Source organism: Corapipo altera, unplaced genomic scaffold (genome assembly GCF_003945725.1).
Source record: "Corapipo altera isolate COAL_440 unplaced genomic scaffold, ASM394572v1 255, whole genome shotgun sequence".
Lineage (NCBI taxonomy): Eukaryota > Metazoa > Chordata > Aves > Passeriformes > Pipridae > Corapipo > Corapipo altera.
The window spans coordinates 1718639-1790727 of NW_020884929.1; the positions used below are offsets into that span (position 1 = coordinate 1718639).

At 40.7% G+C, this 72089-nt stretch overlaps 3 protein-coding genes across 7 annotated transcripts in view; 2 read left to right on the plus strand and 1 right to left on the minus strand.

Moving 5' to 3' along the window:
- Positions 1-3317, plus strand: part of METTL14 (methyltransferase like 14) — a 17064-nt gene extending 13747 nt beyond the window's left edge. For both annotated transcript variants that reach the window (XM_027659048.1, XM_027659046.1), the window contains 2 exons: positions 137-347; positions 1895-3317. In XM_027659048.1, the coding sequence (XP_027514849.1) occupies positions 137-347; positions 1895-2208 (525 nt within the window). In that variant the 3' untranslated portion in view covers positions 2209-3317. The remainder of the gene's footprint in view (positions 1-136; positions 348-1894) is intronic.
- A 2337-nt stretch (positions 3318-5654) lies between these two features.
- On the minus strand, positions 5655-53395 carry SEC24D (SEC24 homolog D, COPII coat complex component). Of its 3 annotated transcripts, none has more exons than XM_027659038.1 (23): positions 53243-53395; positions 48279-48461; positions 47299-47425; positions 46417-46565; positions 44628-44891; positions 43741-43862; positions 41643-41754; positions 40178-40305; positions 24322-24460; positions 22653-22768; positions 19848-19972; positions 17123-17314; positions 16721-16814; positions 15208-15324; positions 14768-14938; positions 14189-14285; positions 13420-13565; positions 12703-12841; positions 12184-12302; positions 11361-11540; positions 8269-8460; positions 7679-7768; positions 5655-7301 (listed from the first exon to the last, which is right to left on the minus strand). In XM_027659038.1, the coding sequence occupies exons 2-23, from the start codon at positions 48415-48417 to the stop codon at positions 7161-7163; spliced, it is 3099 nt and encodes a 1032-aa protein (XP_027514839.1). In that variant the 5' UTR covers positions 48418-48461; positions 53243-53395; the 3' UTR covers positions 5655-7160. The 3 variants fall into 3 exon arrangements, with proteins under 3 accessions (XP_027514839.1, XP_027514840.1, XP_027514841.1); XM_027659039.1 differs by lacking the exon at positions 53243-53395 and adding an exon at positions 51483-51565 and having other exon boundaries at positions 7161-7301; XM_027659040.1 differs by lacking the exon at positions 53243-53395 and adding an exon at positions 51303-51419 and having other exon boundaries at positions 7161-7301.
- Positions 53396-64405: 11010 nt separating this feature from the next.
- SYNPO2 (synaptopodin 2) overlaps positions 64406-72089 on the plus strand; it is a 77217-nt gene continuing 69533 nt past the window's right edge. For both annotated transcript variants that reach the window (XM_027659030.1, XM_027659031.1), the window contains exon 1: positions 64406-64751. In XM_027659030.1, the coding sequence (XP_027514831.1) occupies positions 64623-64751 (129 nt within the window). In that variant the 5' untranslated portion in view covers positions 64406-64622. The remainder of the gene's footprint in view (positions 64752-72089) is intronic.

A 72089-nucleotide genomic window follows, 5' to 3' on the forward strand; every position in this document is an offset into this window, starting at 1 on the left:
TACTTTTGTAAGAGGTACAATATGAAAAAGTATGTTATTTGCTGTCTGTTTTATGACTGAGAACTTTGAAAACTGTTTGTGCTCGAAACCTGCCACAGCAGTAGGTGTGGCATGTGACGTGCTCTCTGTGTCACAGGAGCACTGCCTCATGGGCATCAAGGGCACCGTGCGCCGCAGCACAGACGGGGACTTCATCCACGCCAACGTTGACATCGACCTCATCATCACTGAGGAGCCTGAAATTGGCAACATAGAAAAACCTGTGGAGATTTTTCACATTATTGAGCATTTCTGCCTTGGACGACGACGGCTTCACCTTTTTGGAAGGGACAGTACAATCCGACCAGGTAACTGTTACCTTGGGTTTGGGCAAGTAGTTACATTTTAATGTGCTTCAACAACCTCCTTCCATCGTCCCAGGCCACTTGGTGGGTTCTGCTGGGAGCTGAGGCAATAATGGTTAATCCTAATGCATTCTTCTTCTGCCAGGGCTCGCGCCAGCTGGATAACTGTGTATTTTTGTGTGTAACTGCGTCACTTGTCTGTTCTCCCAACACTCTGATGGTGGCAAAGTGACTTCTGCTCTAGTTAATGTTCTGTCCCTCATGGTCAAAAAGCAGAAAGCTTTGCTAGAACTAAAGATCTCATACGAGTGTTTTTTTGGCAAGAACGTCTGTGAATCAGCCTGTGTTGCAGGAGCATCATAGAGAACCCTTCTAAACAATAGTACAGTTAAGTTACAATTTTAATATCATCTTTGGGAGCAAGATCATAGAAAAGCCTTTTTGTTTTAGAGATATTCATTTTTAGAAGTAAATACTTGCTAAAACAGTAAGACCGTTATGCTTTTGTTCTCCATGTTATCTCTAATTGAAGATAAATGCTGCAGTTACTCAGTTTTCTACTGGACTACTGAAAAGTGTAATTTCTGTCTTTTCATTTTCTGAATATTTCCTTTCCATAAAGCTTTTTTTTCTGGACTTAATAGTGAAATAATCTCCACACTAGCTCTAAAAATTGAAATGTCTTTTTCATGTGTAATACAGGGTAGCAGAATTCCCTGTTTGTAAAATTCATGTCAGTGTCCTAAAGAGGTTTCCAGACCTGTGTCATAGGTCAGACCTGCAGCTGTAGATCTCAAGGAGATACATTGTTGGTGTATGTGAAGATCCGTCAGCCACAAAACTGTAGTTTTAGAAGAAATAGGAATGAGCTTGTTTTAATGTTTGCCTGTCTTGATTCACTTGGTGAAGCTGAAGTGCCCTCTGAATGTTTTTCTATAAACAGGCTAATTTAACTCTGTAAGCTCTATTTTCATACCATGTTTCATACCATATTTTCATACCATATTATGTTTTCAGAGGTGTGCTTCCAGCAGGCTGCGCTCTTGGCTGCACTGTCACAGCTGGGTTCTGGAGACAAAGTTACCTAAATCAAGTTACCCTCGGCCCATAAACAGAGAAATTCCCCAATACCAGAAACTGATCCTCTTCGTTAAACAAAGTCCCCCCTCAAATCCTCCTTTAACCTCTCCCTCATGAGCGATCTGCACGGATTTGCAATACTGTATGCAATAAACACGCAGTATTTATACTTATAAATATTTATAACTGATGCAACTTTTAAAAAGGGAAGAAGGATGGTGTTGTTTTAAATTAGATGAATTTAATGATCAGGTTTAGTCTGGTACCAGGGGAAATGGATCTTTCTTCTCTAGAGGCGACCTTTTCATTCCACTCAGTACAGGTGACATGTGGGCAAGTGTCTGTGGCAATGGATTTGCCAAGTGTCTCTCCCTGTCACTTGAGTGTCCATTGAGTGGAAAAAGGACAATAGTGGCCTCGGAAGCGTGAAGTTTGTTTTTGCTTTTATTGACTCTGGTTTTGTTCCCCAGGTTGGCTGACGGTGGGACCCACCCTCACCAACAGCAACTTCAATGCAGAGACATACTCCTCGTACTTCACGGCTCCCAACTCCCACCTGACGGGCTGCACCGAGGAGATCGAGCGGCTGCGGCCCAAGTCGCCGCCGCCCAAGTCCAAGTCTGACCGGGGCGGGGGTGCTCCCAGGGGAGGAGGCCGAGGAGGGACTGCGGCCGGCCGGGGAGAGAGGGGCAGAGAGAGGAACAGAACGAACTTCCGGGGTGAGCGGGGCGGCTTCCGAGGGGGCCGAGGAGGGACCCACCGAGGGGGCTTCCCCACCCGCTGAGGAGGTGATGGCTTCTTGCCTCATCCTACTCCCCGTCTCTGAATCTCTTTCTTAGTCTTGTTTTTCCTGAAATGAATTCCTCTGGAGACTCAAGCCAGATGACTTGTGAAATTGGTTTTGGTGAAACTGTTCCAGTCTTCCTGGGCTGGCACAGCCCCACCCCTGGCTGGCAGCTCCTGCTATGGCAGCACTGAAATCACTCACTGCAGGGAGCACCATCCCTTCACACACCATGGGAAGGAGGGAAGGGAAGGTACTTGCTCTGATCTTAGGAAACTTGGGGTGGGGGCTTTCTTTTCAGCTGCCATTTTCTCCAAAACACGGATTCCTCTTCCTTATTTGGAGGTTTGGGCTTGGACTGACCTGGATTAATATTGTGGAATGGGCATGAAATGCAGTTCTGACTTGCAGACTGTCTTATGGAAGAAAAAATGCTGTGTCTGTATTGACACCTATTTTAACTTCTCTGAAACCAAGGAGCAAATGGAATAAATAGAATTCTATATTTTCTTATTTGGTTTAAATTTCCCAAATTATTCCTGGGAATAGGGAACAATTTTTAATTTGTGGTGTATGTGCATTCACTTTTCATTGGGGAGAGTGGTAATTCCGTGTTGTGCTTCATGGAAAGCACCAAGCTGTGTGTTTGTGTGCAGTCCAGAACTTCTGCAGGGTCTGGATTGCTCCTGGAGCAGGGATTTACACCCACTGTGTGTTTGTAACACTTTGTTCTTTGGGAGGTAAGACAAGTGTCACTGCAGAGGAATCGGTGACCTTGTTGGAGGGTGGGTTGGAAATGCGTGTGTGCAGCTCCTGAAACTTGTCGCCCGGGAACAGGGTAATGAAACCAAGTGTTTGGCTTTGCCTGTGGGAGTTGCACACGTTTGGAAATATTGGCTGTTGCTGATGAGCTCCAGTGCAGTGTGGACAGACAGCGACTCACTTTGTACAATGTTTTCAGCAGAACCACAGCTCTGAGCTTCTTGGTCAGTACTTGGCAGGCTGGACAAACTTGGCTGTTGGTGTCTCAAGGTCGGAGCTGTGGGTCTTTGATTTTAAATAGCTGTCCTGTAAAGTAGTGGATTATTAAACGTGTTTATCAAAGCTAATGCTGAAATATTTTTCTTCATATTTTATGGGTTTGTTCTCCTTGAGGTTCTGGAATTGCCAAGTGGTTTCCTCTGTGCTGTTGTTGAACAGGAACTGTTCTTTTGGTGCAAGGAATATTGGCACAGGTGTTTTTGAGGGTCTGATCGACTTCCTGGCCTGGGCAGTGTGCTTGGCAGGGGATTGGCACAGTGCTGGTGGAAATTGCTGTTGTTTATGAGTTGGTTCTTCCTGTGTTATTTGCACATCTGGAGAGTGATTGGATTTGGGGAGGGGGTGTTTTAAGAGTGGTGCTCTTTTGGCCATCAGTGAAGTCAGCCATGGGCTACGTGAACAGCATCTGACAGAAGGTAAATGCCACAGTAAGGAAACTTTGTGATTTTTGCTTTAGTCATGTTATTCGAAAAGTTAATACTGGAGAAAACCTTAGGAGCACTGCTTTTGTGCCAGGGACAAATTTGTTTGGTTTTTGGGGTTTTTTTTTTATGAGTAGAAAATGTTAATTTCCATTTCCCCCTTTTAACCACATGCCCATTGCTGATAGTTCAGTGCTGGTTTTAACTGAGTTTAATGGACAAGGAACTCCACCTTTGTACCCATCCTCCATGAAGAACAATTACCTGCTGGTCATTATGGAAAGGTGGTGCTCCAGCAGTGACAGACTGATGGCCTGTAAAGGTGAGACAGCAGCACACCCAAAGCTTGGTGTCATGTCCTTGTGGTGGTGGAGGAGATGATACTTAGAAAATACTGTAGTGAGACACTATTACACACACCTCATTAGAGAGGGTAAAAGCATCTGGTCATTTCCTAATCACTGTGATTTGGAACCATATCTAAAGTGGTGTCTAGAGATGAAAGGCTTTTAATTGCATTACTGGTGTCAGTTAATTTCTCAGTTGTAACACTTTACAGGAGGAGGATAAGGCTCAGAATCAGTGAGCTGATGAATTTTACCCCAGGTGAATGAACACCTCATTTGAGCATACTATCCTTGAAGATAAAGAGCCTAACACATTTCTTCTTTTCCAGTTCTATTAAATGCATAATGCCTGCAGTCTGAGTTGGGATGCCTGTCTAGATCTTGCTGTGTTTTCCCATTCTGGAAGATGCTTAGAGTACTTGGAATATCGTACACCCTCTGTGAATTAAGTGAGGAATTTGACAGTTGCACTGACAAGATACTCAGGATGTGTCAGCATTTACCTTCAGAGGGAATTCAGGACAATCACCTGCAGATCATTGTGTGTAAATCAGCCACAGCTGGAGGGGGTTGGAGTGATGGATGTGCTGTGTAGGTTGGCAGTCAATGCTCTTGGGGGTTTGAGGTCTTCCCCAGCACAGGTTTATTGTGTGTGTTCAGAGGTGCTGAATGCTTTGTTCAGGGGAGTGGAATTTAGGCTGCAAACTAAATAGCACTTTTGATCTGATAATGGACAATAACTGGCATTAAGTCAATTAATTAATTTTAGAACACTCAGCTGTTTTTCTATGCCCTGCCAAGGATTTTGATATCCAGAATGCACTCTAGAAATAAAGAATATACGAACATTTCAAGCCCATTACATTGAAAACGTTTTTAAGTCTTGTTTTTATAAAGATACATCAAGTAACTGAAACTGATAGATAAAAGAACCCACTGTTTCTGTATATAGCAGAAAAGATGTTCTCTCATTTGAAAATTGGTGGCAGCTTTATTGCTTTAGTAGAAATGGCAGTTGTGTAATGGGCTGAAGGTCAACTTAACATGGAGGAGGGCTGCACTAATCCTTCCCATAATAGGGTCATTCTCATGGGCTGAAAAATTAAGCAGTAGGTAAATTTGGTAGTGAAACAGGAAGTAATTTTCTGTGTATTATTACAGCAATGACAAAGGAAAAAAGAGGCCTGACTGCTGTAAACCTGAGTTAAACACTACAGTCCTGCTGTTCCTGCAGAGCCAAGCACTGCACTTGTCATATGTGTGTGGTAACTGTCCCTGTCACGATCACTGCCAACAAGTGCTGGTTTAGCTGTTGGGATGGATTAATGTAGGTAAACCAAACTGCACCTGGCACGAGCTGTGCACGTGTAACAGCTCTGCCTTGCTTGGGCTTGGTTCTGAACAGTCCCTGTGCTGGGCTTTGCCAGCACTCAGGGTAGTGACAGGTACACTCTGCTCCATTTGATCAACTCTACCAACCACACCTGGGGGTGATACCAACCATGAAACACTTGGAAGAAGCTGGGCTGCCAGCTAAGCTGCCTGTCCTTAGAGTAGAAGAAGACCTACAGCGTACTAATTGTTGGATGCATGGCCATAAAAAACTTGGAAAACTTGGTATATGAAAGAACAAACATACACACGATGATTATATTTAATAATTGCTTATTTCTTTACACAAAGAGTTGCTGGTGTCATTTTACAAATGGAATGGCAACAAATACTTTTTACAGGGTAATGTCTACAGCTAAAAAGTGCTTTTCTTGGCAGCTGAATTCAGGCTGAGGATCCTTTTGTAATACAGCCACTTATTTTAAGAGCTCTTGGTCAATGACACATACAGGACTCTATAGATAAGCTGTTGAACCAAAAAGTTACACATTTTGTCTGCTTATCAATCATGGATATTAAATAATTAATACTAAGTAGCAACACTAACATGTTTAAAGGCACTTTTTTCTTTACTGAGGCTTAGCCTTACTTTTGAGTCTTTTTGGCTTTCTTTGAAACACTAATTGTTTTAATAATAGCTTTTCAAGTTCGGAAAAGTTCAGACCTCTCCCACAGAGGCACTGGTCCTACAGAGACAGACACACTGATGAAGTATCTGAGGTAAACAGCTGTTCCAAAGGCTCTGGCTTTCTAAATTCTACCTTCAGTATTGGTATTAGCAGAGGCTTGTTTTTCAAAGCAGTGACCACTGAATAAATCAGTCATGTGAGAGGAGATCACTGCAATAGAACTGGTATTAAACATGAGGCTTTATAGCACCACAAATAACCTTTGGTTAATGTGTCAACTGCCTCACAGTTGACCTGCCACTGAAATTTTGAGGGACAGATTTTTCTGAGTTGTACTGGGAATATTCCAGTTAACAAATGTACTAAATAAAACCTAACCTGTGCAATTTTAAAAAGCTAACTGCTGCCCCTAAGAGGAGGCATTATCTGCCAAACATGGCAAAAGGATTGTTGGATTACTGTTCTTCTGTGGTCCCCGTTGTTGTTGCACTTTCTCAAGTCCAGTTAGAAAACTGAGGCATTTGTGTCCTGGACAACCCCAGCTGTAGAAGGGTCCCCAGAGCTCTGTTTCTGTAGAAAAGTAGCACTTGTCCCTTCCAGGAAAAAAAGGATTCGCTTCCCAGGAAGGACTCTGAAATCCTTCAAACTGAACTATGTGTTTACTTCCACTCTGATTCAACTGTACATCCTCACTTAGAAGTGTTTTGTATTTTTTCCACTTCTGTATAGATTCTGAGCATCTCTGCCAGCTCTTGTACAACTTGTGTCTAGTAAAAGGAATAATTAAGAATTTTGTAAATTGTATTTTAAGAAATGCGTACCATATATGCTCTTAAGCACTGACAGTCTGAAATCTGGCAATTGATGTAGAGAAAGAGTCAGGACTCCCAGAAGATTTATACCTGAGTGCAGAACGTCCTATTCTACAGCTTAGTAAGTAAGCAGAGTACTCGGGGAGAGGTGGGGCCAAATGAAACTGTCCAAAGAGAGCACAGAAGAGGGTCAGCAAAGCACAGCAGAAGGCCTGGGCCTGGTGGAGCTGTGGGCCAGCCTTAAGGCACCAGGGACTGTCCGTCCCTCCTGCAAAGGGAAAAAGGAACTGAGAAATGTTAAGTGTTGCCTTAACTGAGCAGCTGACTGATCTCCTTGTGAATGCAGACGAGAAAATCCACATAAGAAGCTCCTCCATAAATACTCTTGTCTTCTACTAGGAACTGTCGGAAAAGCATCTCTGGCTGTTCCCGTTGCTTCACTATAATCAGCTGAAAAGAGAGAGAGAGATTTTAGAATACAGTCATACTAGATGGCAGTAGTTTTCTACTAGTGGATGCTCCTGAGGTGGGGAAAAAAACCCACAAAACTAATAAATCTTCACATTTCAGTAGCTGAACAGAGGAGAAATTAATGTGAATTAAGGGCTGCAGAATAAAATGGTTACCTTTTAGACTTGACTACCTTTGAAAGTCGGTTTTGATTAGGAATTAAGCATATTTGAGATGCCTGTGCCTACAAATCATGCTGGAACTCATCGATGTGCAGGACAACTCCTGATACTTAAAAAAACCTTTTATAGCTACTGGTAAGTTTTCACAAAGCCTGTAGTGTTCTTCTGAACAGGTATGAAGCAGAAACAAGTTACCTTCATAGTGTGGGGCTTTTGGCTCTGGAGTTGTTCCAGGATATGCTTCAGTTTCTTAGAGAATGGATTGTCCAGGTCAGGCAGGGATGTCTGTCAGAAGGGAAGCGTGGCAGGTGGTTATCATCTTCCAGTCACATCTCTTACTGGTTCACACAGACAAGACTAGCTGCTGATAGTTATGGTGTAAGGAGCTGTGGATTTCATTCTAAACTGGGAACTGCCATCTCCTTCACAAAAATGTCTCATCTTGAGGACTCACCTGCCAAAGCCATTTTTCATTGTAAAACAGTCACTATATGAAAACTCACTGTCAGGAGAAACTAACTATTGCAAAGTGTTTTGTTCCAATTTCAGCAATACACAGTTTAGGACTTTAATATCTACAACAGTCAAAGTTTAAGATTTAAAGAAGCTGTGAAAGCTTCTGTCCTGGAAATGTTCAGCTTACAATTTTACGTAAGTTAAAACACTCCTGGTGTCTTAACACCTTCTGCTGGTCACCTGTTTCTGATGAAAGACCACCTCGCTTGTTTCCCCAATTAGCATCTGGTCGTATTGAATCCTAAATCCTTAGTGTGCGTTGTACTCACGGCGTCGGTGCTGATGTGCGCGAAGGACGGCACGTTGAAGAGCCCTTGGATGAGCTCTGGGGACACGCTGGCTCCCAGCCACAGGAACAGGCTCAGCCCGTTGGCCAGCAGGAAGGCCCCTCCCTCTGACAGACGCTCCTCAGAGCAGCGCACGGCGGCTGGGACAGCGTCGCTCTTCAGATCCAGGCTGTGCTGGGGGGAAAGAGACACGCGGCTTGGAGAAGCAGTGACAGAGCTCTACGGAGATAGTAACAAGTAACAGCTGAAGGGTTTAGAACATCGGGGTGGTTCCTTTCCAGCTAAGAGCTGTGTGGGCTTTGGGGCTGAATGGGGCTGATTTGGGGTTTTTAGGGCTGTTTCTTGGTGCTTTGGAGGTTTTTGTTGTGTCTGAACCGGAGGGATTTGGGTTTTGGGACTGAATGTTTGTGTTGTGGAGCTTGGGATGGGGAGGGGCAGGAGGGGGAGCCCCCCGGGTACAGGGCTCGCCCCTTGTTTTGGCCCTATGAGGGGGGTCTCTCCTTTCTGGGGAGGAGGGACTGACCAGATGGACAGACGGACAGACAGACACACAGAGACAGACAGACATGCAGGCATATGGACAGACAGACAAAGACGGGCAGACAGATGGACACATGGACAGACAGAGGAATAACGGATGGATGGACAGACAAATGGACAGACACAGGGACACATGTACAAAGAGACGGATGCACAGACAGACAGACACACAGCTGGATGGACAGACAGGCAGACAGACAGATGGACAGATGGATGGATGGACAGACAGACAGATGGACAGACAGACACACAGATAGCTTGACAGACAGATGGCCCAATGGACACATGAGCAGACAGATGGACAGACAGACTGACCAAAGGGCAGACAGACAAACAGACAGAAACGTAGATAGACAGACAAACACACAAGCAGACGGACAGACACGGAGACTGGCAGAGGCAGATGGACAGACAGACATGTAGACCAACTGACGGACACACAGATGGACAGACAGACAGATGGACGTATAGACGGACGGAGAGACAGACGCACACACAGATACATAAGGATAGACAGACACAAAAATGGATGAACGGACAGACAGAAGGACAGATGGACACATGGATGGATGGACACACAGACAAAGAGACACATACACACAGATGGACAGACAGACACAGACAGACAAACACACAGACCAACGGACAGATGGACTCACAGGAGGGAGAGATGGACAGACAGATGGACACACAGAGAGAGGAAAAAGGGACAGACAGATGAAAAACGGACAGACAACAGACAGACACACAGATGGACAGACAGTCTGACCAACCGACAGATGGACAGACAGACAGATGGACAGACAAATGGACGTAGGGATGGATGGAGACGGATGGACAAACAGACAGATGGACACAGACAGAGGAAAAACAGACAGATGGACAGACACGTGGACACACACACAGCTGAACAGGCAGGTGGACGGACACACGGACGTAGAGATGGACAGAGAGAAATGGATGGACAAACAGACACAGACAAACAGACACAAGGATGGATGGACAGACAGAGAAATGGACAGACAGACAGAGACGGATGGATGGACACACAGAGAGACAGACAGACAAACGGACAGAGGGATAGATGGACAGACACACAGACGGAGAGACAGATGGACAGACAGATGAACAGACACACAGACAGACACACAGCTGGGCAAATGAATAGAAAAAACAGACATAGGGATGGATGGAGAGAGACGAACAGACAGACAGATGTACAGACATGTACACAGACAGAGGAAAGACATGGACAGACACATGGACACACAGACAGCTGAGAGGCAGCTGGGCAGACACACGGACATAGACATGGATGGATGGACAGACAGATGGACACAGGGATGGATGGACAGACAGACGGACACAGAGGTGGACGGACAGACGGACGGATGGGCACAGAGATGGATGGACAGACAGACAGACACAGAGACAGACAGACGGACGGATGGACAGACAGATGGACACAGAGATGGACACACAGACAGATGGTCACAGAGATGGACGGACAGACAGACAGACAGATGGACATAGAGATGGACAGACAGATGGACAGAGATGGACACAGAGATGGACGGACAGACAGACAGATGGACATGGAGATGGACAGACAGATGGACAGAGATGGACACAGAGATGGACGGACAGACAGACAGATGGACATGGAGATGGATGGACGGACAGACAGAGAGATGGACAGAGAGATGGATGGACAGACAGACAGACTGACAGACAGACAGATGGAGACAGAGATGGATGGACAGACAGATGTATGGACAGAGAGATGGATGGACAGACAGACAGACAAACAGACAGATGGACAGAGAGATGGACAGACAGACGGACAGACAGAGAGATAGACAGACAGACGGACAGACAGACAGATGGACACAGAGATGGACGGACAGACAGAGAGATGAACAAACAGACACACAGACAGACGGACAGACAGACGCACAGACGGATGGACAGATGGACAGAGAGATGGACGGACAGACCCACAGACAGATGCACAGATGGACACATGGACAGGCAGACAGACACAAGGACTGATGAACAGACAGAGATGAAAACAAGAAAGAAAAAGAAAAAGGAAAAGAATGAAAAAAAGAAAAAAAAAGATTAGAAAAAGAAAAAAGAAAAAGGAAGAAAGAAAAAAGGAAAGAGAAGAAAGAAAAAAGGAAGGATAGAAGTAAAGAAAGAAAAGAAAAATTAAAGAAAAAGAAAAATTAAAAAAGAAAAACGAAAAAGAAAAAATGAAAGAAAAAAATAAGGAAAAAGAAAGGAAAAAGAAAAGGAGAAAGGAAGAAAATAGAAAAAGAAAGAAAAAAGATAAAAAATAAGGAAAGAAGAAAACTAGAAAAAAGGAAAAAGGAAGGGAGAGAAAAAATGAAAGAAAAAGGAAGAAAAAAGGAAAAGAATAAGAACAAGAAAAAAGGAACAGAGAAAATGAAAGACAAAGGAAGAAAAAGAAAGATAAAAAAGAAGAAGGGAAGGGAAGGGAAGGGAAGCTATCTCGCTCGCTCCAGACTCACAATGGGCAGCAGGCGGGGGTAGAAGAAGAGCTGGGTGTCAGCCACCCCCATGGCCATGACCAGCTGGCGGTGGAAGGCTCTCTCATCCGTTGGGATTTCGGCTCTGCCCACCAGCACACAGCTCTTCAACAGGCAGTTCATGTACACGGGCAGCACCTTCATCGTGTCCGGCAGGATCAGCTGAGAAAACAGACACAAAGTATTTGCCACATAAACCGTACCCCTTGTCTTAGCTGCTCTCAGCTCCCTGTAACCCCTGCCTGTTTTTCAGCACTAAATTAAAGGGGAATTCTCCGAAAAATTAAGGAGAGAAGGTTCACAATAAGTGGTTCTGGTTTTGTTTCTGACAGATTCGGGCCTCACTAACAATGAACGATTCATTGCCCACACTTGTGATTACTGCTGGCACTGCATGGGATGTAAAAGCCTGAGTCTTCTGTGAAGTTAAATCACCAGGACATGAGCGAATAATTTAAAAGGAAACAAATCAGTCAGTCTTACTTGTCAAAAATTAGAATACTACAAACATCTTCAACAACAATTAAAAATGAAGGCTTTGTGAGTCAGTGTGTAATTCTACCCTGGCTGGCTGAGCCCCTTTGTGTGAATATGGGCATCAGTGTCCTCAATGGCATTGCCTTTTGTTCCAGAACAACAGTTTCCAGGTGCTCTAAGTACAAACATTAATCCCACCTGTCATTAATTACATTTGAAAGAAAAGCACAAATCTGCCCTGAGATGTTCCTTTCTGTCAGCACTAATGGTGCAGGGATGGGGTTCACCTGAGGCAGAGCCTGGCTGGGGAGGACAGTGTGGGTTTTACCTGGCTGACGGTGGCAGGGCTGGCACAGTTCTTCTTGTAGCAGGCCAGCATGTGAGCGGTCTGGTTCACCAGGATGTCCCGCACCGTCTTCAGGGGTTGGCTCAGAATGGCTTTAAAAGCTACAAACACAGAAGAGCTTGGTACATGGAGATGGACACAGCCTCTCAAAGTATCTATTATCTACTACAGCTTCTGATTTTAATGACCTGAGGGTGGCTGGTTTTTAGCCCCTCCTACAGACAACCAAACCCCCAACACTGCGGTAGGATGTCCATTGGCACTACTGTGCCTGCACAGTTCTGTGCATTACCTACACACACCAGCATTGCTTCTATGGCAGTTTGTCTACAATAGGAAATTATTTCTCTTTTGAAAGTTTCAGACTTCAAAAGTTGCTCAGACTTGGAGCAGCAAGGTACGAAACATGGTTTCCCACTGGGTAATCACTTCAGCCCCTTTCCTTCCCCTTCCTCCACCCAAATTGAAAAAGGAAACCAAACTGGTCTGTTGTAACTTTACCTGACTTAGCAAAGAAGTTGATGAGTGCATCAGTCTCACAAGTCCTGTAGACATCAGCCAGCTGGGCGCTGCAGTTCAAGCCTATGTTGTGGATGCGGATGCGCCGCTGCCCGCTCACCGTTGTGTAAAGGAGAGCACACTGCAACACACACACAGACCACCACCATTTGCTTTTTATTGCAAAACAAAAAGCTGCTGTCAGGCAAGAACCACCCACTTGGTGCATCAAAGGCATAAAATGCCTTCTGGAGCCAACACAGCCTGGCAGTATTGCTGGCAGCTACATACCTGTAGTTCTTATGGAAGTAGATTTAAAATTATAAAAGTTATTCATCTTAAAGTTATAAAAAGTCCTACAGCAGCACTGGAAGTGATGTTTAGCAAGAGAGGACTGCTCTTGAACAGAAAGATCACAAGGAGTGCTACAGCAATAACAACTGCCATATAAGTACCAGTGAATCTTGTACTCTAAATTAACTTACTTATAATAAAATGGAAAAAATTAACACGTCATGAGGTCTCAATGAGTGCTTAGAAAGCATTGTGGTGTCCTTGAATAGAACATGTAGTACAGTGGCAGGGGAACACACCTTTAATTAGTGGTGGTATGGAAAGTTGTGCCTTGCTCCCATTAGTCCTACACCGTCACTTCTTTTCTGCTATGACTGCAGAAGTTCTTGCTCACCGTTACATGACATTAAAATTAAACCTTTTTACCTGAATCAAGGCTCCAGTGTCTTCATTCAGTTTGTCATCATGTTTGAACTCCACTGTCACTGCCTTGTCACAATCAACCGCTGCCATCTCTACATCTGTAGTGTTGTTCATGTAAATAGCTCCCAAGAATTCCGTAGCCCTGAATCCTACAGCCAGATAAAATGGGGCATTTTATTTTAAAAAATGGTAAATAAAATTGACATTACTTGCTGAAGCAGGAACCATTTTCTCTCAAGGGTTTGCAGCCTCAGTGGGTGCCACCAGCTGTTGTTGCTGATGGCATTAGTGACAGCTCGGTGAGAAGGAAAAGCTGTGACAGACCACCAAGACCTGCACTGTTGGCTTGGCCTGTGTGTGTGTTTGCATTTGAGGTAAGCATGAATGAAAGGATGCTTGGAAAGCAGACACAGTAATGTCACTAGAGTGTGAAAATAAGGAACATGTAACTGTCCAGAAGCAACACCTTTTTATACAACTTACTTGCATTCCGTGATGTGTGCACAGTGATCAGAAGCTTTCCTCAGATTGGATAAGCAGTTGTGAAGGAGGAATATGCAGGATGTGTGTGTGTGTATACATGTACATATATATATATACACACACATATATATATAGGAATATATATATATACACACATATCCATGCATTTTATCAGTCTATTCAATTGCTTTTGAAGTGCTACATAATGAAGTTAAAGCAGTCTTATCTTACACATGATCTGCACAGCACTGTAGTTAACATTCAAGCTTATTCCCATGGGTCCCATTACCTGTACTTGTCCGAACCCTCATTGTGGCATCAAATCCCATCTTTTTTTCCATATCCCTCCTGAGGTCACTTAGGAACTGGGGGCTGTCGCCATCGAGCTGTGAGTGCAGAGCAGGAGAAGCTGCAGTTCAGCAGTGAGCCGGCACCCTCCCCGTGACCCCCCCCCCAGCAAATCTGTTCACATTTACCAGCTCTCAAGTCCTCTGAAAGATTTCAAACGTTGCCTGTTGTTATCAGAATCGTACATACACAGGTGTGCACCACTCACCACTAAGCCTGCACATCCAGAATTTCTGTTCAACCAAACGAGCTCCAGTGACATCCACTGCTGCACTTAATCCCACAGCCTAGGCAGGATTTTAACATGCCAACCAGCTTATTACTGTTTTGAGACACAAACTTGAGCCTGATCTCTCATTTCTAAGTTTGAATTTTATCCCCTGGAGTTGATAACCAACTTTTTCCAGACTCTGCTTTTATGTTAAATGTCCAAGAACACATTGAACTGAGATGGAAAGCAACAATTCCCCCCCCCCCCCAAGTGTTACTATCTGAAAGGCAGGAAACGTGCACCACTTACCTGGAAATTGTTGTACTTGTACAGTGTTCCTCCAGTGTACATTGTGACAAGGCCCACAGAGGCCACGTCCACGTACTGATTTGGGAAGAGGAACAAATTCACACAGCAGCCATTGGCCACACAATCCTTGGCTAAGGCCTCATAACAATTCCCCTGGGGCTGGAAGAGCGTCTGCACAGGAATAAAAAATAGAGGTGTCATCACATTAGGTACTGACCACAACCCAAACGGCCACGGGAAGACAAAAGGATGAAGAGGAAGTTTGAAGTGAGTCATGGCTGCAATCAACACATGTTGCTCTTGCCCATGTTTGCAAGGAACCATTTCAGTACGTTCTTGGAGAACTAATCACTAAAGAGGCATCAAGGAAAAAAGATCAATGCCCTATTAGAGAAAATCAGTGTAACAGTAGTCCCCTGGTAGCTCAGAGTAGAAAATACCTTTTCCTTATCTGTATTGAGTAGTTTTTTGTCATCTCTGTTCTTCAGCTTCCCTGGTGCTTCCGCAGTTGGCAATGAAGAATGGAAGATAAACAATTTCCCAGCACGTTCTGCAGCCTGTTTCAAAGATACCATATTGGCATGTTTAGTACTGCGATTTTAACAAGCCTAATCTTCATACATTAGGGTCTCTCAGAGAACACTGTAAATTTTCTGTGAGTTCCTCAGAGATAGATAAATAATTTAGAAACTCAAAACTAGATGAAATAAGTTCCCAGACAAACTGTGGCTTTTCTGTTAGTAAATAACTTATTCCAGCACACAGGTATGTTGCCTGATATGTTCTTACAGTACTTTCTACAGAGGAATCTAAAATCTTGATGGGCAGAACTGGGAGTACCTCTCTCAGAGATTTTCCAATTGGATACAAGCATTATGCAATGAGCAACAAGTATCAAAAAGTACAAATACTAAAATCAGATAAAATTGAAAGAAAATGTAGTTTGACAGGATGGTTTCTTTCAGTTCAGACACACTAGTGTTCAATACAGTTTTATAGGTGAGTGACAATTGCATTCCTGTACACAGGTATATGCAGATGCATAATTCCCAGTGAAAATCCTTACAAATTATAACTTAAAAATACTGAGCTAAATAAAAAGCTTAATTAAGAGCCCTTAAGTTTGTTTTGTAGAAGTCAAGTATTAGGGGGAAGCATTCAGACACGTATCTGCTGGCAGTATGAATAAATAACAAGAAAATAGGTATTAAATTAGTATTTAAGAAACAGATTTGAGAATCTGCTCAAAGTTTATGCTTTACTCATACAAAGTTGACAGATAAATCAAGTACTTTAAACCAGCACTGTTCTGCCCCTACAAATCCTGTGGTGACCCAGGGTGGTGTGTGTTTATTGGCAGTGCTCCAGGGAAATGTCAGCACTTCAGGGGGTGTCCTGGACATACAGAAAGGGACTGGGCAGCATCCTGGAGTCACTGCCAGCTGTATGCAAGCTGTGAGAACTTGTCAAACAGAAACCCTCCAATCCCACCTAGTTCAGTCAGTCATAAATATCCTGTTTTGCACAAGAAGTTTTGCAGAAGCAGGAGAAGGAGCAAAATTGTATCTTATACTGACTTTCCTGCCCTTCACACGTGCAGGGACTGGGTACCTGTGCAAACACCCAGAATATGGATTGGTTCTGCTGCAGTAGCTAAACACTTCTTTATTTCTCCCAAATACTGAACAACAAACTGACTCCTGCTCCTCCATCTTCTCCTAAACATCCCTTCAGTGTAGAATAGATTCTAGGGACTGGTTTCCCTCAATAAGAAAATCTGGGAACAGATGTTATGCTTGCCAGTGTTCTCATTTTGACTAAAGCTAGAATTGTTAGAATAACAGATTAGTGCTGGAAACAATTACTTTTTTCCCTAATTTCCCATTGTAATGGGACTGGCTTTTAGCAAACCCAATTTGGAGCTGGTTCTCTTCCCCAGAGAAGTGTTCTAACCTTTAGTGCCTCCATGCCAGCCTGGATAACAGGAGCGAAGATGGTCTCACTCTCGTTCGTGTCTGCAAACAACTCTGGAATCTGGTCCAACAAGCTACATAAGAGAAAGGATCAATGTCTCAACTCGGCAGCGTATTTGGGATCATCCCCAAACATACCTTGTAACATACCCAGTCTTCACAGAGGAAGACATTTTCCATGCAAATGTATATTATAAAAATAATACGAGTTTTGATGGTTATCACTATTTCTTTGCCTCAGAGGTGGAAATAAAGGCCTTGAAGCATCTGCTGGCTTCTGAAGTATTTCCACAGATATGCCCCTAACCCCAGCTGACTAAAAGGCATAATGCATATCATAAAGCATTCACATCTTAGTCTCGAAAGGAATATTATACTTTACTTGGTAATAACTGATCGTGATTCCTCAAAGTCAACGAGGAAACCATCCAGCAAAGGAACAAAAACTTCTGAAACATCTGTGACCACCATCATCTGAGGCTGAGCTAAGCTGCTTTTTACATTAAAGAAGTGGAGGACCTTGTTATAAGTCACAAAACCAACTCGAATTGCTGAGGATTCTTCTTGCTCTTCTCTGTAAGAAAAACAAAACCCAAGTGGTTACAATTCTGAAATTCTGACCTTGCAATAAAAGCATTCCTTCCACATGCAAGGCACTCTCTGATCATTATCTGTGCTGGGAGCAACAAAGCAAACAACCACCAAGCAGATGTAATGGCCTCAGTCTTTGCCTTGGGTCAAATTCAAATACCCTGATAAAATCAATTGCTCATTGTTTATTTTTTAAAAAAATATATATTTACATCAATGGTGCATCCCACTCAAACAGTTAAAAGTCCCTAAGATAAAGAATAAACCATGCTGTCATCAAAACATGGAAAAAAGAGGACAATTAGATACAAAATATGATGAGAAAGCAGTCTTTATTTAGGATACATTGTAGTTCAGTGCCACTAATGCTTGATGCCCAATCAAAGCAGAACCAGGTTTGAATAATATCTGGTGACTTTGGTGGGTGGTTTGGTGGAGGTGACTTCTGAGAGCACCAGCCCATTCTGCCATCAGTAGCAGCACCACCAATAAGTACCAGTTAGCCCTTTACCAGGTTCGCTGTCCTAACTTCAGTGAGCATTCATCAAAAGGCAATCCTTGTCAAAAACTGGTCTCAATTACTAATAAAACAGCACCTTTTTGTAGCAGGGTTTCTCTTGTAAACACCAAACCAACCCTTTACCACAAAAACCTCCACTGGCAGTTTCACAACCTTATCTAAAACTTTGCCCTTGGCAGAGAAAGATCTATCACCATTTAAAGATCAGCAGACAAGTAAGTGCCTGTGTAGCTCACACAGCATTTAGCTCTTTTTAAAGTCTGACAAGGAATCATATGTACAGAAAAGCATTCAAATGTTGTTTTAGTCATGCACCTTAAAATCATAGTTGCACAACTCATTATGGTGAATTTCTGAGCTCATAAGCACAATTTCTATAAATGTTTCTCTGGATTTCTCTTGTGTTCTGCTCTAAAATCTGAGCGAGCAAGCAAGACCTTTTTGTGACACAGATCACTTCACTACCCTAAGTCCTTCCTCTTAAAGATACAAGCACAGGGTGAATTCCCTGCACAGAGCTTTTCCCTCATGTGGTAACAGCAGAGTATTTTTGCAGGTGTATGTGTCCAGCAACAGAAAATGAACTTTGAATGAACACAGTGACCTTTGTGTCTCAGCACAAAGTCTTATCACAAATTTTGGTGGAATGCCTTATATTGGTCTTTTTTAAATTAATATTGTTTAGGACAACAGACAAGTCTGAGGAAACTGAAGGGCCTGGCTTTCTTTTTTTTTTTAATTGCTTTTTTCAGTGGACATGAAAACTTTGGCCCACATTATTTGGCAGCAGATCTCTGCAGAGTGCCAGTGAAGAGAAGGGTAAATGTTTCTCTTCTGTGATGTAGATACACTTGCTTTCCTTCTTCCTCAACTTTCCCTATTCAAGCCTAGGTGTTTGTAAACTGCCAGCTGCTTTTTGTTACTCCACTCAGGCCTCTTATTATCTTCAGAGTCATGACTGATCGTGATGGAAAGCTCTGAGATGTTCAGGACAATACCAAATACTTGTGTCTCCAGTGTAATCTTCAAGGAAAAAGTACTTGAGGATGGCCTTATATGGGCATCTGACAAACGAACCCCCCTGCCCTGGACTGCAATTGCATATCCCAGATTATCCCAAGGATCTTATCTCACACCCTTCCTCACTCTGCTCTCTCCATTTAAGTGTGTTCTCCCTCTGCAAGTATTGGCACTTCAAATACATTTTCTTTTTGGAAGTTCTTTTTTATATGCAGACGAGAAACACCTTGTCTATATCACTTCTGAGTCTTTCACTGCTCTCATTTCACTACGTGTGTCATCACTGTTTAATCTTTATTGAAAAGTATATCTATACACTAAAACTCATACTACACTGCACTAAAACAATATCCTGTCAATAATACTGATCAGCAGCAAGACTGCTACATGTGTGTTTCATGCTCATAAAGCACATGTGCTGTATTTCATAAGATGTTTGCTGCCCACAAGAGTTGTTCTCCTCTCAGGTACAAACCAGGACAAGAAAGTCTCACAGTGCAGCAAGATGCTTTAAATGTTTTGCTAATTAACAGTAAGAGCTAAAGATACAAGGCACCAACACTATGGCTCTAAGAGAGTGGCCACTCTCAAGTACTCTGGTTTGTGTATTTCCCTGTTTAATTTAATGAGAAAAGTAGCATGAGAGTAAACACAACTACAGCAAGTAAAGTCGAAACTATGAGCTGTGACTGAGCTGAAAACACCACTAGAGTTCACTGCAAGAAAGGAAAAGAACACAAGCTACACGTGCAGTTGGTAAGGCAGAGTCTTTCTGTTTGTACAGTAAACCCACACATCAAGGTCTAAGAACTGCCAGCAGTGCTAAAAACTAACATTTTGTCACTATCACCCCAAAAATGCCTGTACTGTAAATTCTGACATTTTCTATAGCTTGGTTTTGCCTTTCAACATGCAAAGCTGCTTCATGAAAAGTGCAGTGTAGTGAGTTAAACAAAGCACGCTTCTGTTTCTTTACCTTGGAAGTTTATCTAGCAGAGTCTTCAGTTCATCACATATGAGTTTAACTAGGCCACTCTTTATGTTTCTGTAGGATACATCAATCATGAAGATATAAGCTGGTGGATTTGGAGGCTTCTTGTCCTACACAAAAAAAAAACATTCACAGGGAAAATCAGACAGTGTCTTGTTATGAGGAAAAAATGTACAGGTGGTACCATAAAAAGCAATGTAAATACAGTGTTGTTTGAAAAACTGTGAATCATAACCAGTGACTATTGCAGAAAGCTGACATGAATAGGGTAAAGTCCAGCCCTGGAATAAAACACTGTCATTGGAAAACAGCATCCTAATGGAACAAAATATCTAAAGGATAACAGCTTATTAGATAAGATGTGACACAAACATTTTCTGCTGGAATTCAAGTGTTTAAACAAATTTGCCTTTTGGCAAACCCATATGGTTTTGCATTCCCTATAGCAAGATGCAATATAATTTTGTTAATGCTAAAATTCAGCTTTTCTTAGCATTTTTCCTCTAACAGTTGTTTAAGGGATTTCTAACCAATCTGGAAACAGAAAGCACAACTTAGGTACTGAACCAGAATTAAAACATCTGAGTTCTCAGCAGCACTCAGTGGTGATTGCCTGCATCCTGTCTCTGCCTTGCTGTCTCACACTCCAACACACTCTGGACAGCAAAGTGTTCTTTCAGGAATAAGCTGATTTCTGTAAGACAATCAAAGCATGGGAGTGGAACATTCCATGTATGTAACTGCTGCACACACAGCAGTATGGGGCTGGGGCTGGTATGGATTCCTTTGGGAGTTCCTCTTATCCACAGTGTAAGGGGCACACAAATCATGCACACACTACTGACACAGGTTTCTGTAAGGAAGAAAGAGCAAGAGGAAGGGGGTTTTGTTTTAAAAGAAAAAAAAGGAGTGCTTAGAGATATACCTAGGAAGATCAAATAAAGTGAACAGAGCAACAGTAATCATCACAGTCCCTAAAATGAGTTTTCCTAATTCCCATTAAGAGGGCAGTGCTCATTACTTGGTGTCAAATTCAGAACAGCATTTTCATTATATGGTTTCACTGCCTTCATACAGAGTTCCGACTACTTAAGCAAATTATACTTGTTAAAGTAAACCTCAGAAAACTCCATCTAAGAAAAATTCATCTAACCCTTGAATTATGACTTATCCTTAGTCCCTGGCACACTTTAAACTAAACTAAACATTATACCCTTGATCGCACTCATTTGACTCGTGTAAATCAGGATTAATTCCTGTGAACTGAAACCAGGCAGTATTTTTCAAGGCTGTTCTGTTTACTTGAATCCTAAAGTTTCAGAAACTGCACCAAACATTGCTTCTAAACTCTTGTATCAGATCACCATTCATAAAGAATCTCTGCCTAATTTCTGACAAATATATGGTAGAAACAAGGGCTCGTGCTCACGGCACATCCACTAAGCAGGAGTGCAATAATGCAAACCAGCTGGGATTTGTTAACATTTTTTGTGGCTGTTCATCCTTGTCATTTGATAAGCACAAAAGGAAATGACTTCTCAGTTCTGGTCTTGAACTGGATTTATAAAATATTTAAACCTCTACAACTCGGAGCCAAATGAAAAGTGAATTATAAAATAATGTTAACTTCTGTAACATTTAATGACTTGCCATTTCCAGTGTAACTGTTAATTCCATAGGAGATTTCATTTTTGTAACATTCCAGTAAGCCTATGGATGGGTCTTTGCAACAAGCTGGCAGAGAAAAAGAAGGGTGGAAATGGCACAGAGCCGTTCAGCACACAAGGGGTTTCAGAATTTGATGGAGCTACACTGGATGCACACTGAGCATCCCCCACTGTGTTTCTGTAATGCCTCACCACCACAATTCTCTTCTGTTCTGTGGTTTAACCCAGGTTTCAATCAAATCTTTATAGGTTATCTAAGGGATTTCAGTGGATTTGGAGCAGTGCCCTACTCAAAAAGTAGAATTAAACCTGTCCATTTTCTTCATACCAGCAATAATCTGATGGTCTGAGGAAGTTACTGGTAGCTACTTCAAGACTTCGTAGGGCCCAGTTGCCTTTCCTAACCTTACCATGACCTCAACTCCACTCCCAGGGAGAAAATTCTGCCTGATTTCAGCAAGAACAGAAAAATATGTCCGTGCTGTGGTCAGATGAAATCACACTTGCAGTTTTGTAAACTGAGCTAAAGTTTGAAAAGTTTAAGTAATTTATGATCCCAGAACTATCAAATTCAGTTCTCTAATAAAACCAACTACAAATATTTAGAGACTTGAGTGGGTTTTGGATTGAGTCCTTCAGTGAATCAATATTAGGAGAGAGAACTCATTCCCTTGTAACTTACTGGTAAGAACACCAAAACTACTCTTGCCGGGAAAAGATTACAAGGTCAAATTCCCTTACTAAGGTTTTCAATATTGGGAAGGCAATTTATGTGTGTGCCTGTCTTCAGAATTCATAGAAGACATACATCTACAATGCAACAATTCATCAGAATCTCAAATATATCCCCTAAACATTCCAACACACCAGCTAGCACCAAATGAATGCCCCATTAAATACTGGTGATCCATGACTTTGCTGTGCTGTTTGTTATCATTACTTGTTTGTCTCCCACTCTGCAGCACAAAAGAACAAAACATTACATTCTCCACATGTATCCACATTTTCTAGAACGTTCCTGGACTCTGATGCTCACCTTACAAGTGCATTTACTCCACTGTAAGTACTTAAAGGAGCTTGTTTGCCTTGACATAACATTGGTTTGCATACTGGAAATACTCACTCTGCAATAGTCCAAAGTAGCAACATATTCATAAGATCCCAGGGACAGCTCAGGCCTGTCATAGTGGTCTATCCGTCGGCCCATGTGGTCCAGGTGTTGAAAGAAGAATGAAGGGACTACAAGCCAACAAAAGAACCAGGGAAAAAACATTTACAGTTTGGAAAGGAGGGGAACAACACAACAAATTCTTTCGGCAGATGCGATGTACTAATGTAGGCTCCTCTTTTTCTGATCAAGGGAAGAGTTTAAACACTTCTCCAGTAAAACTGACCCAGGTCATTCCCACTGGCAGGAGCCTGTTTCCCACAGGATACAGACTTAACAGTGACTATTTTGTTAGCAGATACAGTCTAGCTTCAAATTAATTCAAATCACCACAGCCAGAGCTCTGCAGAGGGACAGCAGTACAACTTTTCCTAAAGCCTGTCCTGCTTTATCCAAAAATACCACTGCACTGGAAATAGCATTACAAGGTTCACAGCCCTGGCCTAGTGTACAAGAGCATCAGGTCCATTATATTGGGAACCTTCTGCAGCTACAGGTAAAAAGTAAGAAATCAAGTGGGTTTGCCACCAACAATTTAACAGAGCCAGTCTAAGGCTTAAGAGTCACTTCGGGGAAGAGTCACCTCTGGGTTTTAGCTCCTTGTTCCTCAATGAATACATATTCAGAATGCTTATTTTTCACATTTTTGCCTGTAAAAGCACAAGTGTGTGAGGAGAATATCAACCTTGTTTCTTGGCCATTTTTAGTCCTCATCAAAGTGGTTTTTTTAATAAGCGCTTTCTGACATGGATAAAAGACAATGTAGTAATACAAAGCATGATTTAAAATGACACTGCAACTCAAATGTCTTTCTTAAATTGTTCCCAGTGCATTTATATTTCCCTTTATGAGAGTTAACAAACTATGAAATTTATTATCTGCTACGCTTGCACAAACATTAGAGCTCGAGGCAGAAACGCGGTTGGAGCGAGTCTGTCGAGGTTCACGTTTCAGAGTTGAAAAGATGACTGTATTAGGGAAAGCACTATCCCCCTGTGATCCAGCTGGGCAAATCCAACTTCATACAAATGTCTAGAAAGGCTAGTTCTGGCAAGATTTGGGATTTAGCCAAGAGCACAAGAACAGTTATGAGTCACATGCAGCACACTTGAACAAATATGGCATGGTATCTTCTGTGAACACCAACACTTGTCACAGTAAGATTAATGGCTTAGTTAACCATTGCAACCACAGTCATGGACAGGACAAGGCTAACATGGTTCTACATATCTGCTTCTTGCTGGACATTTACATTTCCTAAAGAAATTAATTTTTTTCCACACAGAAGTTGCTTTCAGTTAACACAAGCAGCTTTGTATCCTGGGCTGACGTAAAATTTTAAAATAAAGTTTTGATCATCCCAGACTGGGCTTCATGAGTCAGCATTATTTTCCGTACATATTTTTTTTTTTTTTAATCAGATTGAACAAATGTTTTATTCTTTATTCTGTATTATTCTTGGGAAGTAATTTTTTTTCATTTGTGAAATAAGCCCAGTTACTGCATCTCCCTAAACTATTTTCTCAGCAAGTCAGCAAGTCAAGAAAATCATTGTATAGCAATACAGTTTCTTTAGAGTGTTATGGAATTCACATGAATCATGGGTCAGAGAAATACCACTTACCATCATTTATACAGTTACAAAATCCACACTGGTATCTTCTCCCACCTTCAATGAACTGCATGAAGGGACACATGTAAGCTTTGCACCGGTTGCATCGGATCGGTCCAGTCTCCCCATGGTTAACAAGATAAAGGGGTGTCTACATGAAGAGGTACAGAGAGAGCAATGCAAACTTGAAACCAAATCGAGCTAGAAGGGGTTAAGTCAGATTTAACTCTTGTTGGAGATCGCTGATTAAGAGATCATTCATCATACAGCGTTCACCCAAAATCTGTGGTAGGGTTGGCTCAACCCCAGGGATCTCCCCAGGGGCTAAATTTACAAGTTCACAGGCCATATTCTGATATTTATTAGAAAAAGAGAAGGATTCAGACCAAAAGCCTACAAAGTTTTGAAAGCACTGGAAGTTTAGGGCTCCAGGCTGATTTTTCTCCAGCAAAGGGTAATTTTTACAGCTCACTAAGAGAAATCTGTTGGAGTCAGGTCTTTTTGCCTTCTCTGTCAGATTGAACGTTTCCTGAAGAGATCTACTGCAAATCTATTGCAAATGGGTATTTGCTACGGAACCTGCTCATATTTTGTCCTAAATGCTGCCCCCCTGCTGCCATGTCACATGCTACACTCATGTTTAAATGATGTCAGGGGCGCAGCTGGAGCAGGAGATTTAGGAGAAATACTAATATTTATTGAAGGCAAATACATACAGCAAACAAGTCCAGCACCTCAAGCACTTGGCAGTTTAATTACACTGACCACGCTCGCTTAGAGCCTCTGCCAAAACCCACAGCTAATGGAAGACATTTTCCAGATGCCCCTTTCCCTAATAACTGCAGCAATTGAAAGATTCCTGTGATTATTCTTAATGTTAGAAAAAGTCAGACTTGAAGCCACTACAAAAATGGAAGTTTGCTCCATTATTTGTGAAACTCTATGGTTTTTATTTTTCTTTCTTTTTCTTACTCCTTTCAATCCCAACTAAAAATCTCTGAACATAAGCATAAGAAATGTCCAGAGTTTAGACACAGAACAGATCCCTAGAAGAAAAAAAGTGCTGACAATGCCTTTTAATGCTAAAACATCACACTAGCACTTTTTTAATTATTCTGTCTCTTCCTGAGGAATGGATATATTTCATCTATGACACACATTATCTTACACACATTATGATATTATTGGGGCAGTCTTTGGACACCTAGAAAATCACTCCTGTCTTCTAGCATTAACTACTTACATAGATTCTATGGTTTGTTTATACTTTACAGGGACTATTTTACTCATTTTTTTCTCCAAAGGGTTTAATGCATTTTGCCAAGGATTTTCTACATACGAGTGCATTTTTACTACATGGGTTCTAAGTGCTCCCTCCTGCTCCACTGAGATATTATTTTACTTTGTGTTCTTTCCTCTATGAAAATTGAGTTTGCCCCAAATTAACCCATAATGCCAGCTGGCAAACTCTCAGGGTCGTTTTTCAGACATGAAAGCCTTGGCTATAAACCCTGCTCATCAGCTACAATTGCTTAATAAGGTTTAAAAGTTCTGGGGTTTGTTCATTACTTGGCAATTTTCTGATTAGCATTCTGCTGTATTAGTTTAATGAGACCTGGATCTGGTTTGCAGTTAATATTATTATAGTATATGACCTGGTAGGGGAAAAAAACAAGACTAAACCAACTTCTGATATATTTATATATGTTGATTCAGTAATTTTAAACCTTAGTTTGATACATTTAATGTTATCCAAGAGCTAAGAAAAATTACCCCCAAATGTTTATATTTTGAAATACCACAATTAAGACCTTTACAGAAAAAGCATGAACAAAAACAATAAAAAAATAAATGCCATGCAGTTCAGAGCCCAGGTGTCTATATTCTTACACATACCTAATAAATTACCTTTTAAAGACAAAAAAAATAAGGGAAAAAAAAAATAAACCCACAAAGTAAACCAAGCAAAAATGTATGAGACAGAATTAAGGATTCTGTCTAACAAAGAAAAATTCTGCAAAAAAGCTCTATGTGTACCCTTACTGATTTATTAATTAAATGGAATTTACATCTTAGTATTTTCTTCAAATAATGTAAATCATTACCTCAATAATGAACATATCTATGATAAAGCTATCTGTGATAATTTCAGATTAAGCACTGACCAAAAGGACCAAAAACCCACTTCTTGATGAAAACAACACAGTTGTGAAAAAAAACTTATTTCAAAAAAGGTGACATCTTTCAGTGCATTTCACTGTAGAACTGGCAAGTTTACCCATCGAGAGAAAGGAATTTGTGCTTGGGTGTGTAAACTGCATTTCCAAACGTCAAAGTCATTTCTGTCAGAGTAAAATAAGTTAAAAGAAAAAAAAGGGTAGGTTTTTGTGGGAATGTATGAAGACAAGTAATACTGTACATGCATTAAAATGCAAAAAATCATGTTTAAAGTAATGATACATAAAAGCAAAACAGTCAAAAAAGAGACGTGGCACATAATGGGAAAGTGTTGTTTGCTGTGCTCCACTCTGTAGATGTCACTGTACACCAGAAGAAAAAGCAGAGGGATCTCTTTATGGTGCCGTGGAAGTCAGCAGCAAAATCACAGGAGCAGGGGAATGAGAGAAAACCAAAAAATACCTTTTTTCATTTTGTTTTCGGTTGGTTTTGGTTTTTTTAAGCAAATGCAATAGTCCTGGGGGTTTTCCCTTTCTACCTGTAAAGTATCAGCATTTTCTTTCCTCTCTTAGATCTCTACCACTGATAAGTGAATCAAGTGAGATCTCTACCACAACTATTTGGACATTTGCCAGACTTGTGGACTTCTTCCGTTCTTCTCTTCCCCCTCATCTCTTCACAAACCTTTGACCACCAAAGAGAGAACAGACATGGACCTCACAAAAAGCAACATTTGGGTATTGATCGTTGGCATTCCAGCACTATTAAAGGTAAATATTTCTCAAAACCAGAGACTAAACAAATACTTGCTAGGCTAAATCTGAACAGGACACACAAAAGGGATTCCTGTTTTGTAAGCTGGGAGAGTGGAGAGGCACAACGAGTCAGCTGTGCTGGGAGGCAGAACACTGTCATTTTAGGTTACAGCCAAGGAGGATTGGGCAGCAGAGATGGAAAATGCTGTAAGAGACCTGCACAAACTTTTTCTTCCATGGAACCTTGAGGCCCCCCTGAAGTGCAAGCCCTGAAAGCTGATCTGATAAACTATAACTTAACCCCAAAGAGAGCTGCGATAGCAGGAGTTTTATTTTGGAAATATTTCAACAAGAACTTCTCTCAGAAGTCAGAACAGTATCACAAAGCAATAGATAGACTTTGATGGCACAGCTCCAAGATGAAACACATCCATAAAAATTTCCAAAGGGACTGTAACCTGCACTTCCAAGTCTGAGAAAGCTGAATTACTATTGCTTGCTATAAAAATGAAGTCCTGACACACTCCTGAGGGTTTCCTGTGATGCCTGCAAAGTATCACCGGGGCCACAGCTGGAAATTGTAAGTGTAGGAGTAAAGGACTGTGATGAAGCTCAAGATCATCATGGCACATCTCTGGAAAGGCATTCTAAAGAGAAAAATCCTAAGAGAGAGATCCTCTGGAGAACAAGAAAGGTACATGCAAATACTGAAGAAAATGAGCCATTTATCACACAAAACAAACAGTTAGATCGGTGTCCCTACAACACCTTTACTCATGCCCAGAAGAGGAACTTGCCAACAGCTCCATAAGCTTTGAAGAATATTATCACTGGAAAACATGGAGCATCACTCTATGCTATGTAACACTGCATGTTACATGAGACAAGTTGTCTTTTCAAATGCAAATTATCTCAGAGGGAAACAACACTGTTGTGTTTAATTAGTACAGTAAAAAGCTGAGGAAAACTCCTCTGAATAATGAAAGAGAATTTTGAAATGTAACACTGATGTTTTTGGAAAGAAACTAGGTCATGAACCAAAGTGTCTCTGTTTCCTAGCACTGTTGAAGGGGTTTGTTTTCTTTTATTCTATCATCATAGATTGCTTTCGAGAAAGATTAACCAGTCTACAAATAATCCCTTGGTTTTGACTTGCTTTACTGATTCGCATTAAAATGTCAAGAAAGCATTTCCTTTTGTGATATTCCCACTGTCTTTTATCAGAAGCCATTCCCTCCAAAGGCAGAAATTGTTTGCCTATTCCTGGTTTTCAGATGTTGAACATGATCAGCCTCCTCAGCTGATGACTCGAGCCAATTTGGACTATCTCCTCTGGAAGGTTCACAGCAGGTTCAAGTACTTTCCGTAACACAGTCCTTTGCCATCTATATTTCCCTGTTTGCTTGCAAGACTGCAGCATGGCTAAAGCATCAGCCACATGATACAGGATCTCTTGGCTCTATCCTGGCTTTTACAGACCACATAAAAATGCAAAAAGCATGTTCAAATCTGCTTGCTCAAAACCCCTCCAGACCCAGGCTGAACACTGACCTGCACACACAGCACTGCAAAACAAACCATGGCAGCACAGGGGAATTGCAAGTGGACACTGCACATGGGATATGATCCAGGATGTAGTAAAATAAACAGAAAACTAGTTACTGATTTCAGTGGATCATACCTCAGACTATCCTTGAAATCCTTACTCAGCACTCCCTTTTTAAGAGGAATATCGCAATTAATTGAATAGAGTTGGCAATGTGAAGAGTGCAAATCCAAGCTACTCTATTCAACATGAGAAGGAGGATTTTTAAAAGTTTGAGGATGGGGGGAAATGCATGTAATAATGATAAAATTTTGACATAAAGAAATACCAAAAATTAGCTAGTTCCTCAGAATTTCCATATCATACGGGTGAAAGAAGGGGAGGGGGGTGGAAAAATGGAAAAAGTTCACTCAATGCTTGAGAGAGGCACCACAAGTTCTGCTGGTCATGATCCCAGAGCAGGAATACCAAGTGTTAACAAGTCAGAGCTCTCCAGCACCTCTCAGCTCTGTAGTGCTGACTGTTACTTGGATGTAGGACATGCTGTATCTCAAGTGAAGGTCAGCAGCCAGGATTAACTGGTGATATAAGCAGGAGCGTGAAATTGGATAATCAAGAAATGGTGCTGAACAACAGACTTTCAAACTGTTAGCACTTAAACAATTAGATCTCAGGCAAGACCTGCCTCAGCCAGTGTACATTCACCCCAGCAAGAGAGGAGCTGGTGCAGAGGCACAGACACAGGAGGAGAACATGGGAAGGTCTCAGAGGCAGACCAAACTTCCCCAGGACAGCGCTGTCATTCCCAGGTTGTCTCCCCCCCACCCCTGAGGGTGATAAGCACATGTTAAATCACAGGGGAGGACTGAGGTTCACGCCTGAACTGATCCACAGCTCCACTTCCCACATATCAGTGTCACAGATGTTCCAGCACCGCAGCCCTTGTTTGCAACTTTCAGGCAAGATTCTCACACTGGCTGTAAAACCATTGAAAAATAAGGCAGGCAAGTTTTAGAAAGCTTCCCTACAGAAACAGTAAGGAATAATTAGCAGGGAGGTAGTCCAGGCTCCCCTGATCACAGGACTTTCACATTAAAATCAGAAGTTTCATTTTCAGTGGTTTGTTCTCCATCCAGCTCGTTTTACAGAAGCAAACAGAACTCTAAAAGACACCTCATGCTGGCATCATGTATATTTTTTACAAATCACTGGAGGAGAACTCTAGAGGATCTTCAAAATAGCAGACTGAATTTGGGCACAAAATACTATTACTACTGACTTCATGACAGGCCCAGTCCCTCACTGTATCGTCATATCAAGGTAAGTTTATCCTCTCATGAATTTTTTAAGAATGCTAAGAAAATTATAAACCTGACAGCACAGTTTATAAGACAGGCACAGCCTGCACCATACAAAGATAATGGGTACATTGGGATACCCATTCTGTTTTAGAAGGCCAAGCAGCACCTAATGCAAACAAAGCTGAGACCATTTCTAACATGCTCTAGAACATCCTTAGGACAGGCAATAAAGCAACACTCCAAAGAGCACTCATGGAATATGCAGTTTGGGGTTTAGAGAACAAATATTTATGTATAAATTCAAATGTAGTGTAGTGACCTCAGAAGCAACACTTCTCAGAGATGAAATTCTAAATCAGAAGAACATTATCAATGTTATTCACAGCTTTCTAGCAAGAACAAAAACAAACCCCCACTTTGGATTGCAGGTCCGTTCTCGTCTGCTGGGGTTTTATCAACTTTAGAGATCAAATATATGTTTTTTTTCCTTTTTATGCACACACATATATAGGTGGATTGACAGATGTGTGCACAAATACATAATATTTTTCATAGGAGAGAAAAGCAATTGCTGACTTAGGGATCATGCATGAAAGTCTAATAAGTGCAGGGTCTCCCTCCTTCTTGAAAACCTAGAGTTGTTTCTCTTTTGAGGCATTACTGTGACTTTTTAAACTGTCTACTTATGTTTGCATTCCTGAGAACTTTCACAACAGCAACTGTCTTGCTCCTATTTTTGCACAGCTAAATATACTAAAGAAAGAAACTTTAATTAGAAAAAAAAGCACAGAAACATTTAGGAGTGTTTTAATTGGAGATGGATAAAATAGTTCTGCTTATCTGCAGGCTTTCTTGGACACTATTGATTAGTAAACACGCCTCCAAGGCTAATTAATTTATTTTCACTGAAATCAGAAAGAACTGGGCATAGTTAAAGTGCCCTGCTGCATTCCCAAGCCAATAGAGCCCATTGCCACAGGAGTACTTGGAAAGCACAAGGAGACCTTTTGTGATGTGAACAAAAAGCAGCACTGAATAACTCCACCTCTGTAGCACAGAGACCTGGGATGGGTTTAATGTCCTTTATAAAAGTCAAGTCCTTTTTACAATGACAGTTTTGAAGGTCAACAGAAAACTGTTACTTCACAAATACCACATCAGATAGGGATGTTCCTGCTCTGAATCTCTCTTCCCTAAATAGTTTTGCTACTATGGTAGCTGGCATGCTTCAAGCAGACTCCAGAACCATCAACCATCCAGAATATTTGTATGCAACTACCCTTCTCTCTTTTGTTCACACTGAGCTACAGCTGAATGTCCCAAGTAAGGGGCAGTGTGGAACTGAGTTATGAGGTGTGCTGGTTTGGCTGGGGCAAAGTTAACTTTCTCATTGGGGCTGGTGTGGGACCATGTTTTAGATTTGTACTGAACACAGGGTTGATGATAAAGAGATGCTTTTGTTATTGCTGGGCAGGGCTCACACAGAGCCAAGGCCTTTTCTGCTTTCCCTAGTGCCACACTGGGGACGAGAATGGGGTTGTCTGGGAGGCTGGGAGGAGACACAGCTGGGACAGGTGACCCCAACTGACCAAAGGCACATTCCAGACCATGTGACATCATGCTCAGGATATAAAGTAGGGGGCATTTGGAATGATGGCATTTGTCTTCCCCATGATGGGGCCCTGCGCTCCTGGAGATGGCTGAACAGCTGCCAGCAGCGGGTACAGTGGGTACAACCTGAACACCGTGGCAAGCAGCAAATTCATTCCTTGTTTTGCTTTGATGACATCCACGGGTTTTGCTTTCCCTATTAAACTTTATCTCAACCCACAAGTTTTCCAGCTGTCAGCCTTCTGATTCTCTCCCTGACCCCACTGGTGGGGGAGTGAGGGAGTGGCTGTGTGGAGCTTGGCTGCTGCTGGGGTTACACCATGACCTGAGCTAAGGACACGCAGATCCTCACTGCTCTGATCCCACTCTAGGGCTGAGGTCATCTATGCCTCTACTTAGTAAGCATGGGCTGGGAACTGTAATGTAATAACACACTTTACATGGTGGCACCCAAAACACAACCTTGAAGTAACATGCATGGATAAGTAAAATACGTGTAAATTGAAAACACAGTAGCAACTCCAGTTTAATGAGCAAAATATAAACCTTTCCTCCTGAAGCCCTAAAGTCACTCCTAAATAGGAGCATGTTCTGACTGTGAAGTTTCCAAGGTAACTGAGTAACATCTCTGACAGCTTAAGGTTACAGCTTGCACAGTCTTACAATATTTAATTTGCTGCTGTTGCTACAATCAGCTTTGGCCAGTGCCTAAGATGAGACAAACTCCATCTCAGGAGCACAGTCTGGAGAGGACAATGCACACACAGAATGGTGAATGCCATTCAAGCAGCCATTTGCAGTTAGAGAGCAATAAGCAAAGTAATTTTGTGCTTGAGTGTCATCTTTGTTGGCAAAATAAATTATCAATATTGTTGGTCAGCTAAGTGTATATAACTGTTACTTTTTATTTTTTACTTCTATGTGTACTGCTGCTTAGTCAGTTTTTTCTTCCCCCACAATTCCAAAGGACAGTCACAGCATCCAACTTAGCACAAACCAATTACAACATCCTTATACAGGCATTTCCCAGTCTCAATTTCAAATTTGTATAAAATTAGTCAGGAACTTTGATTACAATATGAATAAGGTTTATATAAATGTCAGATTTTCAAGTCACTGTCCTCATCTCTTTCAGAATTACATCCTTAGCATACCAACCGTGGTGCATGGACCAACATCCTGCACAAGTATCTTAGAGAGTACATTTTAAGACTGTTTTTCAATGCACACTAAAACCAAAAAGGCAGAAAAAAGTAAATCAGAAAATTTACTTCAATTAGGAAGAGCTCCACTGCAAAAGCCATTTCTAAACCTGGCTCTGAATGTTCATTCTAGTTATAGAGAGTAGTTACAGCCCAACAGGGCAACAAAAATCTTTCTGCACCATGATGAAGTCTGGGGAAGCAATACAATTCCAAATTATTTACAACCAAATGCAGACTAGAACAGGCATACTCCATAAAAAAAGCCTCATCAATGCAGGATTTGTGCACCTCTAAATTAGGCATTGTGAAACCAAGCTTACAGGCACTGGTCTTCAGGGTGGTATAAGACTTTCTGGGTGAGCACCTGGAGATGCTTGAGAGTTCTGGGCTCTCCATCCCGTGGATGACAGTCTGGCACCCCAGGGGAGCTAAACAAAACCCCCAGACATGAACCTGGCACCAGCTAGTGGAGAAATTAAAGTAAAACAGCATCGGCAGAGCAACAGAGATTGTCAAATACCTGTCCTGCTCCAGACTCCAGGTAGACTCAGAGCTATGAGCCCAAAGCCTCACAGCTCTCTCCCAAATGAGGACACCAACAAGGATCCTTTGGAAGTTGTTTTATTTTAGTAACTGGAAGATGTGTGCTTAGGCTCACACTCACCACCACGATACACAGCAACACGTATGAAGGTGTGTCACGTGTGCAGGACCTCTGTTCTCACCGTGGACCAGCACAGAGGACCTTGATCATGTGCCCCAAAGACATGGACAAAATCATTCTTTGCTGGATCTTGGACAATCCAGAGACCAGAATATGCAACACAATTAATACAGAGAGCAGGACAGACCTGTCACCAGTCACTCTTTCAGAAACTTCTCTTCAAAAAATTTCCTTAAAACTATCACCATTTGATAGTTTTAAAAAGCTTACTGGTAGTATGGACAGTTTCACTGTCTAACAGTGCAATCCCTGTCTAAACAGACTCAGTGTGAAACTGCTGAGCTGTACATAAAACCAATTGCTTAACTTAGCTGCAGTGGCCAAAAGGAAGGAAGGCAGTAACGGAAAAAGAAACTTTGCAAAGAAATTCTGGGTGATCCCAGAGCTACAGACCAGCAAGTCTTACCTCCACAGAAGGCAAACAGGCAGATACTGCAATGGAGGAGAATATAAAAGGGCACACAGATAAATAGGATATACAGGGGAAGAGCTTATGTGGCTCTTGTGAAAGGATGTCATGACAGAGATCTACTGCCAACAAGAGTTGGCCACCACGGCAATAAGCATGACCAAGGTGATATAATATAATCCTTCTGAAAAAAGAGTCTTTTGATAGAATTCCTCATCAAAACCCCTTAAATTAGCTAAGTTCTCATGTTATACAGGATAATGGCCTCCTGTGAATAAGTAACCAAATAAAAGTCAGAGATCAAAGGGTAAAATTCAAATGATGGTTTTTTATGGTGGGTAGATGTTATCAGCAATCACCTCAAGGACCTGTTCTCCAGTGTGAGCTTTTTAACACGTTTCTAATAGAAAGGAGCCACCAGTAAAATGTTTAGTTGGAATCGTTTTGTAAGCATTTCTCGCTCTCCTCAAACCATAACTGCACATAACTGTTAATAAAAGTGTCTATATAAACATGTGCTTCAAACTAAGGCTACAGCCTGCTCACCCTTCTCACTGGCTACAGAACAGGGACAGCAGAACCTCAGTCCCACCGAGCCCAAGGTGGACTGCAGGAGGTGGGGATTTCCCTAACTCTTCGCATTTGTTTAATGTATGAATGTCTTAGTTAAAACCAAAGAAGGAGATGGGGGGATCTAAAAGAAAATTCACCAAGTCACTTGACTTAGTTCCTGAAACAAAAAAAGACATTTATAACATTGCATCACATGCTAGTTATTCACCTCAGGCAATTTTTAGCTGCTGTTGACCATGCAACTCTATCTAGGAAACCATACTATCACCCCTGTGAAAACCAGGGCTTTCCAAACAGCTCAGCTGCACTGCTCCTCATCAAAGTCCACTATTCTGAAAAGGTTCAAGGGCTTTTAGCTCAGGAACATTAGCTCAGGCTTTTAGCATTTCTGAGAAGTAGTTAATGAACTGAAGAGTGAAATATTAGATTACCATCAACAACTATTTCTAAAAAAAATAGATTCAAATAAATAGGAAAGAACATGGCAGAGAATGATGACACAAAACTAGTAAGGAGCAAAGAAGGAGGTAGTTTAGATATTTAAATATTTCAAGCTAAAGATAATTATTTGGAGTTGTTTATATTTGATTTTACAACATGAAATACTCTTTTAACTAACCTTTTTTTTAGCAAGTAGTACTAAATGTTAAATCAAGATCACATGGTTTATTCAGGTTCTGGAAACATTCATACATCTCCAAAACAAATTCATGTAGGGCTTGGTCTATGATGATAACTGTGAGAGCTGGTTTATTTTTATAGACTGTTGCTAAAGCACTGGTGGACTAAAAATAAGTTCTGTCAAACAATGACAGTGTATTCTCCATCTATAACAAACAAATACTTTCCATAGATCATCCAAATCAGGAGAGTGAAAATGGACTGTTATTGCTGAGAAATAATAAATAAGGACCTGGTAAAGATAAGAGTCTGAAATGTCTAGTGCTGTCAAGACACTGGGTAGAGGAGGTAAGGCACGAATGTTTTAACAGCCTTTGTCTCCAATGATATACAGTGCATGAGTAATATTCACTAGTTTAGAATTTTCTAGACTGGTTCAGGTTTTTTGCAGCAAACTCTGTATGCCCTCCATGGATTTTGCCCCTCTAACTTCCAATTTGAGGGATTTCCTGGATTCATCCCTTTTACTTTGTCTTCTGAAGCTCAGTGCCTACATGCCAAGCGCTGGTAGCTTACCTGTTCTTGGGATCTAAACACAACCCTACAACCATCTCTAATTCATGGTCACCACTTAACGTCTTAAATTCACTCTCACGTGTAATTAAACATTTCTGAATTAAAGCCTCATTTGTGACCTTTCCTTCAGTCAATAGCTGAATTTTGACGCTGGCTTTTCTATCACGTTTTCACTGTGCAGTGTTACCAGGTTACGATTCTGCATCTTACCAGCATTAGAACTTGTGGAGTTGACCTCTCCTCTCTTGCTGTGAAGGCTGGTACTGCAGCCTACTTGGACAGGTATATTTTTATGTCTTCCCTTGCATTCACTTATGTTGGTCTTGTGTCCCCTCAACTTCAGAAGCTCATTTTAAGAAATCCACCACACTTCCAGATGCTGTCACACTTCCCAGACACGATATTACTCCATCGGGTCTCAGCTGCCAGGAGAGTTTTCAGCAGGGTATAAAGCAACAGCATCTTCATCTTTTTGTTCCACTACATTTCTGAAATTTTGAATTTATTTTATCTCTCAGCAGGGGCAAACCCTCCTTGTCTTGGGGTTCTCCCCAGAAACATTACACTTATTCAAAACACGCATGAGATCTTTCATTTAACATCCTCATCTAGCACCATGATGATTTTACTTGCTGTCCTTATTTTCTCCCAGAGATAATTTGTATCCCATTCTTTAATAAAAATGGAGATATGTGGTCTACACCTCTTTGGATGTCCCTGTTAAAGTCTGTGTATCTCTCAGCTTCTGACAGTTTTTTCTCAGATTTTAGTTTAAAAAAAACCAAACAAACCCAAATCAGTTTGTATGCTAATATTCACACTTCACATTTGGAGACAGGATACCAGTCTCTGTGTGCAGACATTCCACTTGGTTCATGTCCTAATTACAGGGTGAAAAGAACCCACAGTGACTAAGGAGCTTAAATCTGCCTTTTGGACTCGCTGAAATCCCAAACTACCTTTTCCAGTTTGGACCTTCAAACCAAAAGTGTATTTCTGAGGAAACTACTGATGAACCACTAGACCTAAAACTTCTATTTGAAAGTTCCCAGGATCTTTCATGTCCATCCCCCCATGTTTTTAGGCATTGGAAGCAAATCCTCGAAGCTCAATTTCCAGTTGACTACTGTTACTATGCATTCAATTGACAGCTTATTTTAAAAAAAAATAAAAATCATTACAGTCATTACTTCCAGAACTTCAGGAAGTGTCCCAGCCTCTGTCAGCTGGAGCACTATTGATTCTTCAGAGTAAAATCTGAACAGAGTCAAATAAACAGTATCTAACTGACAGAAGAAAACGCTAAATGCTGCTGTGCTCTCCCCCTCATGTACATATCTCATTTTATCAGTGTCAATAGACTCAGCTATCTCTCTTTTTTATTTTTTCTAAATTTTTGCTGCAGTTCAGATTACACAGTGTCAAGCAAAGTCTGGATAGGAGTGGATAGTATGGATCTGCAGTTTTCTTGCTATTATTTATACAACAAATGCTACATACATCAAAGCAGAAAAAATTAATCCTCATGGGAAATAGGAACAAGATAAGGTTTCTCCTTTGTTTCTGTTTTAGTACAGTAATGGCATAAAGAAAAAATTAAATACATATAGACATGAATCTATGGCAACAGACCACTGAAAATTCAAATGCATTTCATATACTACTTTCAATTCATCCTCATCTCTAAGTGATGATCAATTGTATTTATAGAACACTCATAAATCTGTCACTTGAATGACCCCACTAGCTCATAGCTTTTTCAGTACGGCTTTAGCAATCCAGAAATGCACAGTGTGTAATATGCATGATAATGGATTATATCTACTAAAGTCCTGCTCAAGTCCTCACAGTTCAAGTGAGGTGGGTCAGGGTCTCAGCTGTTCCCACCCATATCAGCAGCTGCACAAAGCATTTGTGGTCATTTCCCACCCATGGTCCACTAAACCCTTGTAGCCACTGGTTTTCTTCCTCCTCTTTGAAAAGAAACAGAACTGAAATTCTCTGGGGGAGAATTTCACCCCAACAGTGAGTATGTCAGAAACAGCAGCTGAAGCTGCAACCAACATGAATAAAGGGAAACTATTCAACAAAAGGCAAGAAGATAAAGCCACATTATTTTAAGATTATGTACAATACGCTGTTTATCAAGAAATAAAGACAGATTTCCACTTTGTAGCCCTGTAACATGTGATGAGCATCACCTGTAGACATTGTCAAAAGGTATGATGCATAAGACAGGCTAGATACTCTGAAACAAAGAACATTCTGTGCCTTGCAGTCACTAGTTTCAGGCAGGACACACCATACTAGGAAGTTCAGAAACATGAGTAAGCCCCTGAATGTATTTTATCTCTATAAAAAGCCCAGTTCTTTCAAATTAAGTGGCTTTTCAGAATTAAAGTAGTTGTAAATCCCATATGGAAGACCATTTTTATTAGAAGAACTTAAGAGCAAGATCTTATTTTGGCAGCAGCAGTGAAGACAAAGGGCACAGGCAAGCCTTGGAAAAACTGCCTCAGCTAAGGCTGCCCAGCACTTCTTACTCTAATGCTATCTCCTTAGTTCTTACAACTTTACCAAGCTATAATTGTTCTGACTAAAATTTTCCACACTGGGCTTTTGCCAATTTCGAGAGGCATTTTTCAGAGCTTTCTTAGCCTCCTCCAAGAAAAAGGCTAGGGAAAAACACACTGCTCTTTGCAGATTAATGAGCCCCACTGACCTTTCCAACAGCTTGTGAGCACTGACACTTCAGAACGGGTGGGTCACCCAGCACATCTTTTTGCCAACGCCAGGAAAACCCCCCTGAACTTGGCCAAGCACAAGTGTTTGGACATCCTGCAAATTTATGTATGCAGAAGAGAGTCAGATTTTAGAAGCTCATTGTTCATCCTGTCCAAACACAATGCAGAGACAAGGGAGCCATGAGTGGGGGACATAAAGGACTAGAGGCAGACTCCAAGTGAAAGATGAACAAACGAAGAGCCAACACCAAAGTGGACTTGGTAAGTGCCACCTGGGCACAGAAACTGGGATAAAGGGTGGTAAAGAGTAAAGGTTGGCTGATAAAGTGAAGGGGTGGAGAAGCAACAGCAGGAGTTTCATCTAGGAGAAAATGCAGAGGGCAACAAGCCAAGTCTGCACATTCCTCTCCAGAACTGGAATGAAACCCAAAGTTGCTGTCTAGCAGACAAATGGTGAGACTCTGTATCTGCAATACCGTGAGTAATACATCCTATTTCCCTGGGGACCACAGAGAAGATAACTACATACTGCCCTGCTAAAATAATACTCTTAATTCAAACTACAGAGGTCTGTTGGATTGGAAGTTATCCATCCTGATAAAGAACAACATCTGCTTTTACCAATGTATATTTAAAAAAACCCAAATCACTAAGAATTTACAGGTAATAAAAGGAAGTTAGAGAAAAATCAAAGACTGCAAAACCAAGCACTGAAGGTCTTAGCAATTTTAATTAGGCTTTTCTGTGCATGCATTCTGTGAGGAGTTTTTGAAGACGCAATCGCATACTACAGCTTCATGAAATCCCTCAGGTTTTTCCCCAGTAAACAGCACTCTGAAAGTAAATCAGGAAAGGAAATGCATTCTGCAGACCTTGCAGAGTTTAGAAGCTGTGCAACAGAGGAGGCAGGAGTTGAAGAACAAGAAAGATGATCCCACAGATGATGCAATGAAATGTATTGATAAAACACTTTGGGGGTGGCAGCAAACCTGGGTAATTGTCTTAAGATCCCCGAATACTGCCAACCCTGCAGAAATACTTTGCAGAAGAACTAGGGGTGTGTTTAGAATATCAAAGGCCATTAGGGATGGTCATGTAAGAAAAGAACTGATGAGGTTAGTGCCTCCAAATGAGTGCCAAAATTGGGTGGTTACATTCGTCTTCTTTGTATGACTCAGCTCATCCAAGCAGAAAATGCAATTCTGTTGTGCAATTAAATTATTTTGCGAAGAACTCAATGGAAAAATGTCATTCTTTGAATCCAGCTCTCCACACCTTAAAAATAATTTGATACAGTTGGAGGTCCTACTCATCTTCTAACGTCTTTGCCCATACCTACAGAGCTCCAGCAGAGCAAGCAACTAACAAAGCTGGCATAAACTAAAGATAGTTGTGGAAACAGGTGTGGTTCAGATTACAGACTGATCACTCCTGTACTTTCTCAAAATGAAGATTTTTATCCTTCAAATTGCATCATGACCCATAGTCTTCTGCCATCTCTCTACGGTCTTACCAATTCACAGTCTGAGGTAAAACCCTCTCACCCCCAACCTGATGAGAGAAGAACAAGTCAGCAATATTTAGGAGACAAAACCATATAGGACTGATATTCAGGTAGCCCTTACCTCATTTGGTGGGACATTAGCAAAAGGCTGGATGACAGCTGCCAGTGGAATGCGGGTCTGCTTGGCCATATCTGAAGTCAGTGGGAAGCAGTAGGTGGTACATCGGATATAACGAGGGCTGGCGTGGCCTGCAACACCCAACACAGCCCAGTGAAAGGCTGGCAGAAGGAACCCTCCCACCCCAACACAAAGCAGAAAAATAGAAACAACAACATCAAGCAACAAGGGCATATGTTACATTAAATACATGCTTTTTTCCCTCCCATGCAGGCTTCTGCCCACCTCTCCTCATTATTGTCAGCCCATTGTCCCTCCCTCTGGTTAAATCTTTCCTTGCTGTTTGACTTTAAAGCAGGGATTTAAACATATCAAGAATAATCCCACAATCATTTGCAACAAAAGACATTAGTTTGAAACCTATCATATCTACGACCTTAAAAAAAGATAACATAGATGATATCCCCCCAATATCAGCACTGTATATAAAGGAATGAGGCAGACTGATACCTACTGTTAAGACTGCTCTGATGAGCTAGCTCTGATTCAGCAAATAGTGTATCTGTGTTAACATCCCCATGCTCACTTATATTGCCAAATACAGTGTGCTGAAGTCACCACACCACTTTGAGTAGCACACTTAGCCCAGGCCCCTCAGTGAGAAGCTGTGCTGTGCACTACAGACGAGCACTGCAAGGAGACATGAGCTCAGTAATCAGCCTCCTCCTGCTCCCTCTTGAACTATCAAGCTGCAGCTCTGCTCAGTTTCTTGAAAGGAATTTCCTGGATCATCAGAACTGCATTATCCCATTCTCAGATAATGCCAAAAAAGATTTGATGTGTTTGTACATTTTATACATTTATCCCAGCACTGATAAATTACTGCTGGGCTGAGTAGTACTATCAGTTTAACCTGTATTAAAATACTGAGTCTGCTGTCAAGAGCAGCACGTGGAAGATTGTACTTCCAGGCTCTAGGCAGAGACAAAGGCAGATAAATTTTTCCTTTGGCCAGTGTAAGTCAACTAGACAGCTTGCACACTTCAAGGCCCCTGTTGCCTTGAAGAGAACTTCCTAAAATTTGTTATCTTAAAACATAACAGTGCCAGAGTCTAGGCTCACTGCTTCTTCCAGTGTCCATCTTTTACAATCTCAGAAGAATCCAAAAAGGATTTTCAGCTTGAAATGTAACATCTTGGAAAATTTTCAGTTAAAAAGAAAAGTTGTCTCAACTATTCAGATTACTTTAAAGGCCAGGAAAGGTAGAGGAGGTGTAAGAATTCAACTCCTACTTCCCTCCTTCCCTCTTTTTCTTTTATTTCAAGGAAGTCTCCAATTTCGTGTCCAATTTAGAGTAAGGAACATGGTTTTCAGATGAGAAATTTGAAAATCTGGTCTTTTTTTGTTTGTTTTTTTAATTGTATTTGATTTCATCTAGAAGGACTCTCAAATCAGTAAGGGCAGTTACCTTGGTCTTGGATTATGCAGTCAGTGGTGACGAGAGGAGGAACCTGTCCTCTGGTGTTTGTAGCATAGACCTGCCCTCCTCTGGCAGCTTTATCACTTTCAATTACTTGGATCTGATGAATAAGAAGCAAGAACAGTATGAGAAAGGTGAGCCATGCATTCAGCTGCATTCACAAACAGGCTAACATCTACACCAAGTGACACTGGCTGAAGCCTAGTTTAGAGCATTTACCATATCATGTCATGAAATTCTCAATGCAGCTGGTTTTACTGCCCAAATTCCTTTCTCTCTTACTTCTGCACAGTCCCTCACTCATGTTTAAGCCTGATACTTTTCAGGATATAACCAAAGTTATAAAAAGCTGTATTTTGTTCCACATCAGAAATGGGATCCCAAGGATGATACCATTATTCCTCTTGTGCCCTCACAACCTTGTTTAGAGTGCATCCAAACAGCTGTGAGAGGCGAGAGGAATGAGACGGAATTTCTGAAACTGGCTTTGCCACTGCTGCCAGTATCTCATGGAATGGCATCTTTACACTGTACATGAACTTCTAATAATAGCTAGGGAAGTTCAGAAGCCTCTGTTGGAAAGCAAACAGAGAAAAAAACAAAATTACTTGCATAGAGTCTATTGATCAATGTCCAAGAGGTATTTCCTAACACACTGGGGCCTGTAACTTTTTTTCCCCCCCAGTAAAGTTTGTGTACTGCAATTTAAATATACAAGACATTCTTCAGAGAGCTTACTAGATCTTCTGCTTAATTACTTTTCCCTGCCCTCCTTGGCATGTATACTTATAGCTAACTCCTGCATATGAAGGAAAAAGGTTCTGCTCTGAAAAGGTCCACAGGCTGAAGAAAGCAAACCACTTTCAGACTTAGCTCTGCAAAGGATCAGTGTACCACAGTATTCTGCAGCTAACTGACCTAAATATATCATTGTTCTTGGAAATAACTGTTGACAAAGCCCAGACGCTAGTTTTCATAAATGTTGTCAGAGCACATATCAACCTCTAACATATGTAAGAGAAATATAAATCAACAATGGCTACAGATAAGAAGTAAATCTATCTGGTAACACTTCTGTAATTACATAATGTAAATATAACAACAGAAATACACATGGCCACACTCATTCCTCATTCTGCATTAGCTTTTTGCCCTTTACAGACGTTGACCCAGATCGTGTTTCTTTTAAACACGTCATTTCGATCCTCTCTGTGCTGCTTAACCAACCCTTTTAACCTATTTTAACATGGCTGTCATAGCCAAGGCTGTTTATGCTACATGCAGAATTGAAACAAGACATCAGCCCATGTTTTCATGCCAGACCTCCTTCTCCCTCTGCCCTTTTTTTTAACTTAGACAAGACCATTTTATCCTTCCGATGTAAAAAGCACCACACTGAAACACCAGCAACGACTGACTTGAGGGCATTTGTTATTTATACAGACACTCACTTTAGGGGTTTTTTTACACCATGGTTTTCAGTTATATTTAACTTAAAAATTGCCTTCAACAGAGGCAACTGCAGTTGTTACATTAACCCCTAAGGGATTACAAAGTGTTTTTTCCAAAATTCTAGGTGGTTTACATCAAAACCGTCACAGGATAAAACAAATCTTTTCTAGAAGGACAAAGCAAGACTGTTCCCTACCAGACAGGGTCAGGCTTCTGCAAGAATGTTTTTCCTGTGCAGCAAACCTGCCTCAGCAGAAGTGGAAGATTCCTGCAGTGAATTCAAGTAATCCTTCAGTACTGCTCACTGCCACACTAAGAATCCTGTTGAGAGCTCCTAGTAAAGTATCTGGAGTCATGAGTATGTCCCATGCTAGATAAACTTACAAAGCAACTTCAGTAACCAAACTAACTTTATGTACTAATTTATCCCAAACTGACAGCACAGAGTACAAAACTGCATAAATAGCAAACTGCAAACACTAGAGCACATCTTGTGAACCAAGCCATGCAAGCACAATTTTATGTTACAAAAACCCCCACCAGCTCCAGTGAACACAATGTTAGCACTGCCATTCCCGTATCTTAAAGGCAGCAGAAAGTTACTTTTATAAAATATTAGTGCCACATCACTTACTGGGCTTGGAATAGAGTTAGGATCAAGCTTCTTCTGCTGTGGGCCTGAGAGCTGTGCTGGACCTCCAGGAAAAGCACCAGGATAAGACAGCTGAGATCCTGCCATTTGAGGACCATAGTTTGCTGCAGAGTTACAAATGACAATTTATTTAAAGTATTTAAGTTCCATTATCAACTTTTAACATCAATTTCTGCCATAAAATTAATTCTTACTGAATTTCTCCTTCCTTTCTGTTTTCAGCAAGGACAACACGGGGATTCCTTTGGCTTATGCAGTTTGTGTTTTAAAGGTATGAATAAGACTACATGTGACAACTCTGGCCCCAAAGTCTCCAGGTATACATGAAGTAGGATGGGTAGCAGAGATGACCACAGCTACTCAACCCAGGCCATTACATCAGTGAGAATCTCTCCCCTAACATCAGTCAAGTTAGCCAGTTTTTTAGTTGTCAAAAAAACTGTTTCACTCACCTATATCAGGTGAAATAGTTGTATTCAGTTACAATTCACTGTTGCCACAGTAAACCATTTCTGAAGGCTGCTTATGACACTACTGTAAGACAGAGAGCAGCCTATACCTTTATAGAGTGTAGGAGAAACTCCTTCCTGTACTATGTGCCTTTACCACTTACTAATGAAGTAATTCTCCTTCTGATACAAATTTATCTCCTTTTTTTTCCTTAAGTCTCAAGAGAGTGCTAAACTTTTGAGCAAAAGCAGAGCCTGTCTCAGATGGACTGACTGACAATGCAAATCTTTACCTTTCTACAAAAAGGAAATTTTTGTTTTTCCAATCAGCTGGATATTCAGCAGCGAATGGACACAGTTCCATCAGGGATTCTCCATTCATGCTTTGTTTTCAATTACAGAACAAACATCCTCCCCTACCCTGCTGAGGATGATATCCAGGCCCTGGAGGTTGTCCTGGGAGCTGCTGCAGGTTGGGATTTGGAGGGACGGGTCCAGGGATCCCACCTGGTCTGGCCAGCGGAGGCAGTGACGGCTGAGTGCAAAGGCCATTGACACCACTGGTTGGTGGAGGAGGAACCTGTGGCCCAGGTGGCAGAACCATTTGCTGCTGGGTTGGGGGAGCTGGGAGTCGTGGACTCTGGAAAGATGCCGGATGCCCAGGGCTCGGAGCGGTGCCAGGACCTGAGCGAGAAACTCTGTCAGATGAGTGTCAAATGATAACCTCCCAACTCTGGGGGGAGGTGCTCTGGCTTTCCTCAATACACTTGTAACAGAGACAATCCTGTATCCCACACTGACAGTGCTGCACCATGGGGACTCTACAGGTCTGTTCACACCACAAATCTGACCTCACAGTATGTCTGAACTGATTCAGACATTCGATTTTTTATTTTTGGCTCTATTTTCAATAGAACCCTGCAGCTGGGATGGATGGGGAAAGAGAGAGGAAAGCCAGACTGACAATTCTTGATTAGAATATGCATAGATCAGCTTTTGCTTTTGAAATATTTAATTTCAGAATGTGAAACAACATTCTTTTTGTTTAATAATCAAGTTCTCTTATGTGGCATGTTTGTGTTAGTCTGCTATTTGTACTTCACCATGACAAGCTTGATGGAAAATAAATCCACTTGATGCTAAAAGATGAAACATGTGGGAATTATTTTGTACACACTGGTGAGGAATAGCTTGCTGTTTATAGGATCCAGATTCCAACTAAAATTAAGAGAACCCCAGAAACTGGAGGGTTTTGAGACTTACTACCTGTAAATACTCACTACTTTACAAAACCTATATTTTTAGTCAAATTTCTCACAAAGACCTAAGGCAAAATAATTTTAAAGAAAGCTAAAAAATAACCAAAATTAGGTTTGAATCGAAAGGACCAGTGTGTTAATACACAAGCACTGAAATGCATCTTCTGTCAGACATATTAATTGCAAACAAGACTTCACATGCAAAACACAAGCTCAGGTCTTCAGCTGGTACAAAAATATCACTCCAGGAGATTTCAAGCTGTGAATTTCTCACTCAGTAAAGTTACATCAGCTCAGTCTTACAGTGACAAGAACAAAACCCAAAAGAGAGGCAAAGCTGTATAGAATTTGTCTTTAGCAGCCTAAAGGGTATCTCAGCCTTCCAACACATAACATGAGAACATTATATTTTACGTAATTGTTTTACCTATTAAATCTTTTACAGCATTTACATACATATCAAAATTAGTGGTGGGAAGTAATTTACATGGAAGCATCACATGATCACATCTTTACTTCATGGCCTAGGTTTGAGATGTTATAACATCAAAATAAATGCAGATAAATTTAGATGAAAAATTAAAATATTTATACAAAAAAGAATAAAAGAGTTTCAAAACAAAGAGAAACTGTAAAATGGTGAGGAAAATTAAACCCTGTCCGTATATTATTGCTCATGCCTTGGCTGTTCCTGACAGGTTCACTAAGTAATTTCAGAAATGACTGATGGGATGGCCAACTTTTACAGAAGGTTCATCAAACACCAATTCAGAATTAACCCAATAATACTGGTTTTGGAATTGGATGAGATAAAAAGAATTCTAAGAGCTTAAATCATAGTGGCCAAAGATTTCCTTTTCTGTTTATACAGAAGCTCAGTAGCTTTCTAATTATCACAGTCTTAATGCTTTAACTGAGAAAAAGTCGCTCAGATGAGACAAAACCATTACCATAGTTATTTATCTGCATGCTGTTGAGCTGGTCAGCAAGTTGTGCTGTAGATGAGGCAGGTGCAGCATTTGGGAAGGCTGGTTGTGACTGAGGACTGTAGGGAGGATAGGAAGCTCCTGTGTTGCCTGGAGGTGGAGGGCCTTGAAACCTAAAGGGAAAAATCAGGGCAGTTATGCAAAAAAATTACAACAACCAACCATAACTCGAGAAGATCTCATACCTTCTCAAGGGTGGTGCCAAAACAATTAATTAGGACAAAGCCTTAAGAGAGTTTGCCCACATTCTACTCACTAGTATTAAAAGGTATGAAGCACATGAAGCACAGAGAGACTGCACACTTGTTTAAGTAAAAAAGGCAGTACGTGTTTGTTTGAATGGTTAGAAACAAATGCCATGGCAAAGTGAGAGTGGTAACAACTGTAAACCTTAAGATTAAGAAACACAAGCTTCTGACCATATCACAGCACTCCATCCCCTTTCCAAGCTTATAAAGGAACATTCCCTACCAGGGATGTGTGAAGAAGATTAGGAGAAAAATCTGTAAAGAGAAGAAAAGGAAGTGAGAAACTGTTGAGGAGTTCTCTGTAGTAGAGGAAAAAAGAAGATGCAGGTAGGGAAAAACTGCTTCATGATTATCAGATATGGAATGCAAGAAAAATAACTAAAGAAAAGAAAGCAGAAACACACATGTGGCTTATGAAGTTATTTCCTACCACACTACTTCACTCTGGTAAAACAAGCTCTCAGGCTATGTCCCAGGGAAGATTAACCCTGATTTTCCTAGGACCCCTTGTAAAACTGAGGGGTTTCCCCATTCCCTTCCCAGAGAGGCAAGAGAGGTCAAACAGCTCAGCTCTCACAAATCAGTTCTTTCAGGTCACCTGTGTGGCTGCTGCCCTGGTGTCCCAGGCCCATTGTGGAAATTGGTCTGGCTGAACTGATGGGCACCAGGTGGTGGAGGCCCAACAGGAGCCGAGGATCCAAAAGGCACAGTTGATTTTGACACACCTGTAAAAGATTAAGCACTTTTATGTAAAACCCTGTAAGAAAGCACAAGATGGCCAAGAAATAACAGTGTACAGCCCTGTTTTAGCAATAAGAATACCAGCTCCAGCTTGAGCAGAGGGGCTGGACCAGAGACCCCTTCCAACCTCAGTCATTCTGTGATTCCCAAAGAAAGCACAGATTCCTGGTCGGTCATATAAGCAGATAGGAAAAACTAACAGACAGTACAAAGGAACAAACAGCAGTTTGTACCTTTCCAGCAAAAGAACCCAAGAGGGACAGTAAGAAAGAAGCAATGAACAGACAGTTTGGGATACTCATCATTCCCTGTCCCCCAGTTATATTTCCAAGTAGAATCAAGAGGTCCCTTTGATTTTGGAGACCAAGGTAAGGACAAAAACTTGGATCAACATTTAAGAACAAAATCAAAATGAGCCTCCAAGCCTATACTGAAAACAGTTCTTAATTCAGATCTATTACACTGACTGTGAAGAAACTAATTTATGCAGACAGCAGCGCTGAATAAACAATATTTCAACCTGTACCCCTTGAAATATTTCCCTTTAAATTACTCTAACATAATATAAATACCAGAACTGGTATTTTTCCCAAATACTCTAATATTCCAATTACGAGAAGTAGTTCTATCAGAATTCTGACTATATTCAGCTTTTGAATAAATTAACACAACTCCCGCTGTCTTTAGTAAAACGTTTCAGAGAAACTGGGTAAAACTTCTTTTATTCTGTTTCCTGTTGCAGTAGCAGTGTAAAACTTAGAAAGGTAAGAAAAAGAGATGGAAAACATCACCACAGAAAAGTAGACTCTGAATAGAAATTTTAAGCCAAAATCATACTTGGTTGAGGTGCTGAGTATGAAGCGTTCGGGTCCCCATAATGTCCATAATGAAGTGAAGAATTAGGTGATCCAAAACCTCCTATTCCTGGTTGGGATTGGGAATAGGGAGGAGCTGCAACATAACCTTGTTGACTCATGATGGCAATATTCTCATTCCAAGTATCAGGTCTTCCTTAAGGATCTGCAAAAGAGAAAGTGACACCTGCTACTATTCATCACTCTCTGCATTTCAAAAGGCTGTGAACAGTATTTTCCAAAAAAAGATAAAAGGCTTTTGAAGGCAAAAAAAAGACCTGAAGTCAAGGACAAATAGTGAGTTTGTTTGCTTGCTTGGTTTCCTCAGCACTACCACATACTGCAGGAATTTAAACAAATCACCGATTTTTTCTGAATGGGATTCACCCCTCCCAGGCCCATGGAGAGAAAAATGGGGACGTAATGGATATGCAGGTGGAAAAAAACCTCAAAGGAAAGTCCCAAATTGCTCTCTTTACCGGGAAAACCTTGACTTAACTACACCTGGAAAACACACTGTGAATCCTCCTTCCCAGATACCAGCCATCCCAATGAACACTGAAAAATCAGGAAAGGCAGAGTGACTGGAGCATAAAACTCCCCTAGCAAACTCTTCTCCTGTCCTAGCACACCTTTCTTTAGCAGAGATGTGGAACATGGCACCAGCTTTCCATCAAACCTTTTACACAAACCCCATTCCAAGCAAGTGAGGGAAGATTCCTTGCTTTTATGCTGGAGAAAGAGAGAGTAAAACATAGGACAGAGATCCTATTTCCAGTTGTTTTCTGCATTAGTGAGCCAAGCCTGAGCAGCATTTTTACTGCAGAATTGCACAGTGTGACAAAATTCAGCACAAGGTCTTCCACAAGTGAGAAGCTGCTCTCTGAGGGCAGCATGGCCTCAACAGTACTCTATGTTGTCCTTGCTGTTATCAGGCATCTTGTCCCTAAACTTTCACATCTTGATTCTGTTGTTAAAGAAAAGGAAACAACCAAAAAAACCAGAATTTGACCAAAAGCAATTCAGAAAAAGTTTTCTAATGATGAGAGCATTCACAAGTCATATAATTTGCTTCTTGTAGTCAGATTTTGTTAAAAGAGCTTAGAATAAAATTTTAGAAAACTTTGAGGAAAGTCCTGAGGATCCAAACCCTGAGTGAGCATTTACTACTCCTGAAGAGCCTCAAGCACATAGGTCAGGCATCCCCAAAGAACTAAAGGTATACAATATAAACTATCATTTTAGGTGTTAAATGTTCCTTTGAAATAGCTTCCCCAACCACCTACACTTCACATTCTTAAGCTCAAGCCATGGAGTCATCTTTAAATACACAAACTGGATGAAAATAAATCAGGAATTGTGCTCCAGAAGCACACACAGAGGCTCCTCAAGATGACTCACATAAATTCATGCTGCACTGGTACATGTCAGTATAGAAAAGCTATTCCTATCAGAAAACCCATCTCTAGGCTTCTCAGATTAAACACCTATTTCTGAAGGAAAAAAACCCAACAGTTTTACTGATCTTCCACGTCAGACAAGAAAACACCCTGAGCTGTGTACAGGGCCCAGCCCTCCCCACACCCTGCCCATGCAACCCTCTAAACCACACTCCTCAATGAGCTGTAAGATTTCTTAGCTGTAGTATCAAACTGCTTCAAGTAGTTAATCTTAAGGACTTTTCTACTGCTTATTAGTTAATGAGGTAAACATGGGGAGAAGAAATGTTTAATGAGAGGCTTGGTGCTGCCAGCTGTACTTTCTTCACTCCTCTGCCTCCCTCAGAAAAGACGTGGCAGTGAGAGCTTTAGTTGCTCCAAAAGATACTAAATCAGCACTAAGTTACCTACACACTGGCACAGACACATATATATTTTATATCTCTATAAAGGAAGAGACTTTCACTTTGAGGTAGATGCAACAGCCAACACCTTAAGCTGCAAGAGCATCCAGGGGAAATCACTTCCTCCACAGCTTACTCACTCTCACACACACACAAAAAAAAAAAAAAAAAAAAGACTTGCCACGTCAAACTTCCCACAGACAGTATAAACACAGAGGTCGTGCTGACTGAGACAGGAACTGTAACCATAGGCACAGTAATGCAAGTTTATCGAGCACAGTTCCAGATTCTATTTAACACTGAACATATTTAATGTCAAGACAGGCATATATATCAAGACACCAAGACAAGTTTGGAGGCAACACCCAAAATATCAACAGAAAAATCACCTAAGGGTTTAGTGATCAGGTTCTAACAACAGACATACAGATTCACTCCAGAAACTGCATGAGATGAGCGGATCTGCTACACCCAGATCTTTCCCCAGGTTTATTCACTACAAGCATCTCTATGTTGAAGGACAGGAAAACTTTTTTCCTCCCTGTCTCTGTCAACATTAGTTTGCCTTCCACCCTATAGCCTGGGGAACAACACCAACACCGAGGAACAACTCCAGAATTTAATTTACTGCTATTACAGAATAGGTTGTCATCTTTTTCGGAGGATTGCTGTATACATGTAAGTAAAGATGTAAAACTATATCTCTGCATGTAGGACAAGAGAATCAAAACCAGAGGCTGGCGTCCTTGGCTCACTCAAGAACTATTAACTTTGTATTTCTTCGGAGACACCGTGCTCAGTAACACATAATGCAGGAAGAGGGGCTGTCCCTTCCCAGGGCACGCTGCAATCTCAATTTGGCAAACAATCTTTGGGGGTGTGCACGTTTATCTACACGCACACATACATACAGAACGCAATGCAAATATATATATATATATTGGTTTGAGGTTTTTTTTTCAGTACCACACTTTGAGCTAAGCCACGAAAGCAAAAGCTGAAGTTTTCTCCATTCAGTGCAAAGCCTGTAAAGGATTTCTGTATTTTTCCCGTGCATGTAACATTTCTATCTCCACGAACTCCGCGGTTTCAGCCGCCGTAAGCTCGCAACAGGTCTGGCTCCGCGGCCGGTCCCACCGCCCGCCCCGCGTCCCGCGGCTGTACCTGTGACCTGTGCCCGCCCGGGGCCGCGTCCCGCCGCCGCGGGCTCGGCGCGGGTGCGAGCAGCGCCGCGGTTCCCCGGTGCTGAGGGAGGGAGGGAGGGAGGGAGGGCGGCCGGAGCCCCCGCGCTGCCCCCGCCCGCCCCGCGGCCCCTCAGCCGGCGGTGCCCGTTGGGACCGTTACCTGGGGCCGCGCGCCCGCTCCCTCACGAGCCCGAGTGCCACGTCTGAGCCGGCCCCGCGCGGGCGGCGCCTGCGCAGTGCGGGCGGCGAGGCCGCGCCCGCGGCCGGGCCGTGCCCTCACGGCCGGGGGCGGAGGGCAGGCGTGGGGCTGTCGCCGAGGGTCCGCGTTTGCCTCAGCGACAGAGGGGTGACGGTCTGCGGGAAACGCAGGGGTGTCCTACAAACAGGATACTTCTCCTCATAAGTGCATTAAAAACAGAATCACAGCATCGATTAGGTCGGAAAAGACCTCTGAGATCATCGAGTCCAACCTATGACCAAACACAGCTGTGTCAACTGGGCCAAGTCCCTCAGTGCCACGTCCAGTCTTTCCTTAAACGCCTCCAGGGACGGTGACTCCACCACCTCCCTGGGCAACCCCTTCCAATGGCTAATCACCCTTTTTATGAAAAAGTTCTTCCTAATGTCTGACCTAAACCTCCTCTGGTGCACATTAGAACTATGTCCTCTTGCTCTGTTGCCAGTTCCCCAGTTAAAGAGGCATATATATACGTACATATATGTATATGCATGTGTGTGTTTATTTATTTTAATATATATTTTACATACATATGTCAGATATACAGATATATGTAAAATATAAATAAATAAATACATGTGTACATATACACATATACATGTGCATATGTGTGTATATATCCGTATGTCAGATATATAGATGTAAAATATATATACATAAAAATAAATACATACATATACACAAATACATATGTGTGTATATGTATGCATTTGTTTCTTTGTTTTTACATATCTATATATCTGACATATATACATTTATGTAAATTATGCCACCCAAGTATCTCTAGTGAAATATGACGCAGTTACTTTACCTGTTTGCATATGCACTGGTTTTAGTTACTGTTAAGGTGCATTTAAAAAGTCTGCCTTGGTTACAGGATAGTCACTGTTTTTTCTAATTAACAAAGTAGAAACATGGTAGTAAAATGAGAGAGACTGGTGGTAACATGAGGAAGATGTATTTGTGAAGTTACTGTTCCTTCCAGTCACAAACATTAATTGTGGTGCAAAAGTAAAAAAAGGGAGAGAAAAGTGGCAGAGGATTCACAACAAGAAAAAAAAAGCCATTGCTCATAGAATCATAGAACCATAGAATATCCTGAGTTGGAAGGAACCCACAAGGATGATCAAAGTTCAGCTCCTGGCCCTGCACAGGATAGCCCCAAGAATCACACCATGGCAGCTGCATAACTCACATGCATCAAATAATATAAGCTGTTTCTCTACATGCTATCAGAGCCAATACTGTTGGACATGTCAGGGAAGATCTAGAACCTTTCAAATCTCTCCTAACTGCCTAAGCAGAAGGGAAAATTTCATCCCTGAGGTGGCAAGCATCAGTTAAACTGGATGTGGTTTTGGCTGCAGGGTGTCAGTGACTCTTTCATAAGTAGGATGCAAACCAATGCCTTTCATCATCGCTGTGCTGTAGTGTCACCCCTCAGTCCCTATCTCTTTGGCTGATAATATGGACACATTAAAGTTATGCAAAATTCTTTTGAAATACAATGCCACTGAGGAAAATAACGGTTTTAAGTTTGGACATTCCCTATTTTATCGTGGAGACAGGCAGTCACTGTCCCACCAGTCCTGCTCTGTCTAGCCCAGAGCTATTAACAGTAAGCAGCTGTGGATAATTCAGCACTGGAGAACCATGCACTTACTTGGCCACTGAATACTTACTATCAGATTTCTCCTCCCCGAAATCAGCTCCAGTGAGACCAAAAGATGAGATCAGCAAAAGATAGCAAGGAGAAGCTGTGGCATTGGCAGTTCTTCCCTTATTTCAGGCCCACTCTAGAAATGGATCAAGACATCTCTTTTTTTTTCGAGGATGCTTCTGTTGTCCTTCAGCCTGGAACACTGAGACAAAAGGCATGCAGCATGTCACAGTCTGGATGTTTTGAAGCTACAAGTAGTATGTATCTACAGTTTCCACCTATAACATTAAAAGTAATTTAAGGTTTTCAGTTTCAGAAACATGGAAACACCATTAAAGATTTAAGTGCGTTATTGGTCTGGAAAGTAACTTCATAAAAATGAGATTGCAGGATTGCTAAACTGTTGTAAGTAATTTTATTAAATGACTTAGTTTTAATTAAACTGTACCTTAAAATCTGAGAATCTGACTGATTTGTTCTCTGTCATTGTCAATAATGATGATCCTGCAGGTTAAATTACCTTTCTTAACAATCAGTTTATCCTGAAGTGGGAACTATGCCATGCTGCTGAAATCTAATGTGATTTCATACATTTGAGGCCTAATTTGGAGTTAGTACTGGTGAAGTAAATAGAAGAATTTCTCTAAATCTATATGCTTTTTTCATCTATATTAAAAAGCAACAAATCCCCTGCCTCTAAAATCTCACTTTTTAAGTCCTCACTAGAATTTTTTCTGTTAGTTCTGAAACTAAAGAAACCCATAGTCATCCATCAGTTTGGGAGATAAAAGCCCCTCATGGACAAACCACGCAGAACTCACGTCTCTCTCTCATAGCACATCACATTAAGTTAATGTGTGATTCCAGGAAACCCAAATCCTATCCTAACATTTTCATTTACAGGATGCCCTTAAAATACAGCCCTGGCACAAGCTGCCAGGAGGAATCAGAACAACACCACGATGCATTTGAGCTACGGGCATGTGTTTCTCACAATGATGGGCTGGCCATAGCACAGCTTTTGTAGCACTTAGCATTGGCTGTGGTAACAAATCACGGTGACCAGACAAATATCTGCAGCTCAGTGCTATAAGAATTTATTTCTAGATCATAATATATATTCTAAACCTTTCTCTAGGGGGAGGTGTGGGCAATAGTGGGTATGTTCTCTAAAGAAAAAGACTGTTTCATCACAAGGAATAGTTCATAGAACTCCAAGGATTCTACATTTTAAAAGGCTTTTTTAGTTGTTATTGAAACTGTTTTCCTCCTTTTAATTTCATTTGTATGTCCTGCAGACAAAGCAACAAATTTGCTTTTGCACAACATCAGAAGGGTCCTAAAAGATATTTACATACTTTCTTTTCCTGTCTTGCTTACATATAATCACTAAAATCTTCTTTAATGTTTTGTCTACTGTATAGTTCAGATCTATGGAAACCAGTTTACAGCTTAAAGTGCTTTACAAGAAAAATGGAAACATTAATATTTACAATGGTTGTGTTTGTTTAAAATGAAAGCAAAGACTTCGGAAAAAAAAAAGGAGCAATCAAATTTTGAAGAGATTATGTTCTTCTGGAGAAAAAAAAGTGTGTTAGATTAAAAAATGCTACATGAAGAAAAAGAAAAGATGTAATATTTCAGGAATCAGAACAATACTGTAAGAAGAAATACATCAGTATTCTGACTCAGCTACATTTCTAATATAAAAAACTATGCACTATGGAAACCCAGTTGAAGGTACAGCAGAAGTGAATACTGATATGTCGCAGTGGCAATTAAAAAATATTATTGGAGTACACCCTCTAAACACTGCCCTAAATAGAATGAAAATAAAGAAAGCAAAGGGTTTTCAGAACATCAGACTGATGTAGCTGCTGTTATTCAGGGAAAGTAATACAGTAATGTTAAAATCCAGGGCATACATTCATTGCTGTATATATTTTCTGACAAATACTTTGTTATACCCTGCAGAGGATATTATCTAAAACAGAAATTTTTATAAAATGCTCTACTAGTCCACATGTGGTCAGTTCTGTGCAAGTCATGCATTACAAAAGCAAATGTGCTTTAGAAAACTGACTGTGGCTGCTTTCTTCATAAAAAGACTTTCTGGTTAGTTCAAGCCTCTGGATTTTTCAATATCTGCAAATTGTGAGGCTCTTCTGCTTATTCTCACTGACTGTTGCTATTTTGGTTTTCTAATGAAATCAACATTCTGGCAACTCGATCTGGACCATTTACAGGAGATAGATACAGTGTTCTGAGAAAACTGCTGGGATGTGTCAGTTGGGGAATTTCAATTATCTTTTTAATTAATTTACTACTGCCTAAGATGCGTGAGAGTGGAAAATTGTACTACCTGTTCCTAACAGAAAAAAAACCCATGACTCTATTATCCTGCAGTAATTGCTACATAATGAACTGTAAAATAAAAACAAAGATGAGAACTGATTATAATCTGATGAATAATGTATCACATATAAAGCACTGTGAATAAACATTAAGCCATCAGTCTGAGAAAGGACAGCAGAAAGTTAAATGATGCTTCCCGTGTTTGCTTGCTGAATGTATGGAATTTCTCAAACATAGATATATTTCACTTTTACATTCAAAAGTATTTGCAGCAGCTTTACTTTCATTGGTTTTCATTTTACATTCCCTGCTTGTGTATAAAATTTCTGCTCTATTAGGGTAGTCTTGCTCCAGAACAATCTTCAAATAAACTTACTAACATTAAAAAAAAAGAGTAACTGAGTTAACTCTTCAGAACAAACTGTTTGATTGATTTACTCAGTTTTCTTATTGGAAGACCTGACATGAATTTAATAACTGAGCTATGTTTCAACCAGTGCCAGTGATCATTAACACACTGTGAGTATAGTCCTACTCTTAGTAAGTCATAATTGATTGTCTACTGCTGCTCATATGATATTATTTCTGACAAATGCTCAGAACTGTGGAACCTGTTGTGTAAGAAAAACAACCCTAAACAAAATCACTCAGAAATTACTTGGAATGCAAATACTTCTATGTGTGTTCTTGGTCACATTCACTGTGCTTCTTCTTTACATCACCTGTAATGTGGAAGTAAAAAATCTTCTACCTGAGCATGGCAAAATGACAGGTATTATATACCAGTATAATATATCTCTGACATTTGTAAGAATATCAGTCTGGATTACAAAACTATTTTTCAAAATACTGGGTTTGTGGTATTTGGGTACCTTTAGTCTAAACCTATTGATACCTTCCACATAATCAGCAAAAATAAACATCAGAATTAAACCAAAGAAAATCATAATTAACTTTTTTTTAAAATCCATCACATTATTTTTATGCGGAAGAGGCAACAAAGAGATAGGAGATGCAGCTGGTGTGAAAATAAAGGGCGGGAGCAAAATTATACATCACACTTGGTGTCACGGCTCACATATTAGATTTGCACTGTGAAGGCACACAAAACACTTGTTCAGCATTTGCAGACATTGGCAGTTGTCTGGAAAACAGGCAGATCCATGTCAATGCCAGCTAAACAGTAGATTATCACCAAAAGCAGAAGCCTGTACCAGGGACAGAAGGAGCTGGGAAGTCTGGAAAGTAGATGCAGCTCAAGGCAAGGCTGCAGGATCAGCAGGGGTTAAACATCAAGGTGTCTTTGGAGGGCAGATTTTTCTAATATAATCTGCTCCACTTGGAAAAGGAATTAGTTGTCAAAGCAGAGAGTTGGAATTCTTGATCCTCCAGCCAGGAATGAAGATAGCTGGATAGCTTTTTAATCTATTGCAGTTTCTTGGATGGGGGGTAAGATTTCCTGCAGGGAGACCCTTGTTGTGTCACCTGGGCTTCTCTAGTAAAGCCTTAACCAGGTCCATCCAGAGGCAAAGAGGGAGCAGAGATGTTTTGCCTTTTGCAGGCAGAACTTGATGCCAAAGCAACTTTTTTTGCCCTGTCCTTTTACTGGATGTTGTAGTGTGAACCACCACCATCCCACTCACTGGGGCAGACACTGAACAAAATACATCCCTGTAGTTGTAAGGTGAGTGTTTCCAAATTGCTTTACAAATCTTGCAGCTTATTTTGTAGTACAGAGGAAAGAGGGAAGAGCAGGGTACTACAGGAGGACTCAAACTATCAAACTACGAGCAGAGATATTCAGAAGTTCAAGCAGATTTCTCAGGGTTACCCTGTGTAGTGGCCACCTTCCCCATCTTACAGGCCCAGAGCAAAAAATGAGAAATTGCCAGTGTAAAAACAGAACCCAAACTTCCCAAGCCCCCTACTCTGTTATAACTTAATTGTTCCTCTGCTTCTCCTGTTCTTGTTTTCAGTATGGAAAAATTCATTCTTATGGGCCTTCCAAGTGACAAACAATACCTGCTTTAAACTGCAATGCAAAAATAGTTGATTTTTATGCTGGACTGTGGCCATGCATGTAATGGAGCTCCTTAAAAACAACAAGTCAAAGGGAGTTAATCACTTTTGCACTTGCTGACAGGAAACAAAATTTCAAAGATGAAATTTGACCCAGGTGAATGTTAAATCTTCAAGATCTCTTCCATCTTCAGTTTCATATTAAACCATCACTTCAAAATTTCAGTAGATTATTTGGGCCTAATTCATACCTCAACTATGATTAAAATATTTTTCTACCTGACTGTCATATGGTTACTCTTGATTCATGTCACTGCAGCACATCAGAAGAGAGTTTAGCGTGGTGTATTTTTTTAACCCAGTAAGTTGGCTTGAAGTGTTTGCTCTGCGTTCTTTCAGTAGGAAGAGGGGAGCCCATAAAGTCTGACTGTCTGAGATGAGCAGGTAGATGAAAGGTGCTGTGTTACTTAACTACCACCTTTAAATGACAATTCAAAGAGCAGGATGAAGCATTAGGGCAGAGGTGAGGAAAGCAGAACACCTGCTTTCATTACTTACATCCATGTTCCAGTCAAGACTCTTCAGAGCTCTGGCACAGAAGATCAGTTTTGATTCCCATAGGCTCTATTAAGAAGAATGTGATGCAACCTTGCCCTGCCAAAACCAGAAAGAAAACACCATATAAATACTTTTCTTTTTACTTTAGAATCTTTTATCAGAATTTTTCCAACTACTGAAGCCAAAAATTGAGTCATCCCGTCTTCTGGGAATCAAAATGAAAAGGGAATAGACACCTAAAAGTCTTTCCAGGTCCCAAGAGAAAATTAATTCTTGCTTTCTAAAACACAGGGATAAGTAAAACCAGCAGTGGAATGACACCTGGAAACATGAATTCTAGCCCAAAATCCTTACTTCTAGATTAACAAGAAACAGTTATTCCATTGTCACAACATTTTTTTCCACGTTCACAAACTTGCAGTGAATGTGTTTTACACATTTTTCACAACAAAATCTTATAGCTATTTTGTGTGTTAATTCTTGGACACAACCTGAAATCCCTGTCTTTGCATAAAGAAAAACCTTCTCAAAAGACTTTTGTCTAAGAAGTCCAGAAAGACAAAAAAAAGTTTACTTCTCTTCAGGCAGTAGTTTAGGAAATATTTCCTGATTATCTGATACTGGCTGTGGTAGGAACAGGTAGGACAAACACCAAAGAAACATCAGAGTTCTCTTCTCCAAATGCTTGGCTCTTTGAGTCATCCTTATGTTTTTATGCAGTGTATTTAATGGTGGCAGGTCTTTGGCTACAGAGGGCCTGTGATGTGAACATGGTCCAAGAGCTGATCATTCATCTACCTCCTGACATGGTGAATCGAAGAGTTACATTCTCTGCAGGAATTTCTGCTTTTTCTGTTATAATTCAGCAATGCTCAAGGACAACTTTGTTTCTGTGTTTTGGAGGAAAGTGGCTTCTTTTACCTGTTTGTTTGGGGGTTTTTTTTCCCACAATAGATCCAAAACCCCTCAGGATCAAGCCATTACAAGCACCTAGGATGACACACTCCTGTACATTTCTCTGCTTCTTCCATTAACGCTTCATTTGCCAGTTTGAAATTGGGGAAAAAAACAAGAAAGCAAGACTAGTTCTAGCATTCCAACCCATCACATAGTACCTTGCCTCATAATCCATGGTAGGGATTAAAATTTTAAGGCTTTACCTTTACTGATGAGGAACTGTATGAGTGTGAGCAGAGGTTTCCTGTCTGACCTTATAGGTAGATAATTATCTATGGCCTGTATTTTTAATTTCTTTTCCCTTCAGTAAGAACTTGGTGTTACTGGTTTTCAGTACATTTGCCACTCCACTTTCAGTCAGCAAACCCTCTTTAGCTGGCAGTGCACTGGAAAGCTCCTCATGCAATTGAAACATCTGGATTCCATTAATTTATCTTGTAAGACAAGAGAAATTTGATGGGAAAAAATAAAGGGCAATCAGCTTTAATGGATGTTAGCTGGAGCTGTGCATTTGAACCTCCCATCAATATATTTCATTCACTTTGCCATTTTATATCTTTTTTGAAAATTAAATCCTTTCCATGTGTCTCTGTTCCTTGTTACTTCTTACATCAAGAGAACCAAACTGTAGCAATTAAGCAGAAACGTATTTTTCTGCTTCTATGAGGTTTGGGGAAAATGATGTTGAGCTCTGCCTTCAAAATATGCTTTTACTTTATGTAACTACTGAGCTGTACAGCTATGAAACAAGGGATGTTATTAGGCAATGATTCAGGACAATAACATATGCTGATGTGCCTGGCATTGCCCAGCTGGCAGGAGCCACTTTTAAAAGAAGTATCATTTGAAGGGATATTTTGGAAGAACTCATTTTCTCTTCATTTGGAAGAGACTGTGTGTCATATTTTCTTAAGTGGCATGGCTGTGATTTTATCTTTTGTTCCATTAAACTCGCTATATATTTACAAATGGGGGTTTTTTTCCACGTAATAAACAAAACAAACCCCAAATAAATGAACAGTGACAATTTTTTTCTTTTTTCTTTTTTTCTTCCTCTGCTGATTCTCCCATTTGGCTGAAATGACATCCTACAATAAATTGGTTTATTAAATTGTTTTTAGTTTATTAAATTGTTTACAGGCGATAGAGTCTACTAGAAAGCTGTTAAAATAGGTATTTTTAGGAACTAGCTTATGTGGATTTTAATGTGGAAAAAAGTCAGATATAAAAAGAAAATGAAATGCAGAAAAAGGAGCAAGTCAGACCATCTGGGTATTCGCAGCAGTAAAATGCTGCCCATAAATTAGAGATCATGATATCCCCTTTCCCTCTGTCTCTTCCTCATTACTAAGGAATGGGTGGAAATATTTGCATTTTTAAAGAATCTCCAGATCTGGGGTACAACTGTAGGAAACTGTAGGTGAAATGACAGCTTTGCTTTTATTGCTGGATGAAAGACAAAGATTTGTCTTATTTCTTCTCACATTTGGAGAATGTCTTCTGAACTCAGCTCCAGATATACCTGATTTAAATTAGATTTTAGATAAATCCACTTGTAGTAAAACTGTTCAGTATCATAAATTATTATTACAATAAGAAAGGAAGATAAATGGACAAGTGGCAGCAGATGAGGCAAAGAAAATTAAGAAGTAGTCCCCAAGACCACACAGAGCTTTAAAGGAATTGAAGGCTGAAATAGCTGACTGTTAGTGAGATTAGAAAGAGCCATTTTTTAAATGAAGTGTTCCAAGAGAGACTCAGAAAACAACAAGCCTGTCAGCCCAGTCTCTGTACAAAACAAAGAGGTGGGAACTATAATATGGAACAGTGGACATCTGGATAAATATGACTTATCTGGGAAGAGTTAAAAAGGTTTTCATAAAAGGAAGTCCTGCCTCACAAACATAAGGCAGTTCTTTGAGGGGATCAAAAAACACGTGGATGAGGGTGATCTGATTGATCTTGGATTTACAAAAGGCTTTCAACAAATTCCTTCAGCAAAGGCTTTTAAGAAAACTAAGCAGCCATACCATAACATGGCTTAGAAGTATAAGGTGATACACATTGGGGAAAAAAACATTAATTCACATATAAAACTGTGTACTTTGAACTGACTACATCAGACAAGATTTCAAGATTTTAAAAGATAATTCCATGAACACATCAACTCTGCAGTGTCTGAAAAAGCAAATTAGGTGTTAGCAATGTTGAGGTTAGCAACTAGAGAACAAAATAGATGATATCACCATGTTGTTGTATAAATCCCAACTTTGTCTGCTGTCTGAAGACTGTGTGGTGTTCCAGGCCCCCACGTCAGAAAGGATATGGAATTCTAGAGGATGAAGAGGAAACGAGATAATGAAAGGTAGGAGACAGCTTCCGTATAAAGAACGACTAATTACGCTGTTATCTGTTGGAAAAAGAGGTGGGTATGTAAGAGGTTTGTAAAATAAGTGCCTGGAACGTGTGCCTGGGGATTGCCTGGTCACAGGTTCCTCTGATCCATGAAGCAGGGGAGGGACATCAAATGAATCTGCAGGATCCAGATTCAAAGAAGAGAAGGTGATTCTTTATGTCCCAACGTATGTAGGGATGACTTCCTATGCCAAGTGCTAAGATCTCATCATAGAAGATCAGGTTCAAGCCAAAACTTTCCCTGTATTTGGGCACAGACAGGTGTTGTGTGAGTTCTGCCATCTGTCTTTTGCCAAGTTTATATAGTTATTTTTTGTGACATAAAATTTTTATGAGTTGTTGCCTGGAATTGGATCTTTAAGTTTTAGTGAAACAATGGAGATGGTGGCAGTGGTTAAGTGGCTGTGGTTGCCATTAGCTTTAAATTTTTCAGTGGATTTTGAAAATTGCCTCCAAATTTGTGCAATTTATTTAAGTTATATAAACTACAGAGACCAAAAAGTCATAAACCCCATGAATGATTCCACTTTTATCTTGATGTCCAGTTTCTGACCAGCATTTAGAAATCCCAAAGGATGCAGAGAATGTACAAGAAGATAAGAGAAGTATTAAAAAACAAAAGATGCTGTAGCATAAGCAGTTAAGAAATTCATATAAGGCAAATGGGAATTGTTAGTGCCTATGGGGTATTCTTTGGTAGATTAAGACATAGGAAGATTTGGATCTTCCCAACATGGGAATAGTTTAATTACAGACTTCAAATGCTTTTCTTACTGCAAACCTAAACCACTAGCACTGTTTTGCTGTCTTTTCCCAAGGCACAATCAAATTTAAAATGCTTCTCTTTGCTCTTTTGCCTTAATGATGTCAAATACTTGGTGGAGGAATAACTTCAAGGGACACCAACTGCTGATCATACGACAAAATCAAACAGATCCTGGTGTTCTGACTGTTTAATTTTTTTCAGCTGAGCAATGACTAATCAAGATGGTTCTGGTTTAATATTTTACACAAGTCTGTTATATGGTCAAAGGAGAGAAAAGCATCCACATCTAGTGCAAATTCCCAGCATATATATGAGCATCCAAATGCTGGGGTGATTCCCCTTAATTTGTTCTCTGCAATAAGTATATGAAGAAATTCAGAAACAGAGATCAGTTTTGGTCAAAATGATAAAAGAGAGCCTAATACAAGCTCAAAACACCCTAGCAGTAATTAAACAGACTTATTTAATGATAAATTTATAACATTTGAAGGGTTGATAATTATGCAATTCATTTTCCTAAAGCAAATGTTTAATTTTTGTATTTAACAGAGTGTGTCACAGAAGTATCTACAAAAGCGTGCATCATTAGGCAAAAGGGAGAGAATTTTGTCTAAAGCAAGATTCTGCCATAGGAAAGACTGAAAATCTGTCTGCTATAGCAATATATGAACATTGCACAAGGTAACAAGAAGCAGTCAGACACCTTGAACTGAATTATTTCAAATCACGTGTCTGCACTCAGAGGTTGTGCAGCAAAGTCCCTTTAAAGCCATTCCCTTTCCAAGTATGGATTCTCTGACAGTGTTTCCTTTAAGTATTTAATTGTATGGCAACCTGTGCTTGTTTTGCTTCTCCAGAGCTTTTAAGCCATAGTCAATAAAGCAAACACTCTTCTTCCCATTAAATCCTGTTATTGAGAGAGTATCTTCAGAGGCCTGAAGGGCTCAAGCTCCTAAAAGCCTGCCATCTTTTTGCAACCTAAATATTCGAGTTTAATAAAAGATCCTGTCTCTACCTTGATATTTTTTCTGTCTTTAAGGAACAATTCTGTGCTGTAAGAACCAGCCAAGTGAAAACAGTTCATACAGGGACCTCAATGAATTCAGGCTGTGAAAATCTGATGCCCCCAGCAACACGGGTCTCAAAGCGAGAGGTGTTTGTTTCACACATCAGTCTAGACATGGGAGATGTTTCTGCCCATCTGCTGAACACCATCCTTTAGAACCAGCTTAGTGCAGAATGCAATGTGATTTAAGCCAGGCTACCTGACTTTGGGCTGAGGTGAGTAGGAGCTTATGCTGTCAGTTGTTAACACTCAGCTAGAGGAATACTCATCCCTTGCTGAAAAATAGTCGCCTCTTAAACCACTCCACTAGACCAGGAGGAGCTCAGCTGTTCACAGGCTGCATGACCACAGGATAGTAACAGGGAACAGAACTGAACCCAGGTCTTGTAAGGCACTGGCAAATTAACTTCCCACTGAGTGTTTTTTGTGCTTGTAGTGAGGTTGCCTTTTAATGCCACAATGCAAATCAGCCATTGATAGCATCCATAGAGAGATCTGATACTTCATTCCACTAATCCTCTTCCCTGCTCTGGTAGGAAAGGCAACAGGCTGCACAACAGGTATTATTAGGGTCCAATGATAATTCAGGTCATTGTTAATAGTACTGCACATTGAACTATACCAAGGTTAGAAAAAGAAGCAACTCCAAGACAGGGAAATTATAAAGTTTTCTCTCTCTCTCTTTTTTTTTTTTTTTTTTTTTTTGGCATACCTGTAGTGCTGTAGAAAGTACATGCAGGGTAGAGATGAAAATCCTAAACTCAGTTCAATCTAAGTGTACCAGTTATTCAGAAGATGTACATGATGTTTCACTCGAGATTCTACTTTCTTCCTTTAGAGTAAAAATGCAAGAAATGGGTAAATCAGAGTTAAAATCTCTGGCACCATTTACTAAAGTAAACTTATTTCCTAAATTGTCCCAGGGAAATGTACACTTCTTTTTGCTGTTGTTTTGATTCAGCTGTCACCAGAGTCGCGTTTAAACTCAACCTTCTCTGCCTCATGGCCGAGTGTCTTTGTGTGCACTTTCCCGGCGTTACTTACTGTACTTTGAAGGTGGGCTGAGCGTCGGAATCTGACGACAGAGTGGGCTGTGCCCTCGGGCCGAGGGAGCTCTTACATTCTCCTCAATGACTACATTTGCTCGTGCAGTTCCCAGCAGCAGCAACAGTGTGGTGCTCTGGGTCTCCAGCTCTGCCTGGCAGCTGAAATCTCCAGCTCGCTGAACATCTGCAAGACAAACTTCCCATGTTCTCCCGTATCTGAATGCTGCCTGACTGCACCGGGAACATGGGCACGGGGGATTATCTCTGCATTGCTATGAGCGGAGGGGCGCCTTGGGGCTTTAGACTGCAAGGTGGCAAGGAGCAAAAGCAGCCTTTGCAGATCGCCAAGGTAGGATCACGAGAGAGATGGTGTCGGTGTGCTGGGAACACGAGTGAGGAGAAAGTTTGGTTAGACACAAATGAAATACTTCTTCCAATGGCAGTGGCTGGTGTGGATCTTGTGGTGCTTGTTTGAATTCGCTGGCATGTTCTGCAGAGATTCTACAGGTGCTGGTTGGTTTCAATAAAAAGGAATGATTACCTCTTGGTAGCTTGCAGGTATTGCAAACATTTTCTTAACCATTAAAGGTTTAACTCGTGACATGATGGGTGTCTTTCAGCTCCTGTTTGGGTCTCTGTCTGGCTTTGAGTGCACTCGGCACATCGCAAACTCAATCTCATATTAGGAAATGCTATTCCAGTCATCTATTTATTATAGTTTTTCTACTCTAGTCATAGAATAAATACAGCTTTACCATGAGAAAATGTTCTTACTATTTTGGGAATCCTGGAGAGTATTATACTGAGTTATCTCCGGTTTTGGAAAGTTATCCAGACTTAGAAACAGCCTTAATAGATGCCAAACATCCCCTCTTATATTTTGTGAGCAACACTGAAAATTCCTGGGCACTCTCAGAAATTATCTGCATTTATAGATGGAGAGCAAAACAGACAGCAGGAACCCAGAATAAATTAAAAATAACAACCGGTAGCCCCAAGTAGCAAAAAAAAATAATACTTCAAAAGTAGTTTTGTTAAAAATCAGTGCTCAGTCCAGTGCAACAGCTTCCCCACTGCTGCAACAATGAAGATTTGTCACGGTTATTAAGGCTTATGTAACTGTATGGAGCTGCATTCTGTTCTCCTAGACAAGAGGCACAAATTTGGTCCACAGCTCTGAGGTCAGCAAAATACCTCTGGCTGAAATGCTACTGGGACTGCTCACTACAAAATGAGTTCTGCCTTATTAAGTGGAGGGAGGGAGTCTAACATGTATCTTATCTCCTTTTATTATCTTGGTAATGCAGCATCTTGAGTGTTACGTTTTTGTACTTCGATATAGTATTTTAGATCAGTAGTTTAGTATTTAAGCTGTAACTTTCTTAGCCTGTCAGTATATTTATTAGTTAATTAACTTCAATGTACTGGATCAGTTGACTTTTTCACAAACAGCAGAAACAGTAAATCTACCTCATTTTATAAAAGAAGGTCCTTTTAGTTCCTCTGTTGAGAAAAGAACATCTTTCACTATTCTTTTCAATGATTTCCAGCCCACAATATTAACCACGTTCAGTAACAGAACTATGATTTATTGAGGGTATGAATACTTTTTCTCATTACTGTTTTTTTTGTTTTTCTGATTTGCAAAACTTGAACATGTTTACTTTTTTTTTTTTTCCCCTACCGATGGGCAACTGTTGCTCTGCAAGTAAAGGCTCTGATAAGAGACGGCAGCGGACTCCTGCCATCTAGTGAAAACTTGCAGCTAGAACTTAAAATTGTAACAGTAAAAAAGCAAGGGGCCTTGATTACATAAAACCAAGCAAGAGTGGAGAAGTGATTGTGATAATGAACTAAAGAGGACACGGATGCGAAATGGAGGGAAGTGAGATAATCCATGAAAATGTGGCAGGATACAAAAATCCAAAGTTCACACTTATCTACTCTTGGATAAAGGAAACATTGTTTTAAAAAGCTAATGGAGAAAGTCACTGCAGTCCACTGCCAGAATCAGCTTTTACCAGTTTGGTTTATGCCTTTTAAAATAGTTTTATTACATTTATAAAGAACATGTAAACCATGTCCCCACTGACTGTAGCCTAGCTCTTAAAGCATATATGCAAGTATCATTCCCACCAAAATCCATGAGAGTTTTGCCTGTAGTATAAATTATTGTCTTCCATTACTATGCAAATGGTTAACAGAGAGACAGAGACAAACGTTTTACAAAGAAATATCTCGGTACTTTTGTCACCAGCACATAAAATAGGCAATTTTCACTAGCAAATAATTTTAGAACCACTAAATTAGATTTCAGATTTTTCAGTAATTTGTTAGATGTGAGATTGCAACAAATGGATTTTTTTGAAGTCTCAGAAATTATAATTTTTCCTTTTCCATTTTTAACCCTTATTCAAACATAAATTTTGGAAACATTTGACTCATTTTCCTTAGAGATAACCAAAGTGTTTAACACCCCTCTGAACGCTGGCTCCATATACCAACTCGCTTTGTGATGTCCACTCATGTTGTAAATACTTCATAAAAACTTATTTTCATTTAAAAAGAATTGTGTATTCTATATACTGTCCCCATATACCATAAGGGCTTTAAACCCAATTATTTTAAATTCTATTTCAAAAGACATACAGTGCTAGAAAGGATATCTAACAAATGGATGGGGGTTTTTTTTTAAAAAAAAAAGATTATCAGGAGTATAAAGCTAAGGAAAACAGTGGTTGTATGCACCAAGGCACCAAAGCATGTCAGTACTGCACTGTAGGATAGCTTTCCCAAAGCAGGAGGTGGTTGGGAAATCTCAGTGTAACAGTGACCCTAGAAGGATAAGAATCTAAGATATATAAAGCAAAGTAAGACATGGTATCTCCTTTCTGTTTCCACCATGAGATATATGAAAGAATGTGGTTTTATGAATATCATGGGGGATTTCTCTTGAACATTTCTTTTTTCATTTAAAATACATAAAAACTGTATGTACAAAAAAAAGTCTTGTGAGTTTTTCTACTAATACCTAACAATACTGACTATGTTATATATAATAAAGCTATATTCTTTAAGAAACACCTCTTTTGCAACAGGTAATTTAATGGAGTCGATTTAGATTCTTAGAGAAGATTTAGATTTATAATTCAATTATGATGTGACTTCATAAAATTATGTTTGCTATAGAGGTACATTATTCCCAGCATATTTGTTACCTACACCAAACAGCAATTTGCTGAACTCATTGTTTGTATCTGTCAAAGTCTTAGTAATTTAAGTTTGGGAACTTAACCAAATAGTTCTAGTATTCAAGGGCAGTAAGTTGCATGACTCAGACCTCTAAGCACTTCAAAGGAAATTCAGCCCTCTTTTTCTGATCCTAAAAGTAAAAATGAACAGATGCTTACAAGAAGAATTCTGCTGCTGCTGCCCAAATAGTAGTTTTACCTTTGGCTCAGTAATGATGTGTGACAACTGGCTGCCTGGTCATTTTAGACTTGTGCCCTTGTCCATCAAAACACTCAGATTTCAATTCAAGTCTCCGTTTCATCATTTTGGATTCATTGGAACCTGAAACTGAAAGTGAAACTCAAAGACTCAGGAACAACCTGAACCAAGAGTGTGAAAAGTGATGTGTGAATAGAATTACTTAATGCTGGATGTAATCACAGGTGGGCTCTGCTGCGGGAGTCTGCTGTTTTCTCCAAAGTGCTTGACTCCTGCAGAATGACCCCAAGAGGTTTTCATCATGTTGAGCTTTACACTTAGTCTAGTGGAAAAAAGCTTGAGGGTGAGACATGTTAGCACAGTTGTGCTTTGGATCCTGAGGTAAGGCAGAGCATGTCACTGCCACATATATGAGAGGTATGTTAGCACAGAGTTGGTCCATCCACAAAGGACACCAAAGCTGCTGGGTTTAAGGAAACCTTTTCAAGTTCTCGTCACACTTCCAAGCAGGTAAACCAGGTTAGTTTAAGTAGGATCTTTCTCTACACCACTGGGTTGGAAATGCCAATGCTCAGGGTGCTGTGTAAAGGCTCAGCACTGAGCTCACAGACCCTGCTGATACTGCCTTGTTTGTATCGATTGACATTTCAAAAACGACTTGAACACAACTTTATGCAATAGCACTCAACAGAGCGAGCCATGTTTAAAACATGCTGGTTGAACTTTGGCAGCAAGGGAGGGGAGTTTAGAGTCAACCTACACGATTTTAAACACAACTTGCCTTACTTGGCCTGTATTTAAAAGTGTTTGTTTAAATTTGCTGGCTAATACATTTCCAAACATAGTTTGTTTTTGCAGCCCAGACAGACTCATACTCTCAAATTCACCCTTCAGACCATCTTACACAGACGGTATTTGCTGATATTCAGAAAATCCTGTGAGGCATATTTACATATTCTTTCACACAAGAAATTATGTGGAAATTTATGGGTTTATCTATCTTTTCTGGAGAGGATTTTGACTGTTTTACGAGCCTTGACCCAATTTACTAACCAATACATTTTTGCACTTGTTTAGATGATAGAATTTGGCTTCTATTTAAGTAAATTACAAAAATTCCGTTGACAGACTGGGAAGAAGTTGGGCTTTAATGGAGGTTAGGTTAATTTATTTTGCAAAACCAAGGAACAAAGTAAGGATCCCCAAACCTAACGAAAACAGAACACCACTAAATAACTGTTCCTGAAAACTCTACCATTTCTAACTAGAAAAACAATGAGAAAAAAAAAAAATCATACACCTTAACCACCAAAGGTTTCCATGCACTTCTAAACGTTAGGGCTCTGCGTTCCTTAGTTTCAAACTTTTGCATTCCAACTGTCGTGCCAGTGGAAATGTTTAGTACTGAAGTCCCATCTAGTTGTTTAAAAGCTGCAGGCTGAACTAGCACAAGAGCGTATACCCTGTTTTGGATATACAGGACAACATACCAAGCTGGTTTTGGCACGCTTCCCACGGTATTTAGGCAAATACAAGCATGGTTTGGATCCATGGATTCATTTGTGCTCATTTCCAATAGATGCTTTTCCAACTCTCACGCTAGGCGAGTTTTCAATGGAATAGAATGAACCCCATAATTCACACTGATTTAAACTAAACAAACTAAAAAAACCAAACAGTGTATTCCTGCTAAATTAGATTAGCTGCTTTGTATAGAGCTTTGCTCCATTTTTTGTTTCTTCACTGGAAACTTTTAAAATACACTGCAAGGCATTATTACATTTCATTGTTCTGTATTTTCTGCCATTGCATTCTCATTGTGAATGTGAATGTAATAGTAAGACTTTCAGCCAAGTTCATATTAAAATATCACACCAGGAAATGCTGTTTACAAAGTCCCTTAGAATTGTGTCAGATTGTTTGAGAGGACACAGCTAGTAATTTATGCATATCATGGACGGGCTTTCCTCCAAATACACAACTCAGTGTTCTTCCAATTTACAGCAGAAATATTTAGAGCAGAAATTACTTTAAGGGACAATATTTCATGAGGGAAATGCTTAACACTCTATAAAATTTGCAGAGATATCTTTAAGAGGAATAATTCTGTGCATGGAATCAGCTATGGACAAAAATGATAACATTTAGATTGTGACCAGTACTCACAAGCACCGCTCATTGGCTGGAACAAAACTGGCAGTAAAAAACCCCACTGGATATCAGCTTGGAGGTTTCAAATTTCAAACCTAATGCACACAAGTTACACTGTGGATTTCTTTTTCCTTTTCTGTAATTTTTCCCATCTGTCCCATTCCATTAGAATCTCAGTAGTCCCTAGCCAGTGTGAACGTTAGGATGAGACTAACGCACATTTAGGCCGAAACGCTTCAGCCTGCACCGAAATCAAAGTGCTGGTTTTTGGGTACCTGCCAATACAACCTGGTGTTGAGCATGATGGCCAAAAATCTCCAAAACACCTCAGCACCTTGCTCTCAGCGGGGTGCTAAGAACAGTGAAGAAGTGGCTGCTTTATTTGTTGCTTATGTGGAAGGTAAATTATAACAGAACCTCGTTGGCTCTGAGCTCGCCAGAGCCAGCGGGCTTAGACCCCGAGCTCTCTATCATGTGCTGCAGTCCTGGCCACAGCATGGACTCTTCATTTCTTGTTTAGCAGGCAAACTCTGTCTGCAACTCTTCTGTCTACTTTATAGAGATATATTTTGAATCCTTTAAGTTTCCTTTGTTTGATATCTCCTTCCTACATCTGGCACTGGGCACTGAATGCATGGATAACCTTTTGCTTCAGAAGAGTTATGTCATCCTGAACTGTGCAGCTGGAGACTCGTTGTTTTATAAACTTGCCCTTTTGCAAGTATATTTTAGAAATATGGTCCCATTTAGGAAGCTGGATGCTTTGGGTTTTGTAAGCATGTTTTATATTACAATTCATTAGCAGATGAACTGGTGATGGGTCAAAACTATGAAGGGAGCAGATAAGCTGTGGTGTTCTATACTGCTGGTTCCATTTGATATGTTCTCTGTAGCATAAACATGCCACTTATGGCATAAATTGCTGCAATATTGAATTTCAAGGAAGTTTCTGAAATAAAGATAATGCAAGACACCCTATGTCCATCGTGGGACTTTACAGTAACAGAAAGAAAGAAAACCAGAGTGACAGGGGAACACAACTTTATGAGACCAAATCTGCCCTTCCTAGTACTCTCTGCTTAGTACAGGAGTTTCAGGAACTACTTGTTGTCTGAAGGCAAAGGTGGTAAAGCTGAGTTGTTGTTTTAAAAACCTAACAGTTGAATTATCACTAAAGGAAGCCTTAACAAAAGAGTTACGTTTTTTCCCATGAACTCATTGTGAGCTTTGCCATTGACTTCAAAGGGCAGAGGATTGGGTCTCAGTATGTATAATATAGTGCAGTTATTTAATTAGAAGCAGATATCATGAATAAAAATCCTCAATTGGGAAGGGTGTAGCAGATTTTGCTGCGGATCTTCTTACTATAGATTGCTGTGTCTAGCAGAAGTCGTTCCCTTCGAAGGAATGAAAAAATCTTAGAGTCGAGGGTATCCCAATGACACTGTTAAATAATGTAACTTTTTTCCAAGGAGGTTAGGGAGAGGAGTGCCCAGCAGCTGTGGGTGACAGCCATTTCAGCAGGCACCGCTGTGGCTGGATGGGTTGGACAGAAAGTCCTTGTGTTGGCAAACCCATCTTGTAGATGCATCTTCGACAGTTGAACTGGCATCCCTTTGGAAAGGCTCTAAGGGTCCTGCAGAAATCATGGAGAATTGTGCAATGGTATTTATAATGGTTGTCTATACCTGTGCAATACCAGGTGTTTCCAAGATGTCCTACAATCAAGGAGAATCACGTCATGAGTTTTATTAGCCTTACTCACCCACTGACACCGAAGAGATCATCTCTCTGTTTATCTCTCTAAATCCTTGTCTTCTCTGCCAGGAATTCTTGCTCTGCTTTCTCTTATCATTCTCCCTGTAGTACTTTTATTTAAATACACAAGTACAGCTACTTACTTAAGCACCAGTTTCAGTGAATTCACTGAAAATTGTGGGCAAACAACCCCTTGGACTTCAAACCTTGTTACTTGGTTAGAAGAGTGCCCATCACTTCCAGTGGACTTCCCCTGGACTGAAAGGAATACAGTAAACTTTCTGCTTTGCATGAACTCCCTTGTCACAGAAATCTCTGAACTACTAGA

Bases quoted from the DNA above. Each gene is read 5' to 3' on its own strand.
- SEC24D (XM_027659038.1), bottom strand. From the start codon at position 48,417: ATGAGTCAACAAGGTTATGTTGCAGCTCCTCCCTATTCCCAATCCCAA. The intron at 43,863-44,627 runs GTAGGGGAGGAT...GTAACTCTGCAG, and splicing joins TGGATATCATCCTCAGCAGG to CAAACTATGGTCCTCAAATG. The intron at 19,973-22,652 runs GTGAGTATTTCC...TTTTTTGTGTAG, and splicing joins CTACTTTGGACTATTGCAGA to GACAAGAAGCCTCCAAATCC.